Consider the following 72,089-nt stretch of genomic DNA (forward strand, 5'->3'; position numbering starts at 1 on the left):
TCTTGTGAAGTTTACATTAATCATCGCAGTTTGCAGCATTTGTTCAAGCAGAGGGATCTAAATTTGAGGCAGTGCAGATGGCTGGAGTTACTAAAAGATTATGATATTACTACCTTGAATCATTCGGGCAAAGCAAATGTGGTTGCAGATGCCTTAAGCTGAAAGGCGGAGAGTATGGGTAGTTTGGCTTTCATTTCAGCAGAGGAAAGGCCATTAGCCTCGGATATTCAGTCCTTGGCTAACAGACTTGTGAGGCTGGATATTTCAGAGCCCAGCCGAGTTCTTGCATGTGTTGTGGCCCAATCTTCACTATTTGAGCAGATCAAGGCTCGCCAGTATGATGACCCACACCTGGTGGTTCTTCGTGAAACGGTACTACAAGGTGGTGCCAAGGAAGTCACTATTGGTGCAGATGGTGTTCTACGACTCCAGGATCATCTGTGTGTTCCTAATGTGGATGAACTGAGGAAAAAGATCCTGGAGGAGTCATACAGTTCTCGATATTCTATTCATCCAGGTGCTACGAAGATGTATCGTGACTTGAGGCAGCATTATTGGTGGCGACGAATGAAAAAGGACATAGTTGAGTATGTAGCTCGGTGTCTAAATTGCCAGTAAGTTAAATATGAGCACCAGAGGCCAGGTGGCCTACTTCAGCAGATGACCATACCAGAGTGGAAATGGGAACGAATTACTATGGAATTTGTAGTTGGGTTGTCACGGACCTTGAGGAAGTTTGATGCAGTTTGGGTGATTGTTGACAGGTTGACTAAGTCGGCACATTTTATTCCTGTTGTAACTACGTATACTTCAGAGAGGTTGGCTCAGATTTATATTCAGGAGATAGTTCGGTTGCACGGTGTGCCAATTTCCATCATATTAGATAGAGGTCCTCAGTTTACTTCACATTTCTGGAGAGCAGTACAGAGTGAGTTAGGGACCCGTGTAGAACTCAACACAGCCTTTCATCCGCAGACCGATGGACAGTCAGAGAGGACAATTCAGATTTTGGAGGATATGCTCAGGGCATGTGTGATTGACTTTGGAGGTCAGTGGGATCGTTTCCTGCCTTTGGTCGAGTTTGCTTATAATAACAGTTACCAATCCAGCATCGAGATGGCTCCATTTGAGGCTTTATATGGTTGGCGATGTCGTTCACCTATCAGATGGTTTGAGCCAGGTGAGGCTAAGTTATATGGTACTGATTTGGTAAGGGATGCCTTGAAAAAGGTAAAGTTGATTCAGGAGCGACTTCGTACAGCACAGTCCAGACAAAAGAGTTACGCGGATCAGAAAGCGCGTGATATATCATTTATGGTAGGTGAAAAAGTTCTCTTGAAGGTTTCGCCGATGAAGGGAATTTTGAGATTCGGGAAGAAGGGCAAGTTGAGCCCAAGGTTTATAGGCCCATTTGAGGTGTTGAAACGAGTTGGGGAGGTTGCTTATGAGCTTGCATTGCCTCCCAGCCTATCGGGAGTTCATCCGATTTTTCACGTATCTATGCTCCGGAAGTATCATGCCGACCTATCACATGTGTTAGACTTCAACACAGTTCAGCTAGATAATAGCTTGGGTTATGAAGAGGAGCCAATTACCATTGTTGATAAACAGGTTCGCCAGTTGAGGTCCAAGAGGATTTTTGCAGTAAAAGTCCAGTGGAGGGGCCAACCAGTCGAGTAAGCGACTTGGGAGGCCGAGGAAGACATGCGGAGCAGATATCCACACTTATTCAGCATTCCAGGTACAATTCTAAACCCGTTCGAGGAGGAACGTTTGTTTAAGAGGTGGAGAATGTAATGACCCAACCGGTCATTTTAACTTTTAGAACCCCGTTCCCTAAAATAAAATTTCTTGTAGGTGCTTGTAATGATTTATGACTTGCGGAGATGGTTGGTTCGGAATTTGGAAGTGTTTGAGGGTGAAACCGGAACACTTGGTTCCTTAAGTTGGCCTTAAAGTGCTAAGTTTGACTTCGGTCAACATTTTGAGAAAACGACCCCGGAATAGAATTTTGATGATTCCAACAGCTCCGTATGGTGATTTTGGACTTAGGAGCGTGTTCGGAATTTTATTTGAAAGTTCGTAGTTAAATTAGGCTTGAAATGACTAAAAACAGGAATTTAAGTTTGGAAGTTTGACTGATGAGTTGACTTTTTGATACCGGAGTCGGAATCCAGTTCCGAAAATTTTCATAGCTCCGTTAAGTAATTTATGACTTGTGTGTAAAATTTGAGGTCAATCGGAGTTGATTTGATAGGTTCCGACATTGAATGTAGAAGTTAAAAACTCTTAGTTTCATTAAGCTTGAATTGGGGTATGATTCATGATTTTAGCGTTGTTTGATGTGATTTAGAGGTTCGACTAAGTTTGTATGATATTTTAGGACTTGTTGGTATATTTGGTTGAGGTCCCGAGGGCCTCGGGTGAGTTTCGGATGGTTAACGGATCAAAAGTTGGACTTAAAAAGCTGCTACAATTTTCTCTTCTACTGCATATTCTGGGCTGTGATCGAGCCTCAGATCGAACCCAGATATCGAGCCCACGATCGAGTCCTGAGTCGAAGCCAGGGACGAGACTCAGTATCGAAGCCTCAATCGAAGGCATGGCTCGAGGGCATGATCGAAGGTAAGGCTCGAGGGCTAGGATCGAGACCCATGCTCGATGCCCTGATCGAAGGCTCAAGATCGATGCCATGATTGAGGCTATGATCGAAGGCCCAACCTCGATGCCCTGATCGAGGCCATGACCGAGGTCCAGGCTTGAGCTTGTGATCGAAGCCCCGATCGAGGCCCAGTTCGAGGACCAGTTCCGAAGGCTGCTGGGCAGTTTTATAAAAAGAGGGCATTCGTCCCATTTGCCATTTTTGACGAACTTGAGCTTGAGCAGAGACGATTTTTGGCAGATTTTCAAAGGAAAAACATTGGGGTAAGTGATTCTAACTCGGATTTGGTCTACATATACAAGTATATCATTATTTTCACAATTTAATTAGTGTTTTGAGATTGAAATTTGGAAAAGTTTAGAAATCTCATAAAAACGAAATTTTGAGATTTCGGTATCGATTCGGAGTCGGATTTGAGTGAAACTGATATGGTTGGACTCGTAATTGAATGAGTTGTCAGATTTCATAACTTTTGTCGGATTTCGAGATGTGGGCCCCGCGGGCAAATTTTTAATTAATTTCGGAATCTTTTCTTAAAAATGTAGTATTTTCTTATAGAATTGATTTATACAATATTTAGTGATTTTATCGAATTATTTTGGCTAAATTCGAGCTAGACGGAGTTGGATAATCGTGGAAAAGGCCCTATAGTGGATTAAATTGGAGCAAGACGAGGTAAGTCTCTTGTCTAATCTTGTGAGGGGGAAATTACCTCATAGGTGATTAAAATTAAATAATTGTTGCTAATTGTGGGGGGCTATGTACGCACAAGGTGACGAGAGCCCGTGCGTAGCTACTATTAATGCTAAAGTCCGGGTAGTTTAGGACTCAAAGCATGCCTTACTTGTGTAAATTGTATTCTTTGATTTATTTATATTAATTGATATCTATATGAATATATTGTGAATCGTTAGATAAAGATATTAAAGGATAAAAATCTCATAGGCTTGATTGTCTGTTTAAATCAATTAATTATTAAAAGAAATTGTTCTCCTCCTAAATTCATCTTATAATGAATATACTCTCCTTCCGGAGGCACATAAGAAAATGTCCTCCTTTCTTGTGGAGCGGGCCGAACGCCTCGGCAGGATAGATGCATCTATGGATCGCGCCGCACGTCCCTCGGCAGTGTACACGACACTCTGGATCGGGTCGTACGTCCTCGGCAGAAATCGTGCTTAATAATAATAATTACACGATACTTTAATAATTTATTTCAGCTTGTGAAGCTAAGTAATAAATTGGAAAATCATTGGAATTTAATGAATTATTATTCTTGCTTGTTTAGGAATTAATTGTTACTCCTGTAAATGAGATTTAATTGATAAATTGGAATTTATTTGAATTGAAGGAATTTAACTAATATATTGAGAATTATTACATTTGAAGGAATTTGATTATTTTCGCTGATTAAATAAATTATTTGTAAATTCTGTAAATCATGCTGATTTGAATATCCTAATTTTATTTCAATTATTATTGACCCATAGTTAGTGTCAAAGTCGGCCATCTCTTGTCAAAGTCGGCCATCTCGTCTCTACCACTTCGAGATTAGGCTTGATACTTACTGGGTACACGTTGTTTACGTACTCATACTACACTTGATGTACATTTTGTGCAGGATCTGAGACAGGTACTAGTGGAGGACCTATCATCACATACTCACGTCATCCCGAGGCATAGTGGTGAGCTGCCTTTCTGAGCCGTTCTGCAGCTACCAGTGTCTCTTCTGATATTTATATTCTGTCTATTTTATTTCAGACAGTATTTGGAGTTTTGTATAATCTACTAGATGCTCATGCACTTGTGACACCGGGTCTTGGCACACACATTGGTAGAAGTTTGTAGTTTTATTATTTTCTTTGAATAAAAGTTTAACCAATGTACGTTTGACTTATTAGTTGGCTTGCCTAGCTGTAGTGTTGGGCGCCATCATGACTTATAGGTGAAATTGGGTCGTGACAATAATCTCTACTACTTGTTGAAATGGAGTATCAGTTTGCAATTCTCAAGCTATGCATATTTTAATATCATATTCGAGCCCCTCAATGAATCTGCGGACCCGCTCTCTGATTGTAAGAACCAAGATAGGTGCATGACGGGCTAACTCACTGAACCTGATAGCATATTCTGACACTGTCATAGTGCCCTGACGCAACCGTTCAAACTCTGTGCGCCACGCATCTCTGAGAGTCTGGGGAACAAACTCTTTCAAGAACATTTCCGAAAATTGAACCCAAGTTGGTGGTGTGGCATCGGCTGGTCTACCTTCTTCATAGATTTGCCACCATCGATACGCTGCGCCTGACAGTTGAAATGTAGTAAAGGCAACTCCGCTCACCTCCACAATTCCCATGGTGCAGAGAATACGGTGACAATTTTCTAGAAATTCTTGGGCATCCTCTGTAGCTGTGCCACTGAAAGTTGGTGGATCATATTTCTTAAACCTTTCAAGTCTCTTTTGTTCTTCTTCTGATGCCTCGGGCCTGACCTCAGGCCGAACCGAAATAACAGTTTGTACAGGTACTAAACCTGAAACCTGACCAACGTGAACCTGCTGCTCTGTAGTTGTGGTAGGAGTCTGAGCTACTCCCCCAATCTGCGGAATGTTTAGTGCAACAGAGATCAATCCCGCCTGAGTTAATGTACCAAACATACTCAGGAACTGTGCCAAAGTCTCCTGAAGTCCGGGGGTAACAACAGGTGCTTCTGGTACCTGTCTCCCCAACTGGACCTACTAGTGGCTCCTCAACTGTTGTTCTGACAGGTGCTCTAGTCGCAGCACGTGCCCTTCCTCGACCTCTACCTCGGCCTCTACCACGACCCCGGCCTCTTGCAGCCCTAGCAGTATGTGCGGATGCCTGCTCAGCTAACTCAGTAGCACGTGTCCTCACCATCTGTGAGAGAATGGAGATAAAAAGGTTCAAATTCCAAATTCAACAAATTTCGCACGACAAGAATGAAAGAAATGGAAATTTCCTAACAGTTCTGTAGCCTCTCGAAGATAAGTACAGACGTCTCTGTACCGATCCGCAAGACTCTACTAGACTCGTTCGTAACTCGTAGAACCTATGAACCTAGAGCTCTGATACCAACTTGTCACGACCCAAAATCTCACCACAGGAGTCGTGATGGCACCTAATCTCTAAGACTAGGTAAGCCGATTTCAATTACCTTTTGAAGCCATTTTTTTTTGTTTGAAACTAACCGCGAAAATAATTACAATATACTACCTATGAAGACTGGTAGTACTGAGTCACGAACTCTAACTGAATACATAGCATGATCACGAGGACCGAATATACAATACTGTTTGATTACAAGTTAACAGTACAATGAAATGAAAAGACTCCAAGGGACTGCGTCGACCAAGCAGCTCTACCTTGAATCCTTACGATCCCGCTTTAACTCTGCTCAATCCAGTATCTTCAATACCTGGCTCTGCACAAAAATGTGCAGAAGTGTAGAGTGAGCACACCACAGTGGTGCCCAGTAAGTATCAAGACTAACCTCAATGGGGTAGAGACGAGGTACAGTCAAGACACTCACTAGTCTAATAATCTGTGCAATATAGCATACGAAAATAATAGAAAACAAATAACAATAAGGGAAATACCAATCAACTAGTGATTTATACATCAAGGTAACAGGAATATCATAAATATTACTCAACGAATAATAAACACAGGTACAACCAATTAATCAAGTCTTTCAAAATATACATTTTTTTTATCTATAAGTCTTTCAATGAAAGTCTCTAGAATATAATTATTTTCAATAAATATATCTCAAATATACTTTCTTCAAATAAATATATCTTTCAAATAGCATTCTTTCAAATAAACCTCTTCTGAATATAATTCTTTCCAATAAATATCTTTCGAATATAATTCCTTCAAGTAAATATCTTTCAAATATAATTCTTTCAAGTAAATATCTTTCAAATATAAATTCTTTCAAGTAAATATCTTTCAAATATAATTCTTTCAAGTAAATAACTTTCAAATATAATTCTTTCAAGTAAATATCTTCCAAATATATATCTTTCAAGTAAATATTTTTTAAATATAATTCTTTCAAGTAAATATCTTTCAAATATAAATTCTTTCAAGTAAATATCTTTCAAATATAATTATTTCAAGTAAATAACTTTCAAGTAAATATCTTCCAAATATAATTCTTTCAAGTAAATATCTTCCAAATATAATTCTTTCAAGTAAATATCTTTCAAATATAATTCTTTCAAGTAAATAACTTTCAAATATAATTTTTTCAAGTAAATATCTTTCAAATATAATTCTTTCAAGTAAATATCTTTCAAATATAAATTTTTTCAAGTAAATATCTTTCAAATATAATTCTTTCAAGTAAATATCTTTCAAATATAATTCTTTCAAGTAAATATCTTTCAAATATAATTCTTTCAAGTAAATAACTTTCAAATATTATTCTTTCAAGTAAATATCTTTCAAATATAATTCTTTCAAGTAAATAACTTTCAAATATAATTCTTTCGAATAAAAGTCACCATGTGACGCCTCATTTAACTTTCATGGCGTGAGAAACATATTCAACACATCACATCAAATGGCACGGCAATACCTTCGTGCACTTATCTCATTCTCACCCAATAATGGCACGGCAATACCTTCGTGCACTTATCTCATTCTCACCCAATATATATATATATATATATATATATATATATATATATATATATATATATATATATGTATGTAGATCAAATCAATTGGCACGACAACACCCTTCGTGCATTTATATCTTTCTCACAGTACATACATACAACAGTACCAACTAAGTGGGAGAAGTGCCAATAACAATAAAAAAAAGAATAAAGTAGAGGCACCCAGGAAGCAACAACGACTACAAGTCATATAAAAAACATAGGTGCACAATAACATCTCAAGATAAAGGCATGAATGTATACACAACAAACAATATCACAATATAATGTATGTCTCTCGTACTCTCCTGCACGCAAACACCTTTCGTGCCATGAGTATATGATAATATAAAAATAATTGCACGGCATCCCCCTTCGTGCTTTTACTCTCATCCTCACCTGATAATATAAATAAAACGACACGGCATCACCCTTTGGGCTTTTACTCTCATCCTCACCTGATAATATAAATGAAACGGTACGGCATCACCCTTCGTGCTTTACACTCTCAATGGCACGGCATCACCCTTCGTGCTTTACACTCTCCCTCACATGATAAGATAATTCAAATGGCACGGCATCACCCTTCGTGCTTTACACTCTTCCTCACCAAGCATATGTATATCATTAACAAGCAAGGTAGGAAGCATAAATAACGTCAAGGAGAGTGTTTAATCCACAACACAATACAACAATTCACATAAAATCCAAATAACAATCACACCAAATTATTATATAAAACACAAACTTGATTTTTAAGGAATGCAGCATGATAACTCAAGTATTTACTAGTGCCAACAATTATCCAATTTAATACATAAAGATATCTAAAACTTTAAACCAATAAAATTTGCACATATAAGTCCGAGTATGTACTCGTCGCCTCGCGTACATGGCTTCCAACCACAAAATTTTCACATAAGACTCAATGCCTAAGGGGTAATTCCCCCACTCGAGGTTAGGCAAGATACTTACCTCTTTGAAGTTATGCCGATATTCCAAAATCGTCTTCTTGCTTGAATTGACCTTTGGGCCGCTCAAATCTAACCAAATTAATTTTATAACCTCATTAAAATTTATCGGAAATAATTCCGGATAATAATATGTCGACTTAAAAATTTATTCCAAAAAGTCAACAAAAGTCAACGCGGGGCCCGCCCCTCAGAACCCGACAAAATTTTCATGAAATCTGAACACCCATTCCGATACGAGTTCAATCATACCAATTTTATCGAATTCCAATAACAACTCGACCTCCAAATCTTAATTTTTCGTTTTCAAATCCCTAAGTTCAAACCCCTGATTTACACCTCAAAAAGATGTAATCTAATCGGATTATTCGATGATAATTCAATATTATGGAGTAAAAATGATCACAAGGGACTTACCTCAAGTTTTTCCGTGAAAACCTTGCTCAAATATCGCCCAGCCCGAGCTTGAAATGCTCGAAAATGGCAAAAGCTCGGAATCCCTCTGTTTTTATATTGCCCAGGGGTTTTTGCATCCGCGGAAAATTTTTCGCACCCGCGGCAATTTTTTCGCACCCACGGCTTCGCATCCGCGGCAAATTTTTCACACCCGCGGCAAATTTTTCGCACCTGCGGCAAATTTTTTGCACCCGCGGTGCCTGGCCAGCCCATGAATTTTTCCGCTTCCGTGACTCATTTCTCGCATCCGCGAGCTCGCACCTGCGGCCCTTTTTCGGGCAGGTGCGATCATACCAGATGCCCAGCTGCTTCAACTTCTCCTCTGCTTCAACTTCTCCTCCAAATCCAAATTCGATCCTTTAGGCATCTAAACTCACCCGAGGCCCCCCGGGACCTCAACCAAACATACCATCAAGTCCTAAAATATCATACGAACTTAGTCAAATTCTTAAATCACATCAGACAACATCAAAACGACGAATCGCACCTCAAATCAAAATCTATGAACTTTGAATTTTCAAATTCTTTATCTTGTGCCGAAACACATCAAATCAATTCAGAATGACTTCAAATTTTGCACACAAGTCATAAATGACATAACGGACCTATTCAAATTTCCAGAATCAGATTCCGACCTCGATATAAAAAAGTCAACCCCCGGTCAAACTTCCCAAAAATTCAACTTTCGGCATTTCAAGCTTAATTCCACTACAGACCTCCAAATAATTTTTCGGACACGCTCCTAAGTCTAAAATTATCATACGGAGCTATTGACACCATCAAAATTCCATTCCGGAGTCATTTTCTCAAAAGTCAACTCTCCGGTCAACTCTTTCCATTTAAGCTTCAAATTAAGGATTGTTCGTTTAATTTAATTCCGAATCTTTAGTAAATCAAACTCGACCACACCCGTGGGTCATAATACATATTGCGAAGCTGCTCGAGACCTTAAGTCATTGAACGGGGCATAAATTCTTAAAACGACAAGTCGGGTCGTTACACCTCCACACTTAAGCAGTGAATGCACGCAAACACAAATGTCAATTAGGAAGCTGCAGAATCTAGAATCTTAAACCTATAGACATGCTTTCTAGGTGATTTTTGAGTCAAAGTATGCGGGCAATTTCAGATGCAGGACATTGCTTACAGATAGAATTATTCAGGTATTACAAGCTGATTATTGAAGGTTTTAAGTTACCAATCTTATATGTGTTATGCCTAGGTGATCTACGCAATTGAGTATAACAAAATCTGTTAGGAAAAGTTCCAGAATTGTCCAGGTTTTCCTAACATTGACGCTTAGGAAACAATGTTTGAGTAGTCTAGTATTAACCAATTAACGAGCAATTATTTCCTATAGGCAGGATCTCTAACGCACAACACTTTAAAGCTTATTTTATCATCATATCTTAATCCTATAGGCATAATTTCTAGGTGAGCAGCGCCAAGTAGAATAATTGCAATCCTATAGGCATGATTTCTAGTTGGCGGTGAGGATTGACAGAAACATCGATGAGAAACTAATTCTTATAGGCAGGTTCTCTAATAACACATAACAATAAATATAATTACAGCATTTGGGGTTTGCGAGCAGACGATGTGTGTATGTGCTTCTTCTAATGTTGTGATTTCTACAGTGTACATGTAATCGAACAACACATATAGCAAATAAATTACCAAGTCCGATAGGCATGTTATCTACCCATTTTACATGTAAATATTAAATTCTACCCATTTTCCCTTTTTACTAATACCCCAATTATTTATACAAAAGTTATTACAGGCCTAATAATAAGTAAAAATACAAATGTTACACAACAGTGACAATAGGCCCACAATAGGCTCAACATGAAATACCCAGCATTGTCTGGGCCTTCAACAACTCTCACACAGCGTACCCAGACCTCTAATATGGGCCATATCTAACACACAACCCCAGAATCCATAAAGGAGCCCAAAGTCAATTTATTCAACCATAGCACCAAGTGTTGCACCATTTAAATCAGTCAATTCAGGTACACAGCAAATAACAGGATGGAATAGGATGAATAAGAGTAGTTTGAGATTTAGGGAATGACTAAGGACCAAGCCCTAGTGTGTCAGAGTTCACAAGGGTCTCAATTGGACCCCGAGCAGTGCTCACACTAGGGTGATCAATAATAGAACCTAGGTAGTCTTAGTTTTCGGCCGGCTAAGAATGAGAACTCAAGAGAGAGCATATATGACAAGTGAAGGATAGTAAACCAAGGCTGAGAGACAAAGCTGAGGGGATACAAACATAGTCAAGTTGAGCACATAGAGCAAATTATCAAACAGGCCTTGGGGGCTTTAGAACAAACGTAGCAAAGATTCAGAAGAACAAGTTCAACACCTAGTGCATAAGTGGTCATACATTAGCAGAACAGATTTGCAGGATTGGTGACAATAACATACACAAATTCATAATAAAGGAAGAGGTCCAAATTATGCTAAGTATAGGTCCTGATGTTATGAAACAATCATGCTAATTTGGCAATATGACATCATTTAGACATGAGAAAAGCATATTACAACTACTGGTGAATCGGGGAATGGGGGGGGGGGGGTTAAACATGCTAAAGGGCATACTAACAGGATCAAACATGCTATATAGGCAGGATATCATCACAACAATTCAGAATAGGATAAGAAACAGATTTGTGCCATATAGTGAGTGTACATACTCAGGTTTTAAACACAATCGACTAGCTAACGAAAGAGAGCACAAATTATGTAGGCAAAGCATATTCGAATAACAAGATTGATGGCCTAATACAAAATTAAACACCAAGAGATGCTAACAAGTGTAAAGGTCCCAAACAGTAGTAATTCTTAACAGATGGACTAGTCAGATTTGGAAAATATCTACTTAATAGAACCAAGTTTAGGCATGCTTGAAGCTAAAAGTTAAAGAGACCTAAAAAATTGAAGAAAGCAAACAGAATTGCACACAAAACAGCCCAGAAAAATATATTAAACTGACGAACTTCGGGAGTGAAAATATATGCAAATCATAGATACATAGGAATGAAATTACAAAGTCTAGTAACTCACCAGAATCCCAATGCGTCAAAGTTCCTAAGAGCTTCGATGAACTCAGGGCAATGCTCGCACCAAGAACAGGTTAAGTAACAAGGTGTTAATGGCCTTGGCTTTCAGCCGGCCAATACAGAATACAGAGCAAGATAGTAGCAAAACCCTAAAAGTCTGTCTTAAAGGGGACTTGGGAGGGGTTTATATAGTGACAGAAATTGGAAGAACAAATATGGAAAACAATCAATTAAATACAAATAGAGAAAAAAATTAGTCAAATTTAAGCAGGAACAAGGAAAGTCACATGCATATCCTATTCCGAGTAGAAATAGGTAAAAAAAAAATCGGACAAACCCTAGTTGGCAAATGGTCAAAAAATTAGCCAAGAATCTCGGTGAATCGAACCCACATGATCCTGTTGAGAGTGTATACAAATGGATTTTCGTCTGAATCTTGTAGGTTGAGGATGATTACACTTGATTCGGAGAGGTAGTACTTGCCAAAATCGGGCAAGTACTAAGTAACACCACGAACAGGTGAATGGTAACGAGATAATACAAATAAGGTAAGAAGATCGTGGAAAGAATCCATATTTGAGATGGATTCAGAGAGTTTTAGGAAGGCGGCGATTAGGGTTCTTCAGAGAAGGGGAAGGGTTTCAGGGTGGTGGGTTAGAGGGAAATGAGATTAGGGTTTGGGGTTGGATAATTTAAAAGGGTAGGTTGATTGTGGGTCGTTGATCTTAGAGATCGACGGCCAGGGTTTTAAAGAGGGATTGGGGCGGGTTAATTAAATGGGTATGGGTGGTGGGTTGCTGGTGTTGAGCTAGGGGTTATTGGGTTAGGGTATTGGGCCTTTTGGTCCGAAAATTAGTTAAAAAATTGGGCCAGCTCTTTTAAATAAAAATTAAAAGGGAAATAATTTAATAAAATAACTAAATAAATATATAAAAATGCTACTTATGCAAATTAATACTTTAAACAATAATAGAAGACTATAAAAAATACAAAATATTATTTTAACCCTAAATGAAATGTCAATTGCAATAAGAATGCAAAATATGAGCTATTATTGCAAATTTATGCGAATAGCCTAAAAATACAATTGTAATTATATAAAAATGAAGTAAAAATATTTCAAAAATGTATTAGGGATGCAAATAATAATTTGAAGTGATTAAGTCATCACAAATAATTTAAAAGGGTAATTACTGAATATTTTATGTAAATTAATGCGAGAAAATTAATTTAAAAGCTCTAAAATTATGAAAAATTATAAGAAGTGCTTGTGTAAATTTTATAAATTAAATAATAATGCAAAATGATATTTGAAAGTATATATATTGTTTGAAAAATATATGAGGGCAAAATTGGGTATCAACAGTAGCCGAAAAGGGAAATGACTGGGACAAAAGGAAATGAAAGCACAAAGAAAAGAGAAAGTCAGACAAGGTTCAAGATAAATTCCTTGAATTTTACACACGAGAAAAGCTTTCAAAAAGGTCTACAGCCATGACACTTTTGTCTAGTTTACGGTTGCGGGTGGCAGGATTAGATAATTAACCTAATTTAAGGAAATCTCAACATAGGTATCTAAAAATTTTATCATTTTACCGGGTGCCATGCCACCCCTTCTTAAAGGGGTGGATCCGCCCCTGCCGCAAGTAGTCGACAATTAATGTTTTTTTTTTAAAATTTTGAATAAAATCGTTATTACAATTACTATTATATCCAACATATAATGTACTTACGAATGGTAAAAAAAAGCGAACGATATTTCGATAGGGTTTTCGTGCTTTTAATATAGTATAGATTGATAAATTCCTTGTAAAATGAAAATATGGAAAGAAAAAGTGACATGCAAGGAAGGGCAGTATGGTAAAATAAGGTGGAAGTATCAAATAATACTAGTATAATAATATGAGTATTAAAATATGGTCAGATCATACAGCTAAACACACCCACACTAGTCACAATAACAGTCTTCTCCTCCTCTCTCAATCTCAATCAAGGAGATATAGTAAATAGTACAAATTTGTAGAGAAACAAACCCCATAAGCCATCAGCACAGCACTCTGATTTTAAGCTTAAACACTTGAAGAGAGATAGAGAGAGAGAGAACGAGACACCAAAAAGCTTTTTCGCATTACATATACTACTTTTCTTCATCTTCAAAATAAACACTACTCCACTTTAGTATATCTTTCACTGTATGCATTTGATGTGAGATAGGGGAATAAGTCAACAGATCGGAGATGGCGGAGGTTTCCGGCGATATGGAGACGCCGGAGGTGAGCAATGTGAGACCGAGTGAAGTTGCCGTTACTCCGACGCCGTTGACAGTGTCGGCATCCTTCAAGGAAGGAGGCAAAGGTTCTTCCCGGAGAAGGACATCGGCGGTGAGGCCGAGCCTAGACGCCGATGAGTTCATGAACCTGCTCCACGGCTCGGATCCGGTCAAGTTGGAGCTAAATCGACTGGAGAATGAAGTCAGAGGTTTGTGGATCCAACTCCGATTTGGGTGTTTTAACTGTTCTGGATTGTTGACTGAATCGTACTAATGGTGTCATTTTCGGCAGATAAGGACCGGGAACTGTCAGAAGCTCAAGTGGAGATCAAGGCGTTAAGGTTGTCCGAACGTCTACGAGAAAAGGCTGTTGAAGAGGTACTCTTAGCACAGTATGATATAGTTTGGCAAATTTAGTTATGCTATTATTTCTTTCGGGGATAGAAGTAGGACACTGTTTTAGCAGTGTTGATTGCTAGTAAACTGAATTTCAGACTGGATGCAAGTAACTAGGAGGGTAATGCATTGGTTGTGAAACCAAAAGATAATGGATATTTGTGAAAGGAAATTGTAGGATATATTGTATCTGTTTTGTTTTGTTCCACAAGTGTTACAAGTGGAAATATAGAATTTCAATTGTCACATTTTGTTCATATGTATGATCCCTTAAAAACCAGCAGATACTTTTCTTGTATAAATTTAATCTTGTTTGAATGAGATTTGCTGTTATTTATCTGTTTTCTTTGTTATTTCTATTTGAAGAATTGGGAAACGTGATCCGTTCTGTTTCATCTTTTGAATATATTAAGGATATCCTACTCCTAGATCTCCATATCTCTTGGAAGCTGCATAAAAATGCTCTTTGGTTCATGTTTACTTTGTGTGTGTGAGTTGAAAATAAGAATGTCATGGCTCATGCTCTTGCACATAATCTATAAAACTCGAAAAAGTGCAATCTACTCGTTGAAAATGGGCATATCTAGATTATGATTGCATTTGTGATTTGGCAACAGTCTTTTAGCTCTATTTTTGCATAAAATATCTGATTACTTTTTGCTGTAGTGACTGTTATTCTTCTCCTGGTATTTAAGGACAAAAGCTCATATAGAAGTTTCCATTGTTCTATGATTTATAATTCAGCTCACTGACGAGTTGTCAAGGGTCTATGAGAAGCTCAAATTGACAGAATCACTTCTAGAAAGCAAGGTACAAACTCAAAATCTTCTTATTACAGATTCTTTCTTTTTGGGTAAACTTTTATAACTTTACTTTTCTTGCTTTACAGAATCTTGAAATCAAGAAAATCAACGATGAGAAGAAAGCATCCATGGCAGCTCAATTTGCAGCAGAAGCCACCCTTCGAAGGGTCCATGCTGCTCAAAAGGATGATGATATGCCCCCAATTGAGGCTATCCTTGCGCCTTTGGAGGCTGAACTCAAACTTGCTCGTCAAGAGGTGTCTGCCTGCATTTCATCTGTAAATGACGGTAAATCTCACTCTCATATGAGTATGCGTTCTTACTCTTTACTTTATCTTTTTCCAGATTGCGAAACTACAAGATGATAATAAAGCTCTGGACCGTCTTACCAAGTCAAAAGAGGCAGCTTTACTTGATGCAGAGAGAACTGTGCAGTCAGCATTAGCAAAGGCTTCTATGGTAGATGACCTTCAGAATAAGAATCAAGAGCTGATGAAGCAGATAGAGATATGCCAGGTATGTTGATGATATGACTGTTGGTTCTGCTGCTTAAAACATTGGAGCATTTAGGTGGCATTTGTTATCAAAAGATTATTCAATTTCTTCATGAAATATTTGTTTCTCTTTGGGAAAATTCTCTTTACAGTTTACCCAAACTCTATTAGACTCTAATGGTGTTTGGTTTAAAAATTCTTTTTCAAAAATTGGAAAACAAATTCAGGAAAAGTGTTGTCACCCTTTCTGAGACAAACGCTACCTTAGTGATTTAGTTGCATTCTATTTCCACTTATTCTGTTTCAATAACATATATCAGGAAGAAAATAAAATCTTAGACAGAATGCATCGCCAAAAGGTTGCAGAGGTTGAAAAACTTACCCAAAGTGTACGCGAACTTGAGGAGGCTGTTCTGGCTGGTGGTGCAGCTGCTAATGCTGTCCGGGATTACCAACGGAAAGTTCAAGAAATGAATGTAAACTATCCTAGATAGAATGTTTTTGTATAAAAAAGACTTTTGGTAGTTAATATGTCGAGAATCCTAAAGGTTGGAATACATCTGCTAATCTATTTTCCAGGAAGAAAGAAAAACTCTTGATCGCGAGCTAGCACGTGCCAAGGTAACAGCTAACAGGGTAGCAACTGTGGTTGCTAATGAATGGAAAGATGCCAATGATAAAGTAATGCCTGTGAAACAATGGCTTGAAGAGAGGAGGGTTTTGCAGGTATGATAGTTTTCAATGGCTTGCAATTTATAAGATCGGGGATCCTGGCCTAATAGAACTTACTACATTATGCTCATGTGGTTTAATGAGCTCATATTTGTCATTTAAGTCCTTAGTATGTACTGCAGGGTGAGATGCAACAACTACGTGACAAGCTTGCAATCACTGAAAGAACTGCAAAGTCAGAAGCCATGTTAAAAGTAATATTTTATCCAATAGAAGGGGCACCTGAACATGGTTTTTGATGTTATTTTCATAGTTTCCTAACTTCTATCTCTTACTCAGGAGAAATATCAGTTGAGGCTCAAGGTCTTGGAAGAGACATTGAGATCATCTAGCACTGCCGCTCGCAGTACGCCAGACGGTAGAAGCTCAAGCAATGGTCCTTCACGTCGGCAGTCACTCAGTGGAGCTGAAAGTATCTCCAAATTGACCTCTAATGGCTTCTTACCGAAGAGATCTCCATCATTTCAGCTGAGATCTTCTGTATCCAGTACTGTTTTGAAGCATGCGAAAGGGACCTCAAAGTCATTTGATGGTGGCTCAAGATCATTGGACAGGGGTAAAAAACTTCTGAATGTAACAGGTCCAAATTTCAACAGCAGCAAGTCTGTTGATGGAGCTAAGGACAGTGAGACTGAGAGTACTTCTTGGAAAGCAAATCAGGATGAAAAACCCACTGGCCTACCAGTAAGTGAACCAGAAGATACTGTGCCTGGACTACTATATGACTTACTGCAAAAAGAAGTAGTTTCTTTGAGGAAAGCTGGTCATGAAAAAGATCAAAGTCTTAAAGACAAGGACGACGCCATTGAGGTTAGGCTGATTGCTTTCTCAGCAAAGTTATGGCTTCCTTCGCTCTGATGTTTGTGCTTATTTTGCTTTCTTGGGATCAGATGTTAGCTAAGAAAGTAGAGACTTTAACAAAAGCCATGGAGGTTGAGGCCAAAAAGATGAGAAGGGAGGTTGCTGCCATGGAGAAAGAGGTGGCTGCTATGCGTGTTGAGAAAGAACAAGAAAATAGGGCAAAAAGATTCGGAAATTCTAAGGGTCCTGTGAACAGTTCTCAGCTGCTTCCTGGAAGGTATGTCTTCAATATTGGTTTCATAGCAATACTTGGTTAATCCAATTATGTACTGTGACATATAAGTTATTCTTGTTCGATCCAGACACATGTATTTTGTGATCTATGATGGTGATTGGTGACCTATTTAACTAATATTGTTTGATTCAAGAAAAGAAACAAGGAATATTCTTTTAGCCCTTTTTACATGCTTTGAGATGATGGGAAAAGTTGTGCACTTGTATGCATGTAGCCTCCAGAATATGTCCGCTTTCTAGCTGTACTGCTTGTTTTCACCACAGTTGAAGTTTAGTAAGTGATGCAAATTGGATATGGTTTTAACATATTTGTTGCAAGCAGTTCACATAGCCCTTGTGATAATTTGCAATGTTCAAACTTGTCATTTGAATATCAGCCATCTTTAACCTATCAATATACATGTTTTGGGGGGGGGGGGGGGATGGAGGGGTTACGACTTGTATGTGTCCGTACACTGACATAATTACATCATTCGTTGCTCACCTTGATAGAGATGAAATATTTCTATTTTTCAAGTGAGACATGTATAGATGTAACAATCCTTAGACACCCAAGGGTGTCAATGAAGTGGGTTGACCAAGCCTTGGTGGACAGAGTTATTTGGTACCTGTGCTGGTGGGAGGTAGCAGGTATCCCATGGAATTAGTCTAGGTACGCGCAAGCTGGCCTGGACACCATGGTTATTAAAATAAAAAGGTGTAACTGTCCCTTAGTGTTCTGGTAGACTGTTTGAAGTGTATGCTAGGGTTCTAAGTATGTGACCTTGTTTGTTATTGAAAGACGAGAGGGATAATCTATATTGTGAAGCCTGTTTCTTATTTAAAAAAAAACGAGAGGGAAGGTTACTGACATAATTACATCATTCTTTGCTCAGCCTTGATAGAGACGAAATATTTCTATTTTTCCAGCGAGACATGTATAGATGTAACAATCCTTAGAGACCCAAGGGTGTCAATGAAGTTGGTTGATCAAGCCTTGGTGGACTGAGTTATTCGGTACTTGTGCTGGTGGGAGGTAGCAGGTACCCCATGGAATTAGTCTAGGTGCGCGCAAGCTGGCGTATGCATCATGGTTATTAAAAAAAAAGGTGTAACTGTCCCTTAGTGTTCTGGTAGACTGTTTGAAGTGTATGCTAGGGTTCTAAGTATCTGACCTTGTTTGTTATTGAAAGACGAGTGGGATAATCTATATTGTGAAGCCTGTTTCTTATTTAAAAAAAAGACGAGAGGGATATAGGTGGTCGGTCTGAGTGCAGTTTCCGCAGAGGTGTTGGGTCATCATCTGTTATGTGTAGGGTGGTGTGCCTAATGCCTTCTTATAAACTTCGTTTTTCTGGAAATCTGCACTTGCATAAAGAAAAACATTTTAATCACAGAAGAGATTCCTTTCTTTTTGGTTAGGTTGAATAGTAGTTGACTTTCAGTCACTACTTTGTCGATGTACCAGAATCTCTTCACTACGTGGTTCATACATCATTTGTGTATTATGACCAAAATTTTCACCTACCTGGGCTCTCTAATTCTGTGCTCCTATGCTTCTAGCTGAGTGGATGTTAAGAGAGAGATGGGAGGTTTTTTTTTGTGGGGCTTGGGGGGGGGGGGGGGGGCACAGCTAGGAGTTAGGACCTCCTAAGTTGGGCTCTCTTTGACACGTGTGTTTCAAGCTGTGAGGAATTTGTTATACTACTGCTCTGACATAAAATTTAATAGTAGCAAAAACCTGTCACAAACTTATAGTGCTCCAGGGGCACGCAAAGTTTAATGTTAGTTGAAAAGAGATGTCTTTGTCGAGTTGGTTGGCATCATTGGCTCTGGCAAAGCTGCCTGCCTTTCTTCAATGCTTTAAGATGGAAGTAGGTCGACTATAGGGCTTTCTCGATTGGAGTCCCTCAATAAAGCCAAAGAAGTTATCCAATTCTGCCCGATGACCCTAAAGGACTTGGTACATTTACCTAAATTTTACCTAAAACCAGAGGCCAATATTTTGAAATTATGGAGGAGACACTGTCTCTTTGAGAAGCTGCGTCAGCAGCTTAAGAAGGTTGCTCTTTAAAACGGACAACATCAGCTTAGAGAAACTCCGTGGTATGGGGTTATTGCAAACAAAGAACCCACCAACTTTTCTATCTTCTTTCATCTGATATTCTGAAAGAGCAACCTGGATACTCAGAGATTCTGCTTTCCAAATACAAGTGTTGTACCTCACAAAAGCTTTGAACATAACTTTCTTGTCTTGAAAAATAGTTTTACGGAGGATTTCTGCTTCTAAAGTTCAACTCTGGTAGAAGTTCTGAATTGTTTTTCAGAGAATTTCTGCTGCTAATTCAGGAGGAAGTTCAAACGGTAGGTAGTTTATCCTAAGGCAGTTCTGATTCATGACAGCTTATGGTACTCTTGTTGCTGTTCGGCTAGCTAAAACATTAGGCTTCTGGATCATTAGGTGCAACCACAAGGAAAGTTGCCGTGGTCTCCTAGTAGCATGGAGCTAATTGTGCTTTCCTTTACTACAGAAAATTTTGATTTGATTAAGCTGCTAACAGTTTGAATTTTCTCCAATTACAGTTCATTCATCCTTGCAAGAATATAATACTGCATAATATGAAATTGTTACTTACACATTTTTTTATTTTTCTGATGTTAAGTATTCTTAACTTCAAATAATATCTTATTTATCTGCAGGACTGTGGCACGGAGTGGGTTAACACGTAGCACACAATAACACACAAAGAAAAACCCATATACTGCCTTGAGAAGCTCTACTTTACAAATCCTCTTTTTTTACGCCTCTAATGGTTGTTTGTAAAATTGTAACAAGCATGCCAATGACAGAATGACTGATCTGTCTGCTCTCTGGTTGGGGCAAGAAAGGCATCTCTCCAAACGTGGGGATAGCCAATGAATCTTGGTGTGCTTCTGACTTAGACTATGGTCCCTGCCTGCTTACAGATCAGCAGGAAAAGAATCTCAAGATATCAAATTTGAGCTAACCTTTTGGCAGTAAATTTGAGTGGCAGTTAGCTTTGTGTTTGTATAGGTAGCTTATTGGCATTTACTACAATTTGTTTCATCTTGTTTGTAGTCTATTTGTAATTTGCAGCTCTAGTGTGGTATGTTATTCGTTAAGGTTTGTCAATGTTCTTGCAATCAGATAAAGATGAGAATATTTAGCCTCTGGAGCATGTTTCTTGTTTTAATGTACCCAGTTATTCAGTTCAAGTTGAGTAATTCGTGGCCGTTGACCAGCTTTTGATACTGGATTGCCATTAGAATGAATCATCAATACTTGGATAAGCATTATGGTGCTATCTTTAACGCCATTATTTTCAGCATAGTATCATTTGCTCTTTTGTTTTCCTCCTACAAAACTTTTGATCAATTAGCTTTCTTTACATGTCTTGTATAATAAGTAGGATATTTAGGTGACAATAGCTCTAAGGCAAGCTGGAATATTGAGAATGAATATTTTTTAATATTTGGATATTCTTTTTGGCGGACCTAGATTTTTCTATAATGAAAGATTGGAAATTTCTAGTTGAGAAACATAGGACTGAGGAGGTGAGGTGAAAGCATATCCTTGTGTCAGGGAAGAACATGGGTTATATAGTTGTGTGGTCAAAATGAAAGCCTACTAGTAATGATGGCAACTTCACCTTTGCGGTTGTGTCAGTTGTTTCATGCTTTCTTCACGTGCTTTGTGAATTCCTTGAGTCTAAGTTAAGATTTGGCTCCTACACTACTAATTTTAAAAATAGCTAAGCAAAGTAGTTATGGGGCTGAGGACTTGAGGTCACTTTTTTGGCCCTTTTAACTTTTAAGATAGAACCCACTCTGCCTGTGCTGTTCCGAGGCTTTTCCATGTTTTCTTTTCTTCTGGGAAAAAAAAAGGGTGAGCTTTTTTGAGGTTTTCTTTTATTAACAATTAGGTTTATACCAATGCTCGCGCGAGTATTTTAATAAATAAAAAATATAAGTTACCCTCTGAACTTGTCCCAAAAAATCAGTTATAACTCTGACTTTGCAGGTGATTCCTTACTTCCCTAGTCTTGTTTGGATTGGAAGGTGATGTGACAAAGAAAGTGAATTCACTTTCTAAAAGGTGAGCGTGAAGTGAAAAGGAAGGTTAAAAGGATTAAATTATACACGTGTCATTTTTTAACTAGGCGCTATACAACTAATTATTCTTAATCTTTTTGTTAATGCATAATTATCACTTAAATAACTAATCTTTTTTATATTTTGACAAGTAGATTTTTTTGGGACCCTTTTCTTTTCTTACATTTTTCTCTCTTTTTCGTTTCTTCTCCACAGGGACCATCACCTCTACAATTACCATCTCCATCTCTGAAACCTTCATCACCTGATAGACCCAGTCCTTAGAGTTTCTTCTTTATTTTTCGTTTACTGAAAGAGCACGCCCCGTCTTCCTCTTCATCACTATACCTTAATACCATCTTCTCTATTTTTTGTTCACCTTTTCCTCTATTGTTTATTTTTGTATGCTTTTGTTGAAAGAAATATCTCACTGATCCCCACTTTTTTCCCCAACAATTTAAAGAATTTATTAGTCGAGGTCTCGTTCAGGCTCTACTTGGTTATTGATGTAATAACCCAGGACTTTGGGATGGTTATTTTGGTAATTTGACTAAGAGGAGAAGAAAAGGAGAAAACCTAGAGAATTTTAAGGGAATTGGCAGTTGCATATGTGCTTCAGCCGCAGAAGTTATACAAGTAGCAAAAGCTCATTTAATGTGACGAATTAGAAAGGGTAGTTAAGATGTTAGCTAAATTAAGTTTCAATGTGTTACTACTCAATCCTATTTCTTTTGTAGTTGAAGTTACATTTATGTCAATTAGGCCCCCAAGGCCATTTGCTATTTTACTTTGCTCCATGCGAGGTGTAGGAAAGTTCTGGAATACTCCTTAGCTCTATTTTGCAGAGCTTGTATATTTTTGGTATTATCTGATGAATGAATTAATATCTTCCTCCTTCTTACCTCTTTCTCTCTCACTCTATTCTATCTCTTCTCACTATCTTTATATGTCTATTTTCCCTGCGAAATCATCATTATTGAACCCTTATAAGTTTTATATTCGTTACAGTGGTATAAGAGCCAACTGGGCGCGGGTAAGCATGCTCACAATGTCTCAAAATTAGGAAATTCTAGGGTTAACGGAAGGTGTCACTAAGATTCGAACTCAGCTGAAGTCATTTATGATCGAAACGACGAAGCGATTCAAAACTCTTGAAACCCAGCAAACTCAATTCTCTTCATAGCTTCAAGAGACCTAAGAGCCGAATCGACGACTAGATATGGACACAAACAAAATATTGGAGCTCATTCTTGCAAGCTTAGATATTGATAATCGACGGCCGAACTCAACCCCTCTTTAGTCTCAGTCACAAGCAACTCCAAACCCAAATACGTATGAGTGCGGCATGTCCTCAGGTATTATAACTCCTTCTTTTCTTGTGTTTTCCTCTGCAACACTTCCGACATCACAATCCTTATTTTCCTGATCCTCTAGGCCCGTGGGTCATAGTTTTACATCTCCTCTAGCTCAACCTTCTCATTTTTTCAATCCTTATCTTGTTTTAACTTTCCAGACCCCCTCTTCTTCCCATAACCCTCCACTGTTGCCTACCCCTACATCCTCACCAACTCAGGGATTGGCACAAGTAGACCCGCTACAGAATAATAATAATACCCTTAAAGCTAAACTTAATTTTTCTGAGTTTGATGGCATCAATCCTAGAGGATGGCTGAGGAAAACTGAGAGTTTTTTTTGCTATATATAAAATTTTGGAATCTGAGAAGATGGATTATACAACTATTCACATGAAGAATAAGACAAATATTTGGTTTGATATCTATATTACTAGTAAGACATGTCAAATGTCTTTGCCAATATTCTATACTGAGATATGTAAGAGATTTAGAAAAATGAGGCCAATGAGTAATGTGGATGAGTTTAACAAGATTCAACAAATTAAAGACATGGACCAATTTCAGGAGAAATTCGAAGAGCTTATGGGTTATATGCTTATCCTAAACCCTTTGCTGAATGAACCCCATTTTATCTCCATTTTTGTTAGTAGCCTAAAACCTGAACTGAAACCCTTAGTCTTGCTTGCTAACCCTGCATCTCTCATGGATACGTTTGAGACTGTTAAACTCTATGAGAAGTCATTTCAAGCCCTAACTAAGATGATCGCCCCAGAAACTTCTTCATATTATACCAAACCGTATCCCAAATCATCTGCCTTGCCACTAAACAACTCCCAGCTCCACAAACCAATAAACAACCTTTAAATGCACCCTACAGAATTACTTATCCAACTCAAAAGGCTCAAGCTCCCTTCAAACCAAATACCACTATGGAAGCACTGAAGGAACATAATCTATGCTATATATATCATGATAAATATTTTCCTGGGCGTTAATGTAAGCCTAGGAATCTCAACCTAATGATGGGGACCACCAGAGAAGAGGAAGTACTAATGCAGACAATACAAGAAGAAGAAGTGTTTGAGAAAGCAAAAGAAGATATGGTAGATGAGGAGCATGCTGAAATATCATTCTGTGTGGATGTGGGGATAACTAGCTCTTCCTCAGTCTAAAAGATTGTAGGGTATGTGAAGAAATTACCAATTACCATTATGGTGGACAATGGTTCCATCAATAGTTTGCCTAGTCCACAAGTAATCAAGACCTTAAGATCGCAGACAATGCCATTAAAGTTACCAATAAAAGTGAGGGTTGCAAATAAACAAGAATTGTATTATGATATGTATATCCCTAACTTGCATAGATAATGGAAGAAGAATGGTTCCTATTTAATATGAGGATCTTGGAAGTGGGTGGTAGTGACATAGTATTGGGAATAGACTGGATATATCATTTTACTCATGTGATACTGAACAACAAACCGCTCCGTTTGTCATTTGTCAAAGAAGGCGGGTTTGTTACATTAATGGGGCAGTAGGATAACAATTAGTTGATTACAGTTGACAGTGAAGAATCTAATAAGATGCTGCTTAAGAAGGTCTGTCAAGTGGTAGCTGAAGTTTCCTTACTCAGTGGAAGAACTGCCCCAATGAATCAGGTTGTACCCCCTGAAATCTCAGCCATGTTAGAGAATTATTCAAATGTTTTTAAGGAACCTAAGAGTTTTCCACCTGCTAGGGATGGCGATCATGTCATTCCTTTAGTACCTCGGGCTCAACCTTTTTTTAGTTTGAGGCCCTATAGGTACTCGTTTGACCAAAGAATGCTATTGAAATTATGTTTAAAGAGATGTTGTAGGAACAAACTGTCACTCCCAGTCAGTCCACTTTTGCTTCACTTGCGTTGCTAGTCAAAAAGAAGGATTCAACTTGGAGGTTGTGTGTTGATTATAGGAGGTTGAATTCTCATAATTAAGAACAAATACCCCATCCCAATGGTGGAGGATCTTCATAGGGCCAAGTTTTTATCTAAAATTGACGTTAGGTCTAGCTATCATCAAGTAAGAATGAAAGCAGAAGATGAACACAAAACTGCTTTCTGAACCCATCATGGATTGGGAAAATTTAGGGTGATGCCATTTGGATTAACAAATGTCTCTGCCAATTTTTAATCATTGATGAATCAAGTGTTTGGACCTCTTTGAGTAAGTTTATTCTAATTTTCTTTGATGACATTCTCATTTGCAGTTTGTCATTAGAGGAACACCTAGAACATTTACAGGTGGTGCTGGAATTGTTAAGAAGCCACCGTTTGTTTGCTAAGAGGTCAAAATGTGACTTTGCTCAGTCACAAATTGAATACTTGGGGCATATCATCAATGGTGACGGGGTGAGTACTGATCCCAGTAAAATTATTTCCATGGTGAATTGGCCACAACCAACCAACATTAAAAAGTTGAGGGGTTTTATAAGACTCGCTGGCTTACCGGTGGTTTATTAAGAATAATGTTGTCCTTAGCAAACCCCTGACTATATTACTAAAGAAGAGATTTCAATGTAGTGAAGAAGCTACAAAGGCCTTTCATGATCTTAAACTATGAATACAACTCATGTTTTGTCTTTGCCTGATTTTAGTAAACCGTCATTGTAGAAGTGGATGCATGTGCCATTGGTGTAGGGGCTGTTTTGATGCAAGAAAGGAAGCCAATTGCTTTTCTCAGCCAGGCCTTAAGTACAAATACCAAGGCATTTTTTACCTATGAAAAGGAACTAGTTGCGTTACCACAAGCTATTTATAGGTAAAGGTATTACTTAGTTACCGATCATGTTATTATTATGATGGATCACTTCAGACTCAATTTCTTGCACGAAAAGAAAATAAATACTACACTAGAGAACAATGATCTAACTAAATTGATGGGCTTGAGTTTTGAGATCCATTACAAAAAGGGAATTAACAATTCAAAAGTTGATGCCTTTTCAAGAAGGCTAGAACCATCTACTACCAAGGAAATATATCAATTGGTCATCCAACTACAACCCAAGTGATAGAGGAGATCTTGAAAAGTTATGAGGGTGATGGAGAAGTCACAAGAATCAATAATGCACTTACCACTGACCCCACTACTTCAGTTGACTTGAAATCGCATAATGGGATCCTCAAATACAAAGATAAGATCTGGATTGGCAAGCATAGTAATTTGAGGCAAAACCTAGTGCGACATGTTCATTTGTCACAACCCAAAATCCACCTGGTCGTGACAGCACCTGATTCCAACATGCTAGGTAAGCCAACCATAGAACAGTGTAACTCAAATGAAAGATTATTATTAACAAGGCATACGAACAGTTGAGTTCTATACAACATCCCAAGGATTGGTAGTAAAAATCATGAGTTACTAAGATTTAGATTTACAATGCTGGTACAAAAAGAAATACAACATCTATTTGGAATATATATAAACAGAGTACAAATCCAAAATTAATCAAGGACAAGTGGTAGCTATATCCAGAAAGCAGGTACATCTCCAATGATAAACTCCGTTATCTATAACAACTCAACTCCAAGATCTGCACGCAAGGTGCAGAAGTGTAGTATGAATACAACCGACCCCATGTACTCAGTAAGTATCCTGACTAACCTCGGTGAAGTAGTGACGAGGTCTCAGGTCAAGGATACTCCCATATATATATATATATATATATATATATATATATATATATATATAACCTACACAACTCAATAATATGTCCGTGTACCTAACAACAGTAACAAAGTCTAAACAGAAAATACAGATACCACCAACGGTGCACATAGAGAATATGTGTGCAAGTCTCTTAACAGTTAAACATGTAAAGAAGATATGCTTCTAATATCAAATAACATGTCAACAATTGCATAAAGAGAAGATATACCCAGATACTACTCCAGTTCAGCAACTCAACATATAAAGAAGATATGCGTCAAACATCATTAATTCATCAAAGCTGGCATATAGAGATGATATGCATGAAATGCCAGATAATCCTTCAACAGATACATATAGAGAAGATATGCATGAAATATCAATTAACCTTTCAACAATTGCATATAGAGAAGATATACATGATTGAACAAGCTAAGTCACACAGATTCACATATAGAGAAGATATGTACCACGTCTCATCTCATCAAGTAAAGCGGCATATAGAGAAGATATGCATAAGGTCATGTATACATCCCACAGCTAGCATATAGAGAAGATATACAGTAAAATCATGTATACATCCAAGGAGTTTTCAAATAGAGAAGAGATGCCAAGTCCAACCAAGAATCACTTTTCCATAACCACGACAACAAGAAACCCGCCAGTTTCTCACAACCTGCGTGTACACCATCAAGAGAGAAACATAAGAGGGTGACCCTAGGGGGATGGATCCTTATCCACATGCTGCACGGATAACTCACGTACCAATAATAATAACCGCACAGACCACTCACGTTCTATCATATCTCGGATCCGCACGGACCACACACGTGCTACCGATTCAGTTCATATCACACAAAAAGCATATACAAGAATTCATGTACATGAACAATGGATATCAAATCACATACTCATGGACTGAAGAAGAGCATGTTAAGGTGTATGCATGTGCGAGCATACAAATACAACTCAAATCAAGAGGATACGACATGCAACAACAAATATTATGTTCAACAGGAAATAAACACCTACACATGATCTCTATGATTCACGGAGTTTACGTAGTCATAAAAACATATAAAGCATGATAGCAAGAAGCACAATATCTAAATCAAGGTATAGCACATCCTAAAGACTACTCTGGTCATGAATCATATATAGCACCTGCATATACGCTCGTAACCTAGCATATATGTCACTTCTCACACATTTAAATTAGACAAACAAAGTCATATCCTAAGGGTTATTCTCTCAACAAGATTAGGCAAGATACTTACCTCATCCGGGCTAGTACTAAGCTCTAAAATTGCATTCCTTGAGAAATCATCTCAAAACGGCTCAAATCTAGCCAAACATCAACCAAGGAAGTCCAACAATGCCATAGAAAATGATCACAATCCATAAAGCTTCGATCTTTAAAGAATTTCCAAAACGTCAACAAATGTCAACCCGGGACCCCCATACCCGAATCCGGAACCAACACCAAAATCTTATGTCCCATAACCCGCCGAGTCCAAATATATGATTAGATTCCAAAATCAAATCCAAATCGATACTCAAAATCCCAAAATACACTTTCTTAAAGTGTAGGCGAAAATCCCAATTTTTCCTTCAAAATTCCATGATTAAAGTGTATAAATCCATGGGAAATCAATATGTATAATCAAATCTAAGTGGAAATTACGTATCCACAAAGTAGTAGTGAAAATTTCCTCCAAATATTGCCTCTTACCGAGCTCCCAAACTCAAAATAATAAAATATGAATGAACCCTCGAAATTTAAAAAATTGCCAGTGATTTCGCATCTGTGAACTAATTGGTTGCACGTGCGACCTCGCTTCTGCGAGCGATATCTCACTTCTGCGAATTACACTAAAACTGGACAACCTCGTATCTGCGGACCAAGAATAGCATCTATAGCTCCGCAGGTGCGAATAACCTTACGTAGAAGCGCCTTTGCACCTGCTCCCCCAGCTTCGCAATAGCGACCTCTCTTCTCAGGTACCAATCTCGCATCTGCGAACATTTACTCCGCAAGTGTGATCTTGCACATGTGCTCCCTCATACGCATAGGTGATAAATCTCTGACCAACTCAACATCGCAGAAGTGATAATCTTTCCGCAAAAGCGGCATCGCACCTGTGACCAATCCTCCACAGGTGCAAAACACAGTAACAGAACTACCAATCAAGATCAAAATAATCCGAAACACACACGAGCCCTTTGGGACCCCGTTCAAACATCTGATCATGACCAAATACGTTATCTAAACTTATCCAAAAGCTCAAAACATCATAAATAACATCAAAACCATGAATCGAAGATCAAAATCATTCTCTTAACCTTCAAACCTTCAAACTTCGGCGAACGTGTCCCAATCACACTTAAACATTCCGGATTTCAACCAAACTTTGCACACACGTTCCAATCAACAAAACTAACCTATACAAGGTATCAAAACCACAATAGAAGTCCGATAACACCAAAGTCAACTCCCGGTCAAACCTATGAACTTTTCAATTCTTCAAATTGCCAACTTTCGACAAATAGAGCCAAAACCTTTTAAGAACATCCAAATTTAAATCCGAACATACACCCAAGTCCAAAATTACCATACGGACCTATTGAAACCATCAAATCTCGATTCCAAGGTCGTTTACCCAAAAGTCAAACCTTGGTCAACTCTTCCAACTTAAGGTTTCCAAATTGAGAATCACTCTTCCGGAACAATCCCGAACTTTTCAAAAATCAAGACCAACCATGCATGCAAGTCGTGAAACATCATATGAAGTTATTCAAGACCTCAAACTACCAAGCAGAATGCCAATACTCAAAATGGTCGGGCGCACGTTCTCCGCACGTTCTCCCCCACTTAAACATATGTTCGTCCTCGAACGTGCCAAGAGTCATTCCAAAGTCATCAAATCACCGTACAAACTCATCATACATATACTCATAGGTGGTCCCACGTCACCACAATCCATACAAGTCCATTAGCCGATCCCTACTAAAGCTTCTTTCTTCAACCTTTGCCCATAAACCTTGAACCAAATTCTAACATCCGAAATTCTTTACAAGATCCGATTCTCGCATATATATAGTGTATCAATCTCAACAAGCTCCATCAAGCCATAACCATGTTCCCAAAACTTAACCCCATGATATACCACATAACTCATGTGCTCATAGTGATATCTTCAGACAACAATAGCTGCTCATTAACAATCCCGGTACGACGACATACCTCATATAAAATAAAACCTTGTTCTAAACCTTCGTACACTGCTAATGATGAAAGAAACACATAAAAACTCATAACCACCCATCAGATTAACAAGTCATGGAGCTCGCTCCCCCGATAAGAACCATTGCCAAATTCTAAGCTGACTACTGACATTATTCTTCCCAACATACCTTAACCGAATCCGATAACACTAATTCCGGGTCCAATAGCCTCATCTCACCTGGTACACAATGCTTGACTGACATGCCACACCACTGCCACTTGGAGTCACATACTATGCAATTCACACCAAACAAGCAACAACTCAAATATAACCAAAGATGAAAGGAGAACCAAATAAAAGAACCATCCGACCAGTTCAGCAGATACAATCACCAAGGCAAAATGCTATGATTCCATCCCACAAGGGAGAATCAAAACACATGAAATAAGCACAAAGGATCATATCTTAACACAACTTCACTGCGGCGCGTGACCCAATCCAAACACACCGGTCCACATGGAATAACTCGAGCCATGATGCTCACAATCAACAATCACATGCATATCAACAGCAAAGACGCGAAGTGCATGACCATAAGCATGGATAAATGGATAGCACAATATACCATAGACAGGAAAACCATAACCAAGGCACAATAAACTATTCAATACCCTAAGAGCCATCTCGCTCAAATCTCGCCACAAGGCCCAAACAGAACCACATTATGTGTGTAAATAGTCAACAGTCTCACAACCCATTGTAGTATAAGGGAGTAACACATGAAACATATTAGAACATGGATAAGATCAACTCTAGCGATGACACACCCCTAACAATATCCGTGTTGAGTAAACAAATCCGATCCGATGTAGAATACACATTCTCATTAGCCTTGCTAATAAGCCCTCAAATCAATTCTGATCATCCTGAAATAGGTAAATAACCTCCAAAAAGTCCACAATAACCTATCCATAACACATACCATCAACTATCTAACTCTTAACATATCTTCACAGTCCACAACCAAGGAATAGTATGCCTCTAAGTACTTCCAATCTCTAAATCTCAAGAATACAGGATTCTCCATATCCGATCCCAACTCCACCACTCAAAACACATCACTCATACACCATCACTTCACGGAAGATACTCCCATAGATCTTCTGTGCCACGAAGCAAAATCTGAGCATCAACAGTCAACAATTAGGTGATTACCGTAATACTAGTCAAGCATCCGCAAGTCAAAACACAATGCATCTTCTAATACGTACACCATTCTCAGGCGATGTGAGATAGTGCCAACATTCCCTTAATATCTAAAATCCTCCATGCTATCTAAAACTCATGACCTTCCCTTCGAAACTAAACCGCAACCTTATACATGCAAATCTCAATCCCACAAGGCGCACCACATTTATCATGCTATCATATGAAAATATGAGAATCCCATTATTTACTCAGAATCACAAGTAGGATAAACACCCCATCAACGAGAAACCTTACACTTAACTCAATCCCAAAGAACATCGCAACACACAACAAACCTTCCTCAACTGTAGAAGATATCAACCTCGAGCTGTGATTAAATCCATTGTGAGCTCCTCGGAACCCATTTCACATAACCAACCATCAACTGAACCTCTAATCTAACAAAGTCATGTAGACAACCAAAACCATGAGTATTGCCATAAAACACTTGTAAAGCATCGCCACACCAAAAGAACCGATCACTTTTATTACTATGCTGATCCAAACCACAACCAACCTGACTTATTTCTTTGAGTTTCCCCTTGACTTTCCTTCAAGATAACTTTTCTCTTTGCCAATGCACTATGATCCTCAATCAAACTCACCCCAAGAAACCCTAACATAAAACCATGTTGTCTTAAGCCCCATAAATATATTCCCTCTTAAGCACCCAATAGCACCACAAACCGAAATACCCACTTCAAAAAGACCTTCTATGAATATGAAGTTGTTTCTTTCCTCTCTCTCATACTAAAATGTAGAATCAATAATGAAACAAAAATACTGCAAGTCTCGGCACCATCCAATGCAACCTCAGACCTTAGTCATACACAAATATGGAAATCCTTAAATATCACACATAAATCTCACACCCGTTGGAACCCCTCTCGAGTGCCACCTACACCGCTCTAACCTCCAATACACTGTCAATACGTGCCAAATTTCTTATGCTTCACCAACACATGGATACCAAAAGAAGCAACTCAACGATTCTTTTTCCTTGCTCACTACATCCACCACGAATAACAAACCTGAATCATTCTAAGATTTCTATATACCCATAAAGTATAGTATATCATGCATCAAGTAATTTCCTTGCTCGAGTCATCCTCAAAATCAGCCTCTTTAAGTCATAATTGATCCACAAGTATGCCTCAGTCCAACTAGTATAACACATGACCATGCAATCTGATCGTCGATAGTAGATTCCCCCACTTAGCTCGAAGCCATAATACACATCATACGATAACCATATTACTCTTCCTTTATAACTACCATGATCTCACACTATAATCTAGCTGAATTCTTCATAAGCCCATGTAGGAATAGTCATAAAACACCTCAAACAATCTGCTAAGTGCATATTCATCTTTGTGACAGTCATGCGAACTTCCTCTAGTGATCCGAACTCAAATTGCAGCACATACATCCCACTAGGTAGAAAGAAAACTCTTCGCAGAAATATCATAAGAATCACACAACCTCCGACCATCCCACATAAGGTAACCCACATGCTTAGCCTCAAACTGGCATCTCTGTATAGCCCTATTATAGTCATAACCACTATGCAATCACTTAATTTTCCCGAGTCTAAGATCGTCAACAAGACATAAGAATCTACTTTATTCCTTAATTGAACAACTGAAAGATCCCTTAACACACTCATAACTCAAGACTGTACAACACATCAAGACAGAAATCAAGCATCCATAGCATGTGCATCCCAAAATTCTTCTCATCACATCCAAACCATCTAAGCATAGTCCCCGGTCACATAATACTCATCATATAGCTATCTAGCAACTCACTGAGCCATCAATGCCACTCCTAGGGACACTAACAGACATATACGTCCAAATGCACAAACTCACACAACTGAAACTACCGAGCCCCAAGCTGCGGTCTGAACCTGGCCCCAAGTCCACAAGACTAGCCAACCTCCACATCATAGAGTACATATCTCGCACCTCATCCACGACGTCACAAGCCTCCGGTGCACAGTTGATAATGAATGCTCCACATCACATACGAGTGAATGGAAGGAAATCAAAGATATAAGTTTCAAGCTGAATCAATGTCGCACGATAAGGAAAGAAAGAAAGTGAAGTTTTCTAGATGCCCTGTAGCCTCCCAAAGATAGGTATGGACGTCATCATACTTATCTGCAAGACTCTACTAGACACTTGATCATGACTCGTAGAACATAGAGCTCTGATATTAACTTGTCACGACCAAAAATCCATCTAGTCGTGACGACACCTAACCCCAACATGCTAGGTAAGCCAAACATAGAACAATGTAACTCAAATGAAAGATTATTATTAACAAGGCATAAAAATAGCCGAGTTCTATACAAAATCCCAAATATTGGTAGCATGAATCATGACCACTAAGATTTAGATTTACAAAGCTAGTAAAAAATAAAATACAACATCTGTTTGGATACATGAATAGGGCACAAATCTAAAGCTATCAAGGACAAGTGGTAGCTATATCCAGAAAGCAGGCACATCTCTAATGATAGACTCCGTCATCTACAACAGCTCAGCTCCAGGATCTGCAGACAAGGTGTAGAAGTGTAGTATGAGTACAATCGACCCTATGTACTCAGTAATTACCCTGAGAAACCTCGGTGAAGTAGTGACTAGGTCTCAGGCCAAGGATACTCGATATATATATATCTCAATAACATGCTCGTGTACCCATCAACAGTAACAAGGTCTAAACAGGAAATACATATTCCAACAACTGTGCACATAGAGAAGATGTGCGCAAGTCTCTTAACAGTTAAATATGTAAAGAAGATATGCTTCTGCTATCAAATAACATGTCAACAATTGCATAAAGAGAAGATATACCCAGATACTACTCCAGTTCAACAACTCAGTATATAGAGAAGATATGCATCCAACATTATTAATTCATCAAAGCTGGCATATAGAGAAGATATGCGTAGAGTATCAAATAATCCTTCCACAATTGCATATAGAGAGGATATGCATGAAATACAAGATAATCCTTCAATAGTTTCATATGGAAAAGATATGCATGAAATATCAATTATCCCTTTAACAATTGTATATAGAGAAGATATGCATGATTAAACATGCCAAGTCACACGAATTCTCATATAGAGAAGATATGTACCGTGTCTCATCTCATCAAGTAAAGCGGCATATAGAGAAGATATGCATAAGGGCAGTATATATCCTGGAGCTAGCATATAGAGAAGATATGCAGTAAAATCATGTATACATCCAAGGAGTTTGCAAATAGAGAAGCGATGCAAAGTCCAACCAAGAATCACTTTTCCATAACCACCACAACCAGAAACCCGTCGATTTCCCACAACCTGCGTACACCATCAAGAGAGAAACATGAGAGGGTGACCCTAGGAGATGAATCCTTATCCACACGCTGCACGAACAACTCTCTTGCTACATGGACAACTCATGTGCCAATAATAACAACTGCACGGACCACTCACGTGCTATCATATTTTAGATATGCACGGACCACTCACGTGCTACTAATTCAATCCATGTCACACATAAAGCATATACAAGAATTCATGTACATGAACAATGGACATCAAATCACATACTCATGGACTGAAGAAGATAGCATGTTAGGGTATATGCATGAGCGAGTGTACAAATACAACTTAATTCATGCGGATACACCATTCAGTAACAAATATCATGTTCAATAGGAAATCAATACCTATACATGATCTCTAGCATGATTCACAGAGTTCACGTAGTCATAAAAACATATAAAGCATGATACCAAAAAGCACAATATCCAAATTAAGGCATAGCACAGTCTAAAGACTACTCCGGTCATGAATCATATATATCACCTTTATATACGCTCGTCACCTTGCATATATATCGCTTCTCACACATTTCGATTAGACAAACAAAGTCATATCCTAAGGTTTATTCACTCAATAAGATTAGCCAAGATGCTTACCTCATACGGGCTAGTCCGAAGCTCCAAAATCGCATTCCTTTAGGATTAACCTCAAACCGGCTCAAATCTAGCCAAACATCAACCAAGGAAGTCCACCAATGCCATAGGAGACGATCCTAATTTAAAAAGTTTCGATTTTTGAAAAATTCCCAAAAAATCAATAAAAGTCAACCCGGACCCGTGTGCCCAAAATTCGGAACCAATACCAAACCGATGACTTATAACTGGCGAGTCCAAATATATGATTAGATTCTAAAAACGAGTCCAAGTTGGTACTCAAAACTCCAAAATACACTCTCTTAAAGTGTAGGCAAAAATCCCAATTTTTCCTTTAAAATTCCATGATTAAAGTATATAAATCCATGGGAAATCAATATGTATAATTAAATTCAAGTAGAAATTACTTATCCACAAAGTAGTAAGAAAAATATCCTCCAAAAATTGCCTCTTACCGAGCTCCTTAACTCAAAATAATGAAATATGAATGAACCCTCGAAATAAAATAAACTGCCAGTGATTCCGCATCTGCGGACAAATAGGTCGCACTTGCGATCTCGCTTCTTCGAGCCATATCACACATATGCGAACTACACTTAAACCGGACAACCTCACATCTGCAGAGCAAACATCGCATCTGCGGCTCCGCAAGTGCGCATAACCTCACACAGAAGCACCTTTGCACCCGCGCCCCCAGCTTCGCAAAAGCGACCTCTCTTCTCAAGTACCAATCCCGCATATGCGAATATTACTCCGCAGATGCGATCTCGCACCTGCGCTCCCTCATACGCAGAAGCGATAAACTCCCTGACCAACTCAACATCGCAGAAGCGTTAATCTTTCTGCAAAAGTGGCATCGCACCTGCGACCAATCCTCCGCAGGTGCGAAACAACAGTAACAGCCAGCCAAGATCAAAATAATCCGTAACTCACCCAAAATATATCCGAGCCCCTCGAGACCCTGTCTAAACATCTGATCATGACCAAATACATTAGTCAAACTTATTCAAAAGCTTGAAACATCATAAATAACATCAAAACTATTAATCGAAGATCAAAATAATTCTCTTAACCTTCAAACCTTTAAACTTCGCCGAACATGTCCGAATCACACTTAAACATTTCGAATTTTAACTAAACTTTGCATACAAGTTCCAATCAACCAAACGAACCTATACAAGATCTCAAAACCTTAATAGGAGTCCGATAATATTGAAGTCAACTCCCGGTCAAACCTATAAACTTCCCAATTCTTCAAATTGCCAACTCTCAACAAATAAAGCCAAAGCCTTCTAGAAACATTCAAATCCGAACATACGCTCAAGTCCAAAATCACCATATGGACTTATTGAAACCATTGAATCTCAATTCCGAAGTTATTTGCCAAAAAGTCAAACCTTGGTTAACTCTTCCAATTTAAAGCTTTCAAATTGAGAATCACTTTTCCGGAACAATCCCGAACTTTTCAAAAATCAAGACAACCATGCACGCAAGTCATAACACTTCATATGAATCTATTCATGACCACAAACCATTAAGCGGAATGTCAATACTCAAAACGAATGGGCGGATTGTTACATTATTCCACCAATGTAGTAGATCATTCAGGCATTACAACTACATTGCACTGAGTTAGAGCTGTTTTCTATTGGCCATCAATGTCGGAAGTTGTTAAAGATGTAGTAAGGAGTTGTGTAGTTTGTCATAGGTGTAAAGATGAACAAGTAGCCTATTCGGGACTGTTAGAACCTTTTCCATTACTAGCTAGGCCATGGAAACACATATCCATGAATTTTTTTCTAAGGCCAATCTAGGTCCAAGGGAAAGGATACCATCATGGTGGTGGTTGATAGATACAGTAAAATATGCCCATTTCTTGACTTTAACTCATCCTTTTATAGATGTGCAGGTGACCACTTTTTTCTTGGATCAGTTCTATAAGTTGCATGGGTTGCCCAACTGTATAATCTCTGACAAAGACAAAGTGTTCCTCAGGTTGTTCTAGAAGGAATTATTCAGTTTGCTTCAAACCAAATTGATGTATATTTCTGCTTACCATCCACAAACTGACGGTAAAACTGAAAGTGTAAAGCGGTGTCTAGAGAATTACTTGAGATGCATGACCAATCACAAATTAGCTGAATAAGGTAAATGGATTTCATTGGTAGAATTTTGTCATAATACTAATTACCACTCAGCTACTCAGATGACCCCTTTCAAAATACAATATGATTATGATCCTCCTCAATTCTCTTTTGAGCTGATATCACCACCCAAGGTAGCTTCTTTGGACTAAATGCTAAAGGAAAGACAATCGATGGCTAAGGTGCTAAAAAATAATCTAGAAAAAGCTCAGAGTAGGATGAAGTTTTACGCTAATAAAAATAGGACTGAAAGGGAATTTGAGGCAGGGGATTGTGTGTTCATTAAACTCTAGCTCTACAGACAGCCCTCGGTTGTTGTACGAAAGAGTTTGAAGTTGGCATCAATATTTTCTGGGCCTTATTAGATTGTGAAAAAGATTAGCCATGTGGCTTACGAACTGTAACTTCCTCCATATTCCAAGATACATCCAGTTTTTCACATATCACAACTTAAGACAAAGGTGGGACACAATCAAATCCCTTCAATTAAATCTCTTGTGTGTGCTTCTGATGGACAGGCCTTAGTTGAGCCTATTGCTTTTTTGGACAGAAGGGTGGTGAAGAAAGGCAATGCAGCTGCTACGCAAGTACTTGTGCAATGGGATAACTTGCTTCATGTGGAGGCAACCTAGGAACAGAGGGTAGTTAAGATGTTAGCTAAATTAAGTTTCAAAGTGTTACTACTCAGTTCAATTACGTTTTATAGTTGAAGTTAAGTTTATGTCAATTAGACCCCTAAGGCAATTTGCTATTTTACTTTAGTCCATGCCAGATGTAGGGAAGTTCTGGAATACTCCTTAGTTGTATTCAGAAGAGCTTGTATATTTTTGATATTATTTGATGAATGAATTAATATCTTCCTCATTTTTACTTCTTTCCCTCACTCTATTCTATGTCTTCTCAATATCTTTATCTGTCTATTTCACCTTGCAAAATCACCATCATTGAACTTTGGTAAGTTCCATATTCGTTACATTTAATTCCTATTTCAATGTGAGCTACATGAGGAATTAATCAATAAGGTTGAGGAAAAAAATATATCCCTTCTTCCAAATTCATCGTCTGGGTGAACACGTATAGCTAGAGAGAGTGGAAATTCTTTTACAATTCAACAAGCTATCGGGTATAGTATCAAGCTTCACCTTGCAGTATTCTTCTTGATTTAGCTAAGAGAGGCGTTTATCGATTCCCTTAGTAATGATGACAAGAATTGAAGAAGATTCACAAGGAATTAGAATTGGAGTCAATTAGTATCTAGGAGAAACATGAAAGAGCAATTAAGTGGTAATTTTTGAATATGCCGTAACTCAATGTCAGATTGGTTCGCCGGTGAACTTTGTTGAGTTGGATATGTGATCATCTTCTCTAGCCAGTAAATTAATGAATGCAATTAGGATTTCTTTCTTGTCCTTCAGCTTTAGGTTATAAATTGCACTTAGTTTGTCCTTGTCAAGATAGAGAATGCATAGGTTGATTTATAGCTTATTTGGCAAAACTTCTAAAATCAACTTATTTTAAAAAGTATTTTTAAAAAAAAGTGATTTTCAAAAGAATACTTTAGGTGAAAAACAGTTTGTGTTTAGCTAATCAATTTGAAAAGCATTTTTGAGCATTAATTAGTGTTTGACCAATGGATACGGTCAAAATCGGGCCTACCCGATTTTGCTATTTGATCGAGACAAGGGAGTTGCGTCGGTGCTAGCCTCGTAATAAATCAGACACAAGCTCGAAGATGAGACATCGAGCCTAGAGATCGAAGTGTACGTTGAGACTGAGGCCAGCAACAATCGAGATCAAGTATGACCGACTTCGAAGGGAGCATAATAACGGAATGGCGAGATATTAGTAATCGGTCGAAGATCACGACGTGAATCTCGGGACGGATATCCGTGATTGGTCGATTATCATGGCGTTAATCTCGGGACGGACCAAATCAGAAGCGGTTAACAAGCTGTTTATACGATTTCCTTCTGCAATTAGAGACATACCATAATTAGGTTTCCTCTACTATATAAAGAGGAGTTCCAATCATTTGTAGGGCATCATGATTCACTGATAAGAATATACATATACGCTGCTTTCTTTGTCTTACTTACTGTTCATCACTTCTTGTTCCATCCTTTGCTGTTTTTATTAACTAAACCTCGAGACTATCTCGAATCGAGGTCGAGACATTGTTTGCAGACTGGTTTGATTTATTTTATTGTCCAATTTATCTATTTAATTCGTTGTTTATCAATTGGTGCTGGTTTAAATCACATATCTTTAAAATCACAATATAAGTTTAATTGTTACTTAATTTTTAGGGTAAAACAGTTTGGCCCCCACCGTGGGGCTAAGGATAATAGTGATTGTTCAGTACTGATTCTGGTAAAATGCACTATTTTACGCTTGTTCTTGTCAAGTATCTTTGCTTTCAGGTTAAAACATGTCAAACTCACAAAATGCATTCACACACGGTGACAACGGCCTCGGATTCCACGGTGAAAACGAAATGTGATTGCTCCAGGAGTCGAGGTGCCACAGGCTAATTTCGGGGGAACACCGGTTGCCAACCCAGTCAATGTCAGTTCACAGGTTGCTCTAGATGCGGACCTAGGCACAAGTCTCGATGGGAGCGTACGCAGAGAAGGCCGATCTAGTGACCAAGGAACACAGGGCAGAGGAGATGAAGGAGTTAGTCTCCAAGTGATATTCGAGATGCTTCAAGCTCAGCAAGCCACTATTGCTCAGTTACAAAATCAACATAAAGCTCCGAATAGGGTCGAGCGGAAATTACTCGCCGTACCGAGCCAGTACCGGAAAGGTCGAATGGTAACGAATCGAGGACTGATCCTGCGATAATGAAAATGCTCGAGAAGCTCACCAAAAGAATTGAATCGGGAGAGAAGAGAATCGAAGCCTACGATAAAAAAGTGAAAACATACAACTCTCGAGTAGACCAGATACCGGGGGCACCGCCAATGTTGAAAGAGATGGATTCGAAGAAGTTTGTACAAAAACCGTTTCCTCCAAGTGCGGCCCCAAAGCCTATTCCAAAGAAGTTTCGCATGCCAGACATACCCAAATATAATGGGACCACCGATCCCAACGAGCATGTTACTTCATATACATGCGCCATCAAGGGTAACGATTTAGAAGATGATGAAATCGAATATGTGCTGTTGAAAAAATTTGGAGAGACCCTTTCGAAAGGAGCAATGATTTAGTATCACAACCTTCCACCAAATTTCATCAACTCATTTGCCATGTTAGCAGATTCTTTCGTAAAGGCACACGCCGGGGCCATAAAGGTCGCAACGAGGAAATCAGACATTTTTAAGGTAAGACAAAGGGATAATGAAATGCTGAGGGAGTTCGTATCCCGATTTCAAATGGAACGCATGGAGTTTCCACCGGTCACAGATGATTGGGCTGTTCAAGCTTTCACCCAAGGGTTGAACGAGCGGAGTTCGATAGCATCACGTCAGTTGAAATAAAATTTGATCGATTATCCAGCTGTAACTTGGGTAGATGTGCACAATCGGTATCAATCGAAGATCAGGGTAGAGGACGACCAATTAGAAGCCCCTTCCAGTTCAGTACATCCAAACAGGTCGGCAGTTAAGAATCAGAGGGACGTCGACAGGGAGCCAAGATCGAACAGAGACCGATATCAACCATGTACCACAGATCGAAGGAACAATGGTTTAGGATGCAATTCCGCCCGGAGCGATCGAAGAAGTGATCGAGGACAGAATTCTCGGGGGCTTATGAGCAAAGTGGTTCAAGTATGCCGATCCCACAGAGAAACCTCAGTTATCAGAATATAACTTTAGCATCGATGCATCGGGTATTGTATCGGCAATCGGAAGGATCAAAGATACTAGGTGGCCCCGACCCATACAAACCAATCCTTCCCAAATAAACCCATATTTGATGTGCAAGTATCATGACATCCATGGTCACAAGACCGAGGATTGCAAGCAATTAAGGGAAGAGGTAGCCCGTCTATTCAATGAGGGCCACCTTCGAGAGTTCCTCAGTGATCGAGCCAAGAATCATTTCAGAGAAAAGGACGCCAACAGGAAAAATGAACAGGAGGAACCCCAACATGTCATTCATATGATTGTCGGTGGAGTCGACATTCCACAGGGACCCATATTTAAACGCACTAAGGTATCAATCACTAGGGAAAAACGAGCCCGAGATTATGTGCCCGAAGGCACTTTATCATTCAATGACGAAGAAGCAGAAGGTGTTTCTCAGCCCCACAATGACGCTCTGGTAATTTCTATCTTATTAAATAAAGTTCAAGTTAAGTGTGTTTTAATGGATCCAGGTAGCTCAGCGAATATCATCCGATCGAGGGTCGTGGAGCAGCTTGGCCTACAAAATCAAATCGTGCCCGCAACTCGGGTCTTAAACGGCTTCAATATGGCCAGTGAAACAACTAAAGGGGAGATTATTCTACCGGTGAACGTGGCTAGAACCATTCAAGATACCAAGTTCCACGTAATCGAGGGCGACATGAGGTACAATGCACTACTCGGAAGGCCTTGGATCCACAATATGAGGGCAGTCCCTTCGACTCTCCACCAAGAGATGAAATTCCCAACGTCAGCCGGTGTTAAAACAGTATACGGGGAGCAACATGCTACAAAGGAAATGTTTGCGGTCGATGAGAAAAGGTCAAGCATCAAAAGTAAACAGGAAGTCAAATAGCAATCACATCCACCAGCCTCGATCGAATCAGGGAAGCAGGAGATAGAAGAAGAAGATGAGGATTTTCTGACCCTTCGAACTTTTATTGTTCCCGAAGATTCTGACGCCACCAAATTAACGGTCGAAGAGCTGGAACAGGTTATATTGATCGAATACGTACCCGAGCGAAAGTTATACCTGAGAACGAGATTAACCCCCGAACTCGGAAAAAGCTTTTTCAATTTTTTATTGATAACATAGATTGTTTTGCTTGGTCCCATTTAGACATGACAGGGATCCCACCGGAGATAAGGACGCATCGACGAAGCCTGGACCCTAGATTCAAACCGGTGAAGCAAAAGAGAAGATCCCAGTCCGAGGTAAAAAATGCATTCATAAAGGACGAGGTAACTAAGCTTCTCAAAATAGGGTCCATTCGGGAGGTGAAATATCCCGAATGCTTAGCCAATATAGTTGTAGTTCCTAAAAAAGGGAACGAACTTAGAATGTGTGTAGATCATAAGGATTTAAACAAGGCGTGCCCCAAAGATTCTTTTCCACTGCCTAACATCGATCGCATGATCGATGCCACGGCCAGCCACGAGATCCTTACTTTTCTCGATACCTATTCCGGGTACAATCAAATCCAAATGAACCCGGAGGACCAAGGAAAAACTTCATTTATCACCAAGTATGGAACATATTGTTATAATGTAATGCCCTTCGGGCTAAAAAATGCAGGAGCTACTTACCAACGCCTAGTAAATAAAATGTTCGAAGAACAAATAAGTAAATCAATGGAAGTTTATATCGATGACATGCTAGTTAAGTCCCTGCGCGCAGAGGACCATTTGGCTCATTTGCAGGAAAAGTTTGAGATTTTAAGGAAATACAACATGAAGCTCAACCCCGAGAAATGTGCTTTTGGGGGTCAGTTCGGGCAAGTTCCTTGGCTTCATGGCATCAAATTGGGGAATCGAGATCAACCCTGAAAATATCAAGGCCATCGAAGACATCACCATCGTGGACAGTGTAAAAGCCGTGCAGAGGCTGACTGGACGGATAGCTGCCTTAGGCCGATTCATTTCGAGGTCATCGGATCGAAGCCACAGATTTTTCTCTCTGCTAAAAAAGAAGAACGATTTCGCCTGGACCCCGAAATGCCAACAGGCATTAGAGGAATTGAAGCGATACCTATCATGCCCACCACTGCTTCACACTCCAAAGGCCGGTGAAAAACTTTACTTGTACTTGGCAGTATCGGAAATCATGGTAAGTGGCGTCCTAGTTCGGGAAGAGCAAGGTACATAATTTCCCGTTTATTATGTAAGTCAAACCTTAGGAGAAGCAGAAACTAGATATCCACATTTGGAGAAATTGGCACTTGCACTGATAAGCGCCTCTAGAAAGTTAAGACCATACTTTCAATGTCACCCCATATGCGTAATAACCACTTATCCAGTGATTTTGCATAATATTTTGCACAAACCCGAACTATCGGGCCGATTGGCCAAATGGGCCGTCGAACTCAGTGGGTACGTTATCAAATATCAACCTTGGACGGCCATCAAGTCTCAAATTTTAGCAGACTTCGTGGCCGATTTCACACCAACCCTCGTACTCGAAGTTGAAAAGGAATTCTTGTTAAAATCGGGTACATCATCGGGGGTATGGACCCTTTTCACAGACGGTGCTTAGAATGTGAAGGGGTCTGGGCTAGGCATCATTTTGAAGCCGCCCACGGGTAGCACTATTAGGCAATCTATCAAAACTTCTAGGTTGACTAACAATGAGGCCGAGTATGAGGCCATGATTGCAGGTCTCGAGCTAGCTAAAAGCTTAGAAGCAGAAGTCATTGAAGCCAAGTGTGACTCTTTTCTGGTGGTGAACCAAGTAAACACATTTTTGAAGTTCGAGAGGATAAAATGCAAAGGTATTTGGACAAGCTGCAGGTAACCTTGTACCATTTCAAGGAATGGACTTTACAGCATGTACCTCGAGAACAAAACAGTGAGGCCGACACACTTGCAAGTTTAGGGTCATCGGTCGAAGAAGATGAGATCAGCTCGGGGACTGTCGTTCAACTCTCAAGATCTGTGATCGGGGAAGGTCACACCGAGATAAACTCTACAAGCTTAACCTGGGATTCGAGGAATAAATATATTAAATACTTGAAGAACGGAAAGCTCCCATCGGACCCTAAAGAGTCGAGGGCCCTACGAACCAGAGCTGCTCGATTCACATTGGCTGAAGACAACAAATAACAACAACAACAACCCAGTAAAATCCCACTAATGGGGTCTGGAGAGGGTAGTGTGTACGCAGACCTTACCCCTACTCCGAAGGAGTAGAGAGGCTGTTTCCGAAAGACCCTCGGCTCAAGAAAATAAAAAGACAAAAGGACAAAAGGAGACAATATTAGTATTACCACAACAATCATAGGAAAATTAAGAACAACATGAAATCTAGAAGAAAGATGAAAAGCAAAAGAGATAGCTATTAAATAGATCTTGCACTGAAAAGCGAAATAGTAAGACACAACATTGCCACTAGCTATCTTAGACAAAAACCCTACCTGGCTAGTCCCACAAAGGTACGAAGTAAGGCAAGACTCAACTACCTCCTAACCTACAACCCTAATACTCGACCTCCATATCTTCCTATCAAGTGTCATGTCCTCGGAAATCTGGAGCCTCGCCATATCCTTCCTGATCATCTCTCCCTAATATTTCTTAGGCCACCCTCTACCTCTTCTCGTGCCCTGCACAACCAGTTGCTCACACCTCTGTACCAGAGCATCTGGGCTTCTCCTCTAAATATGTCCAATCCATCTAAGCCTCGCTTCCCGCATCTTGTCATCAATGGGAGCCACGTGCACCTTCTCCCGAATATCATCATTCCTAATCTTATCTATCCTAGAGTGCCCGCACATCCAATTCAACATCCTCATTTCTGCTACTTTCATCTTCTGGATATGTGAGTTCTTTACGGGCCAACACTCAGCCCCATACATCATGGCCGGTCTAACCACCGCTTTATAGAACTTACCTTTGAGTGTCGGTGGCACTCTCTTGTCACACAAGACTCCAGATGCCAACCTCCACTTCATCCATCCTACCCCAATATGGTGTGTGACATCCTCGTCGATCTCCTCTTCCCCCTGGATAACCGAACCAAGGTACTTGAAGCTGCCTATACTCGAGATGACGTGTGATTTAAGCCTCACATCCATGCCCACTTCCACCGGCTCAGCGCTGAACTTACACTCCAGGTATTCCGTCTTCGTCCAGCTCAGCTTGAAACCCTTAGACTCAAGATCCTATCTCCAAACCTCCAGCCTCTTGTTAACATCGGCTCGCGATTCAGCAATCAGAACTATGTCATCGGCGAATAGCATGCACCATGGTACCTCCCCTTGAATATGGTGTGTCAACGCGTCCATCACCAGGGTGAATAAGAACAGAATGAGCGCAGAACCTTGGTGTAACCCCATTACAATCGAAAAATGCTCAGAGTTGCCTCATACTGTTCTAACTCAAGTCTTAGCCCACCATACATTTCCTTAATCACCATAATGTAGGGAACCGACACACCTTTTACCTCCAGGCATCTCCAGAAAACTTCTCTAGGTACCTTGTCATACGCTTTCTCTAGGTCAATAAACACCATGTGCAGATCCTTCTTCTTCTCTCTGTACAGTTCCACCAACCTCCTAACAAGGTGTATAGCTTTTGTAGCTGAACGACCTGGCATGAACCCAAACTGGTTGTCGGATACAGACACTGTCATCCTCATCTTAGCTTCAACCACCCGCTCCCACACTTTCATGGTATGACTCAGTAATTTGATACCTCTATAATTGTTACAACTCTGGATATCACCTTTGTTCTTATACAATGGAACCACCGTACTCCACCTCCATTCATCCGACATCCTCTTCGCTTTAAAAATAACATTAAACAACCTAGTCAACCACTCCAAACCTGCTCTCCCCACACACTTCCAAAATTCCACCGGAATCTCGTCTGGCCCGGTTACTCTGCCCCTACTCATCTTATGCATAGCTCCCACTACCTCCTCAACCTCGATACGCCTGCAGTACCCAAAGTCACGGTGACTCTTGGAATGCTCCAATTCGCCTAGCACAATATCCTGATCCACTTCTTCATTCAGAAGGTTATGAAAGTAAGTCTGCCATCTCCCCTTAATCTGGGCATCTTCCATCAATACTCTACCATCTTCGTCCTTGATGCATCTCACTTGGTCCAAATCCCGAGCCTTTCTCTCTCTTAACTTGGCCAGCCGGAATAACTTTTCTCCCCGCCTTTCTTACCCAGTTCCTCGTACATACGACCATAAGCCGTAGTCTTAGCCTCCGTGACTGCCAGCTTAGCCTCCTTCCTAGCTACCTTATACCTCTCCATGCAAGTTCGCCTCTTCTCCTCTCCTATGCTCCTCACTAACTTCAGGTACGCTGCCTTCTTCGCTTCCACTTTACCTTGGACCAATTCATTCCACCACCAGTCTCCTTTGTGCCCACCAGAGATGCCTGTCGAGACCCCTAACACCTCTCTCGCAGCCTCCCTAATACAGTCTGCTATCGCTGACCATATAGTGCTTGCATCACCACTGCTCTTCCACGCTCCTATAGCCGACAAGCGCCCCACCAACTCTTGGGCTTTATCCTTAGTTAAGGATCCCTACCTGATTCTCGGTCTTCTTTGAGCAGACCTTTTCCTCCTCTTTAACATAATACCAACGTCCATCACCAAGAGCCTATGCTACATCGCGGGTATCTCACCCGGAATCACCTTGCAATCCTTGCATAACCCTCTGTCACACCTCCTGAGGAGGAGATAGTCAATCTGAGTCTTCGCCACTGCATTTTGAAAAGTAACCAAATGCCCCTCTCTCTTTGGAAAGCTAGAGTTTGCAATCACCAACCCAAAAGCCTTAGCGAAGTCTAACAACGATGTACCTCCTCCGTTCCTCTCCCCAAAATCGAAGCCTCCATGCATCGCGCCATAACCACCTACGGTCGACCCAATATGCCCATTAAAATCCCCTCCTATGAATAGCTTCTCAGCAGGCGGAACCTGGTGCACAATCTCATCTAACCCCTCCCAGAAGCACCATTTAACCTCCTCATCTAGGCCTGCATACGTCGCATAGGCGCTAACGACGTTTAGGGTGCACTCTCCAACCACCAACTTAATAATCATCAATCTATCATTCACTCGTCTAACCTCAACCACAGAATCTCTAAGTTCCCTATCCACCAAGATGCCCACCCCATTCTTACCTTTCTGGGCTCCTGAGTACCAAAGTTTATACCCGTCTGCGTCCTTCGCCCTCGACCCTACCCACCTTGTCTCCTGGACACACGCTATATTGACTCTCCTCTTCTGGAGGATCTTCGCCAACTCTATAGACTTACCCGTCAATGTACCTATGTTCCATGACCCAATTCTCAACCTACAGACACCCTTGTTCCCTTTACCTCCCTTGCCTCCCACCCACCCCCTAACCCCTGCCCTACCTCCCCCCACCCCCCGTTCCCCCCAAGGACATGACCTTAATCGACCATCCCAGACCATAACCACTATACTTACGACAGAGTAAGGAGAATCACTATCATACACTAGGCTACAGATCAAACCAGAAGAAGACAAGTTACAACTACAGGCACCCTAATACGGTGAATAAACTAATACGAACTAAGATGGCAACAATTTAACTAACACAACAAAGGGAAACTAGAAAACGGGATGTACCAACTCTCGCAAGTAGAACCTTGAAATTGTCTTGGTATATACGACGATGTTGCGGCCACCTAGCACATTCGCATCCAACTCCTGCCGCCCCTTGCTGACACTCGCTCGGGTTGTTCTTCAATGTTTGCACACACACGTCCCTTTTGCTGCTAATAGCCACAAGCCCACACCTGAAATACACACAAAACACCACAAAGCCGAACAAAGAGGGGGGGGGGGGAGAGGTTGTCACCGCTACCACTAGTAAGGCCCTACCAGTAGCAAAGGAGCGCAAAGAAAAAAGATAAAGTAAAACCTTAAGTTGATTTAAAAATAGTTTTTGCTTTGATTTAAAACCTTAAGTCAAGCCCTCTGTCAGTGCACCAAAGGTAATAATTTAGGAAATATGAAATAAATATAAGTCAATGGATCTGATTATTATACTTCAAACTCAATACGCTTACTATGATCTGAATTTGTTTTTTTTTCTTTTCAAACAACGTCAACAAGAAAGGCGAATCCTAAGATGCTTTTCAAAATGAAACAAGCAGATTCTTAGAGCTTCTAAGTATTTGAGGAGAAAAGAAGGAGCAGGCTTACTGGAGAGGGATTGTAGAGAGAATTGATCCACGGCGATAGGACAACAGGGCCTGCAAGATCCGAAAAACCCGGAGAATGGAGCTGCATAAACTTTGAGCCTTTGACTGAAGAAAGATGGAACATTATACGGAAGGACATTCAATGGACCATTGATAGTATGCTTAGGACCAGGAGACACCGATTATGTTCTACGAGAGGTCCATGAAGGCACTTGTGGGAACCATTCCGGCGCCGAATCACTGATTCACAAAATTATTAGAGCAGGATACTAATGGGATAGCATGGAAAAAGACACTAAGGAGTTTGTTTGAAAATGTGATAAATGTCAAAGGTTTGCACCGATGATCCATCAGCCCGGAGAACAACTTCATTCAGTCCTATCCCCATGGCCATTCATGAAATGGGGGATGGATATCGTCGGCCCTCTGCCATCGGCCCCAGGTAAATCCAAGTTCATTTTATTTATGACTGACTATTTCTCTAAATAGGTTGAAGCACAGACGTTTGAGAAAGTGAGAGAGAAAGAGGTTATAGACTTCATCTGGGATCACATCGTATGTCGATTTGGGATACCTGCCGAAATAGTGTGTGACAATGGAAAATAATTTATTGGCAGCAAAGTGACGAAATTCCTCGAAGACCACAAAATAAAAAGGATATTATCAACGCCATATCACCCTAGTGGGAACGGACAGGCCGAGTCGACGAACAAGACTATTATTAAAAACCTAAAGAAAAGGTTGAACGACGCTAAGGGTAAATGGAGAGAAATTCTACCCGAAGTCCTTTGGGCATATCGAACAACGTCAAAATCCAGTATGGGGGCAACCTCGTTCTCCTTAGTATATGGCTCCGAAGCCTTGATTCCAGTCGAAGTCGGGGAACCCAGTGCCAGGTTTTGACATACCACAAAAGAGTCAAATCACGAGGCTATGAATACTAGCCTCGAATTATCGGATGAAAAATGAGAAGCCACACTCGTTCGAATGGTTGCACAAAAGCAACGAATCGAAAGAAACTACAATAAGAGAACCAACCTTCGCCACTTCAGAGTCGGGGACTTAGTCCTGAGAAAAGTCACCATCAACACTCGAGATCCTAATGAAGGGAAGCTTGGCCCAAATTGGGAAGGATCCTACCAAGTCCTCAACATTGTCGGAAAGGGATGCTCGACACGATGGACGGCGAACAACTGCCAAATAATTGGAAAATATCGCTTCTCAAACGGTATTATTGCTAAGGTATGACTTTATTCCTTTTTTTTCATTTATATATTTGACACTAACTCACTGCAAATGATCGATCGAAGATATCGAGACCTCAGGTTTTAAAGCACGCATTGCACTCTTTTTTCCTTAGATCGGTTTTTATCCCAAGTGGGTTTTTCTGGTGAGGTTTTTAACGAGGCAACAATTATATGCTACCTGAGGATGATTCAATAGTATCCAAGGCTTCTTTACAATCAACCTCAAATACTGGGGGGCATCACCCTCGAATGTTACATTTTTGAGGAAAATACTTCGTGTCAAAGGGTCTCAATAGAGAAATTTTGTAATGTCCAAATGGTCGAATGAACCATGTCCGTATAGATTAGTCGAACCCCGATGGCAAAACATGTACGCATGTATAAATTATATAAAGAATCATTCTTTCTATATCAAACATCTTGTGCCTCAAAGAAAATTTTCTACTATACAAGCTCCATACTTATGATTTTGTGAGAAATGGCTCAAAGGACAAGTGCAAATATACCTCGTACACTTGGGGACTGCCGTCGATGATCGACATATTCGAGTAATCTAAACTCAAATCCATAAGACCTCAAAGAGGCAACTTTTGATCTATAGGCCAAGGACATCAGGGGATTGTTCGAAGTATTATTGGGAAATAAACCAAAGAGGCATACCCAAAGGCTACGGCCAAATCAAAGTGGCTCGGAGACGTTTGAATACCGCAATAAAAATAGGCCTTCAAATTCTTTGAAAAACCAGTTAAAAAAAAGGCTACCCTCGGCATGCAATCAAAAGGGCTTCGATAAAATCAGCCCTTAAAAAAACTTAAGAGGTATCAAATTATCTTAACACAAACGTGCTAAGGCACAAAAAGAAAAGGGGTTTCAATCGACATCGAACCCTCAAAAAACCCAATGGGTAAAGAATATGTGTTAAGACATAAAGGAATTTTTTACTAAGTTTTCTAAGACAAAAAAGAAAAAAGATAGCCATCTTTTAGAGGCCATATCGGCCCAATCTAAAGAGCCTAAGGGCCAATACACTGAGAGTTCGAGATTTTGTTCTCACTCAATTCGGACCTAAGGGTTCCACTATTCCGAGATCAAATAAAATATAGCTCAAAGATTCATCATTATTTGATATAAAACCTTAAGGGGTCTGTTACTGTGAGTTCAAAACTTACTCGAACTCGGCTATAAAAGCAGTACATTTACGGCTTTGATCAAGCCATCCAAAATTAAAATCCCGAACATATTATTTAGCTCGGGGACTCGCCCTCACTTAACTAAAAAACCTAAGGGTTTGTTCTACTTTGAGTTCGAGCTATTGCTCACTCGATTATAGAGGCTATAGTAACCTGATTGCAGCAAAGTTTTCCTAAGGCAAAGGCAAAACAGAATTTATCATGAATCAGAAATCGGAGACGAAACGGAAAAAAAAGAAACCTTTCATATATGCAAAGTATTTACAAAGACCACTCAGGGTCTTACACAAAAAACAAAAGAAGAAAAAAATCCTAAGTGCCTAGTCTACCTCGGGAGCCGTATCTTCGGGAGCTTAATCTTCATCTCCGCTCTCGGATCCACTCGCAGAGTCTTCTTCATCGAAAAGCAAAGCTCCGGCTCGTCCTCCAAAACCTTTGCATTCTCGATATCTGCCGTGAGGTTGATGCCACGAGCATGTACCTCCTCAAGAGTCTCTCTTCGAGACTGCAGCCTAGTATGCTCGGCAACACGGGACAATCTAACCTCAGCAGCGTCAGAAATTTCCTTTGCCCGAGTGTTAGCGGCTTCGGCGTCAGCTTGGTAGGAGGCCACGAGCGCCTCTGCCTCGATGTGGCCCTTGCAAGCTCAGTAGCCAACTGAGTCTCGAACTCTTCAACCTTCTAAGCTCGGGCCAAGTTCTCCTCCTTCACACTTTGGAATAGACACTTAACCAAAGACAGTTGGGCCCAAATCGCTTCTTTCTCCGAGGCGAGACGGTCCATGTTCTGCTTCTAACCCAAAGTCTCTGCCTCTTTCATCTTGGCCTCCTCACGAAGCTGCTCAACCAATTCGGCCTTATGCTGAACCTGCAGGATCAAAGTGTTAGTTGCCAATATCAAGTTAATACATAACAAGCTCCCAAAAATTTACGTTACCCGTTCAATGAGCTCGGTCTGATCTCGATGAGTTCTTATCAGCTCGGCTCGAATGCTCATGATCTCCTCTTCTTTTTGCACATAGAGGAGTTTGAGGGCGTTTCTCTCCTCCGTAAGCTTTTTGAGATCAACCTCACATCGGGCCAGCTCAGCTCGGTACTTGGAAGACGCTTCTCGATGGAGCGCTGTAGCCTATACAAAAAGAAAGGAAATCAGACTTAGAGAAATAAGAACAAACGCAAGCATGGTAGCATAGGCTAAAACTCACTTGGTTTAGAAGCCGCTGAGCCTCATCAAAAATGAGTGATGCGTCAAGGTCGGAAACATCATCGACCCCCATGAAGAAACCACGAAATATATCATCCTATTCGGGGGCTGTCCCCACATCGGGGTTCCCCATGGATCGGGCATCCCGAAACTGCCCCTTAGAGAACGTGGGGCCGGGCGGCGAATCGTCAATATTAATTGCCATGAGTGAGTCACTTGGGGCATTCTCTTCTCTTTGAAGGGCCTCAGAACTAGACCCTTCGGGCACACCCGCCGGTTGCTCATCATGGCAGGAGGCATCATCAACACCCGATGATTCTGGGACTCTGCTCGGACCTTCCCTCGAGATCACCTCTGTCTACGGACGAACCCCCTCGACCGTCACCGGCTCAGCAACTTTCGAAGCTTCGATGCTTTCCCTCTTCCAAGCCACCAGTAGACAGTCGGTATCTTCTCCCTCCTTGTCTTCATCTCGTATTGTTTGGACTACATCGGCAGGCTGAACGGTGAGATCAGCTTTCGACTTTTGAGCCCTACTTTTCTTGGGCCTTGGGGTATCTGGTGACGAGGCCCTTCTCCTTTTATTATCTTCGGTCGGCTTCGGGACCTCCTCTTCCCCGAGGGGAGGCGGCCTCAAAACGATATTATCTTTAAGACCTATATGAGAAGAAATCAAGTTAAAAGGAAGTATTTCATGGGAAAGCATCAAACACGGACAGGGGAACTTACCATGATTTTTGGCCTCCCATCGACCCTTGGCCAAATCACGCCACGAGCGCTCAGCATACGAAGAGGTTGAAACCAATTATTGAACCCAACCTGCAAGGTCCGAGACTGCACCAGAAAACCAGGGGAAAGCTGTACCATAAAGAAGAATATAGATGAGAAGAGGTAAAGGAAACATAACAAGTAATCAAACATTATCAGTGAAGTTCTACTTACGCTTCATGTTCCATTCTTCGGGGAATGGCATCTTTTTGGCGGGGATTAAATTGAAGGTCCTGACCTGGACAAACCGACACATCCATCCTCGGTTCTTGTCCTCGTCTATGCTCGAGAATAGCACCTTCGTGGCCCGGCGCTGAAGCCTTACCAGTCCGCCCCGATAAAGACGGGGGCTGTATAGCCTAATGAGATGATTAAGGGTGAAATACATCCCCTCGATCTTGCTCGAGAAGAATCTGAGCAAAATGACAATACGCCAAAAAGAAGGGTAGATCTGGCCTAGGGTTACCTAGTATTAATAGCAGAAGTCGATTATTATAGGATCGACGGAACCCAGTGTGAAAGGGTAAGTATACACACTTAAGAACCCTTTCATATGAGTGGTGATGTCCTCTTCGGGGGTAGGAATAAGCACCTCTTTATTCTCCCAGTGGCAGTCCTTTTTCACCTGCTCGAGATTGCCTTCGGATATCGAATAGATGTATCTAGACATGGGCTCGCATCGTCAAGGAACCGAAGAGGGTTTTGCGACTTTAAAGTCGGAAGTAAGTTCACATGGCCCGGGGATGCACTCTTCGATACGTGGCTCCACCGGTGTTTTGCCACCGGCCGGCCGCGATGAGGAGGCCTTTTCTTCTTGAGGAACGATCTTTGATGTTTTTGCCATTGGTATATGAGGTTTAAGGAAGGAGAAGGCGTAATTTGCATTTTAATAAGAGATTGGCAAACGGAAACCGACAAAGTTGATGGACTTGAAGATAATAGAAGAGCTTTTGAAGATTAGAAGAAGTTTGAAAGTAAAGTTTGAAAAGATTATGAAGGTGGTCTATTTATAATAGCCACTCTGACTGTTTAAAAGCACTAGTGGCCGACCATCAACTGGCATTAATTAATGACCTTGGGAACTGCGCATATGCGACGCTTCAATCGCTTCTGTCACTTACATCACGATGTTGACGTCATAATTGATCGAGGTACTAAATCAAAGGCTCAGTTCGTTTCTTCTCTTTACACTCCAAGGGGACTATCTGTATACGGTCAAAATCGGGCCTACCCGATTTTGCTGTTTGATCGAGACTAGGGAGTTGCGTCGGTGCTAGCCTCATAATAAATCAGACCCGAGCTCGAAGATGAGACATCGAGCCTAGAGATCGAAGTGTACGTTGAGACCGAGGCCAACATCAATCGAGATCAAGTATGACCGACTTCGAGGGGAGCATAATAACGGAATAGCGAGATATCAATAATCAATCGAAGATCACGGCGTGAATCTCGTGACGGATATCCGTGATTGGTCGAAGATCATGGCGTGAATCTCGGGATGGACCAAATCATAAGCGGTTAACTAGCTGTTTATACGATTTCCTTTTGCAATTAGAGACATACCATAATTAGGTTTCCTCTACTATATAAAGAGGAGTTCCAATCATTTGTAGGGTATCATGATTCACTGATAAGAATATACATATACGCTGCTTTCTTTGTCTTACTTAATGTTCATCACTGCTTGTTCCATCATTTGCTGTTCTTATTAACTAAACCTCGAGACTATCTCGAATTAAGGTTGAGGCATTGTTTGTAGACTGGTTTGATTTATTTTATTGTCCAATTTATCTATTTAATTTGTTGTTTATCAATTGGTGCTAGTTTAAATCACATATCCTTAAAATCACAATATAAGTTTAATTGTTACTCAATTTTTAGGGTAAAACAACCAAGCTTTTAAAAACTGCTTCTAAGTATATTTTTCTCAAAAGCGCTTTTCAAAAAAGTATTTTTGGAGAGAAGCTACTTTTTTTCGCTTCTCAAAAATTGCTTTTGCTTCTACTCAAAATCACTTTTTTTCTTCCTAGAAGCTTGGCCAAACACATCAACTGTGAAAAAAATATTTGTTTTTGAAAAAACGTACTTTTGGCCTTGGAGAAGCTTGGCCAAACAGGCTATTAGTCTTCTATCAGGCAACGACAGAGATTGGGCAACAAAATTAATTTTATTTACTTAGAGTCCGTTTGACAAAGCTGCCAAAAATGCTTATTTTGAAAAGTACTTTCATTCAAAAGTGCTTTTCAGAAAAGGTACGTTTGGAGAAAAGTAGTTTGTGTTTGGCCAATTCATTTTAGAAGTGCTTTTTGCAATATTTGATAAGCAAATTGTGTTCGGCCAATCTTTCTAAAAAGTACTTTTGAGTATCAAATTACGAATAAGGACAGTAAATGTTCAATTTATAATTAGTATTATTTGCAAAATATAATTGAATTTATAAAATATAAAGTAAAAATATATATTAAATATTTTAGTCACTATAAAATATAGTTATCCAAAGAAATAATATTGGTATATGGTATTACTTATTCTTTACATGACGATTCTAATACATATTAATAATCACCATTTAGTATAAATTAAAAATCTACACCATAAATCTTATATAAAAAAAAATCTATTAATAGTAGAGAGACTATTTCAAAGAAGAATGAGAAGAATAAAAATTGATGAATAATAATAAAAATGAAGAAATGGATGATAGAAACAAAAAAAAAAGAAGTTAAATTAATGAGGGATAATTTTAATATAATATTTTGGTAAGGATATTTTTGTCTTGAAAAAATTAATTTTCTGCTTCTACTTCTGCTTTTGAAAGAAGCTAGAATAGAAAAACTACTTCTAGTGGTGCTCAAAAGCACTTCTCTGTTTTGGCCAAATGCCTTAAGTTTTCAAAAAAGTACTTTTTAAACAAAAATAAGCACTTTTAGCCTCTTAGAAGCTTGGTCAAATAGACACTTAATTCATATAGTCCACACTAAGAAGGAGAGTTGGAAAAGAAGTAAAAGTGTAAGCATCTAAATTTTACTGAATTTAAGTTCTTAAAATAATTTAGACTATATTTCAATTCAAAATATATTAGTCCAAATAAATATTATTGGCCAATATAATTGAATTAATTATATAAGTTTAATATATATAGATTAAATAAATAAATCCAAATCCATTGGGCTATATATGATAAGCTCACTTTGTTAATCCCAAGATGTCATCTTATCCCAGAGGCCCAGCTTGATGCCACATGTCAAATGACATGACACACCATGTAAAATAAAAGTTCCAATAGGATTATGTCATGTATCAAAACGACAAATCATATCAAGTCAAATTAAAAGGCCAATTTAGTCACGTGTACAATTAACATATTCTGGCCAACCAAATGCAACCTTGCCGCTGCTTCAATCTGATTGGTTGGTGATTCAAGTCAACTAATCAAATCAAAGGAAAAGAGTTTTGTGCTAATCACAATTCTTCTCTCCCACAACTATAAATAGGATTCTTCATAACATCAGAAAGGACACCAGAATTCAAACAAAAAGCAAGAGAGAGCTTGTGCATCAAATACTACAACTTTCTCTACAAGCTGCAAGCATTCAAGTATTTTAAGAATTCAAAGATCAAGAAGCGTTTTAGGGATTCAAAGATAAGGGTGCATTCTATGGATTCGAAGACCGAGATAAATGTTCAAGATCAAGCTTCAAACCCTTGGATCAAAATACATACAATTCAAGGTCAAGCTCAAAGGCCCTTGAATTTATTTTATTTATTGTAGAAAAGAAGAATCAAAAGATTCATAAATATTTTAACAATCAAATTATCTGAAATAAAAAATACGAGTGTTGTAACATTTTTCAGTCCCAATTTCGTTTTTTGATGCGAATTTTATTGTTAATAAATTTGGTATGCCCGGTGGGATAATCTTTACCTCTCATATCATCATTTTGATCATCAAAATTCAATAACATTGAAATTGATTCAAAGAAGATCAACTCCAATCGACATCCTCTAAGGCTTCTAATTCCAAGTTCTATGTTGATGTGGAAAACATCCTCGATGTTACCTTTGAAAACTTTGGACCAATTATGTAAGGCCACGTAAATATTTCCTAATGATTTATGATTTTAAGATGCGCCAACAGTATTTGGGAATAACGTGTTCGAGTATTAAAGGAGATCCATGGGATAGAACCACATATTTTGAAATTAGAATATATGTTTGGGGTGTGTTGGAACATACTAAGGAGATTTGTGAATGGCAAGAACTTGCGTGGAATAAGTTGGATACATTAAGTGGAAAGGATGTCCCAATTCGCACAATATCCTACTTAAAATGCATGCTTCTATCAAACTATAAATACTTAGGAGGTGATCTACCTATCAAATTAAATCCTTTGAGTCTAGTTTCCAACTCATCAAACCGTTCATCATTTGGATATGTATACAGAAAGTTATGGCCATTTTACTGAACCTATGGCATATGCGCACCCAGATGCGCGACCACGCATATTTGAGAGTTTCTGCCTTGTGTGCACGGCCAGATGCGCGGCCAGTTGCTCAGGTACGCGGCCGCGCACCTAGGAGCCATATAAATACACCCAAGGCCGGGTTGGGAGAGTGGCTAAGTCATTTCTTTGAGAGCTTGCTCTATCAAGGGGAATCCATCCTATACTTCTCTCCCATGAACCAAGGTAATATTTTTGGAGTATTTTGAGTTGATTACTACTCCTAAACACTTATATTAACAAGGATTAATCTTGAAGATTCATAGATTTCCATTTAAATCCCCAAATTGGTCAATAACAATACAAGTTGGGATTCTCAAGAGTTTCACTATAAGAGGTATGTCTACCATCTCTAACTAATCTATGATGATCAATTATGTATGAAATATGTGTTATGACTTATGGGATGGTGATTGGAAGCCTTAATGCTTAACCTAGGTTGTGTTGGTATTGTAGAGATTGTAAAATGAATTGATTGATAATATTTATGGGTTGGGAGTGAAGTGTTGGGCATGCATGTGCTAACGAAAGTTATGAGGTGAATCATTAGTGCGGAAGGTAGTTGTTAGGTGAAGAAATTTCATTGAAGGAGGTTGTAGAAAGATATGCACACTAGATGTTTGTTAAAAAGTATAAATGACTTAAAGTATAGAAATCTTACTAATATTGGCGCAAATGTGTTGCATTGTTGTAGATTGAAGTTGTTTAGTGTGGTGGACCATCGTAGTATTGTTAAGGGGCGAGTTTCAGGTATGTTGGCTAAACTCTTCTCTTAGAATTGAATCCCACGGTGTTCGTGTAATTTGTGTAAGTCTCGAATTGTTCATTATAAATTAACTATTCCGAATAAGCCTTGTGTTGAAAGGTATATGTTCAAAATGTGTTTCGGATGCTCTTATCATATGATGTTATCCTTCGAGAATGTGTTCAAAGCATGCGTTGGGTATAAAAATGTTATGACTCCAAATAGTGTTTCAAGTGAAGGCTATTATGCCAAATTGTGTAAGAAGTCTCAATGTGCATAAGATTCTTAATTGCTCATAGGTGCACTAAAAGTCGTGATTAGGGATTCCTTGTTGTCGATAATCTATAAAGATGCTTGAAATTGAAAGTAGTGAGTTGGGGATATAAAGTGTGAACACCGTGCCAAGAATGAAATCTATACTTGTGGCCAATAACGCCAATGAAATGAAATGATGTGTAAAATATTATGAAATGAGCTTTGATTCAACTAATCCAAATTGACTCCGAAAATAGAATCATCCAAAAGCTATTCTTCGCGGCGAGCGTGATAGGCAAGTTCGAAAGTTGTGGAACAAATAAATTGATCTCCGTGAAAGTTTTATGGCAAAGCCAACATGTTGAAGAAGACACCTGGGAATCCGAGGTAGATTTGAAGAATAAGTACCCTCATATGTTTGAATAGCTATGTTAGCGGTTCTATGAAATTGTTCCTTGTGTATTATGTATCATTTGTACAGTTGATGTTAAGGGTGTTCCTTTTTGGTAATATACTGCTCGTGAGGCCACGGTTGGCATCGTTGTTATGTTATGTTGAGACGTTATTTCATGTATATGTTGTTAGGACTGGTTTTGGGATTCTCTGGCATGTGGATAGGCACAATTACAGGGGAGACTCTGGAGAACCTTTTTGAAATTTAGGGAGTTAGTCAAAATTTGGGAACTGTTAGTGTGTGTAAGAGCAGCCAAGTCACATTGGTTTCTAATGGAAGATTTGGCACCTTATTCGAGGACGAATGATATTAAGTGGAGGAGGATTTAAGGACCCGTAAAATTTCACCTAAAACCTGGGGTGTCGTGATACAAAGATAGACTTATGTATTGATGATTGTAGAGATTCTTCTCGGCGAGCGCGATAGGCAAGTTTGAAAGTTGAGGAAAAAAAAAATTGCCTCTGTGAAAGTGTTATGGCGAGGCCAACAAGTCGAAGAGGCCACCTGAGAAGCAGAGGAAGAGATGAAAAAGAAGTACCCTCATTTGTTTGAATAGCGATGTAATAAATTCTACGAAATTGTTCCCTGTGAATTATGTATCATTTGTACAGTTGATGTTAAGGGTGTTACTTTTTGGTCATATACTGCTCGTGAGGCCACTGTTAACGTTGTTTTTATGTTATGCTGCGTCGTTGGTTTATGTATATGTTGTTAGGACCGGTTTTGGTATTCTCTGGTAGGTGGATAGGCCTTATTATAGGGGAGACTGGCAAAATATTTGGAAATTTAGGGAGTTAGTCAAAATTTGGGATCTATTGGTGTGTTTAATAGCAACTAAGTCACACTGGTTTCTAATGGCGGATTTGGAACTTCATTCGAGGATGAATTATATTAAGTGGGGGAGGATGTAAGGCCCGGTAAAACTTAACCTAAAACCCGTGGTTTCGTGATGCCAAGATAGACTTATGTGTTGATGATTGTAGAGATTCTTCGCCGCGAGCTTGATAGGCAATTTCAAAAGTTGTCGAACAAATAAATTGCCTCCGTGAAAGTTTTATGGCTAATCCAACAAGTCGAAGAGGAAACCTGGGAATCCGAGGAAGATGTGAAGAATAAGTACCCTCATATGTTTGAATAGCTATGTAATCGATTTTATGAAATTGTTCCTTATGAATTATGTATCATTTATACAGTTGATGTTAAAGGTGTTTCCTTTTGGTAATATACTGCTTGTGAGTCCACGGTTGGCGTTGTTTTTACATTATGTTACATCGTTGGTTCATGTATATGTTGTTAGGACTGGTTTTGGTATTCTCTGGCAGGGGGATAGGCCTAATTATAGGGGAGATTCTGGCGAAAGTTTTTTAAATTTAGGGAGTTAGTCAAAATTTGGGAACTGTTGGTGTGTGTAATAGCAGCCGAGTCACATTGGTTTCTAATGGCAGATTTTGACCCTCATTCAAGGACGAATGATCTTAAGTGGGGGAGGATGTAAGGACCCGTAAAATTTCACCTAAAACCCGGGGTGTCGTGATGCCAAGATAGACTTATGTGTTGATGATAGTAGAGATTCTTCGCGGCGAGCATGATAGGCAAGTTCGAAAGTTGTGGAACAAATAAATTGCCTCCGTGAAAGTTTTATGGCAAAGCCAACAAGTTGAAGAAGACAACTGGGAATCCGAGGAAGATTTGAAGAATAAGTACCCTCATATGTTTGAATAGCTATGTTAGCGGTTCTATGAAATTGTTCCTTGTGTATTATGTATCATTTGTACAGTTGATGTTAAGGGTGTTCCTTTTTGGTAATATACTGCTCGTGAGGCCACGGTTGGCATCGTTGTTATGTTATGTTGAGTCGTTGTTGCATGTATATGTTGTTAGGACTGTTTTTGGGATTCTCTGGCATGTGGATAGGCACAATTACAGGGGAGACTCTGGAGAACTTTTTTGAAATTTAGGGAGTTAGTCAAAATTTGGGAACTGTTGGTGTGTGTAATAGCAGCCGAGTCACATTGGTTTCTAATGGAAGATTTGGCACCTTATTCGAGGACGAATGATATTAAGTGGAGGAGGATGTAAGGACCCGTAAAATTTCACCTAAAACCTGGGGTGTCGTGATATAAAGATAGACTTATGTATTGATGATTGTAGAGATTCTTCACGGCAAGCGCGATAGGCAAATTCGACAGTTGAGGAAAAAACAATTGCCTCTGTGAAAGTGTTATGGCGAGGCCAACAAGTCGAAGAGGCCACCTGAGAAGCAGAGGAAGAGATGAAAAAGAAGTACCCTCATTTGTTTGAATAGAGATGTAATAAATTCTACGAAATTGTTCCCTGTGAATTATGTATCATTTGTACAGTTGATGTTAAGGGTGTTACCTTTTGGTCATATACTGCTCGTGAGGCCACTGTTAACGTTGTTTTTATGTTATGCTGCGTCGTTGGTTCATGTATATGTTGTTAGGACTGGTTTTGGTATTCTCTGGCAGGTGGATAGGCCTTATTATAGGGGAGACTGGCAAAATATTTGGAAATTTAGGGAGTTATTCAAAATTTGGGATCTATTGGTGTGTTTAATAGCAACTAAGTCACACTGGTTTCTAATGGCGGATTTGGAACTTCATTCGAGGATGAATTATATTAAGTGGGGGAAGATGTAAGGCCAGAGATTCTTCGCGGCGAGCCTGATAGGAAATTTCAAAAATTGAGGAACAAATAAATGGCCTCCGTGAAAGTGTTATGGAGAAGCCAACAAGTCGAAGAGGCCACCTGGAAAGCCGAGGAAGAGATGAAAAAGAAGTACCCTCATTTGTTTGAATAGCTATGTAATTGATTCTGTGAAATTTTCCCTATGAATAATGTATCATTTGTACAGTTAATGTTAAGGGTATTCCTTCTTGGTGATATACTGCTCGTGAGGCCACGGTATGTGTAATAGAAGCTGAGTCACATTGCTTTCTAATGGCGTATTTGGACCCTCATTCGAGGACGAATGATATTAAGTGGGGGAGGATGCAAGGCCCCGTAAGATTTCACCAAAAACCCGGGGTTTCGTGATGCCAAGATAGACTTATGTGTTGATAATTGTAGAGATTCTTCGCGGCGAGCCTGATAGGAAAGTTCAAAAATTGAGGAACAAATAAATGGCCTCCGTGAAAGTGTTATGGAGAAGCCAACAAGTCGAAGAGGCCACCTGGGAAGCCGATGAAGAGATTAAAAAGAAGTACCCTCATATGTTTGAATAGCTATGTAATTGGTTCTATGAAATTTTCCCTATGAATAATGTATCATTTGTACAGTTAATATTAAGGGTGTTCCTACTTGGTAATATACTGCTCGTGAGGCCACGGTATGTGTAATAGAAGCTGGGTCACATTGCTTTCTAATGGCAGATTTGGACCCTCATTCGAGGACGAATGATATTAAGTGGGGGAGGATGTAAGGCCCCGTAAAATTTTACCTAAAACCCGGGGTTTCGTGATACCAAGATAGTGTGTTGATGATTTTAGAGATTCTTCGCGGCTAGCCTGATAGGAAAGTTCGAAAATTGAGGAACAAAGAAATGGCCTCCGTGAAAGTGTTATGGCGAAGCCAACAAGTCGAACAGGCCACCTGGGAAGCCGAGGAAGAGATGAAGAAGAAGTACCCTCATTTGTTTGAATAGCTTTGTAATTGATTCTATGAAATTTTCCCTATGAATTATGTATCATTTGTACAGTTAATGTTAAGGGTGTTCCTTTTTGGTAATATACTGCTCATGAAGCCACGGTTGGCGTTATTTTTATGTTATGGTGCGTCGTTGGTTCATGTATATGTTTTTAGGACTTGTTTTGGGATTCTCTAGCAGGTGGATTGGCCCAATTACAGAGGAGACACTGGCGAAATAATTGGAAATTTAGAGAGTGATTCGAAAATTGGGAACTGTTAGTGTGTGTAATACCAGTTGAGTCACATTGGTTTCTAATGGAGGATTTGGAGCCTCATTCGAGGACGAATGATATTAAGTGGGGGAGGATGTAAGGCCCCGTAAAATTTCACCTAAAACCCGAGGTTTCGTGATGCCAAGATAGACTTATATGTTGATGATTGTAGAGATTCTTCGCGGCGAGCCCGATAGGAAAGTTCAAAAATTGAAGAACAAATAAATGGCCTCCGTGAAAGTGTTATGGAGAAGCCAACAAGTCGAAAAAGCCACCTGGGAAGCCGAGGAAGAGATGAAGAAGAACTACCCTCATTTGTTTGAATAGCTATGTAATTGATTATGTGAAACTTTTTCATATGAATTATGTATCATTTGTACAGTTAATTTTAAGGGTGTTCCTTTTTGGTAATATACTGCTCGTGAGGCCACGGTTGGCGTTATTTTTATGTTATGGTGCATCGTTATTTTATATTTATATTGTTAGGACTGGTTTTGGGATTCTCTGGCAGGTGGATTGGCTCAATTACAGTGGAGACACTGCGGAATTTTTGGAAAATTTAGAGAGTTATTCAAAAATTTGGAACTGTTGTGTGTTTAATAGAAGCTGAGTCACATTGATTTCTAATAGCGTATTTGGAGCCTCATTCGAGGACTAATGATATTAAGTGGGGGAGGATGTAAGGCCCCGTAAAAGTTCACCTAAAACTCAGGGTTTCGTGATGCCAAGATAGACTTATGTGTTGATGATTGTAGAGATTCTTCGCGGCGAGCCTGATATGAAAGTTTGAATATTGAGGAACAAATAAATGGCCTCCGTGAAAGTGTTATGGCGAAGCCAACAAGTCGAAGAGGCCCTTTGGGAAGCCAAGGAAGAGATGAAGAAGAAGTACCCTCATTTGTTTCAATATCTTTGTAATTTATTTTATGAAATTTTCATTATGAATTATGTATCATTTGTACAGTTAATGTTAAGGGTGTTCCTTCTTGGTAATATACTGCTCGTGAGGCCACGGTTGATGTTGTTTTTATGTTATGGTGCGTCGTTGGTTCATGTATATGTTTTTAGCACTTGTTTTGGGATTCTCTAGCAGGTGGATTGGCCCAATTACAGAGGAGACACTGGCAAAATAATTGGAAATTTAGAGAGTTATTCAAAAATTGGGAATTGTTGTGTGTGTAATAGAAGCTGAGTCACATTGGTTTCTAATGGCGGATTTGGAGCCTCATTCGAGGAAGAATGATATTAAGTGGGGGAGGATGTAAGGCCCCGTAAAATTTAATCTAAAACCCGGGTTTTCATGATGCCAAGATAGACTTAAGTGCTGATGATTTTAGAGATTCTTTGTGGCGAGCCTGATAGGAAAGTTCGAAAATTGAGGAACAAAGAAATGGCCTCCGTGAAAGTGTTATGGCGAAGCCAACAAGTCGAACAGGCCACCTGGGAAGCCGAGGAAGAGATGAAAAAGAAGTACCCTCATTTGTTTGAATAGCTTTTTAATTGATTCTATGAAAATTTCCCTATGAATAATCTATCATTTGTACAGTTAATGTTAAGGGTGTTCCTTCTTGATAATATACTGCTCGTGAGGCCACGGTTGGCATTGTTTTTATGTTATGGTGCATCGTTAGTTCATGTATGTGTTTTAGGGACTGGTTTTGGGATTCTCTGGCAAGTGGATAGGCCCAATTACTGGGGAGACTCTGGCGAAAGTTTTGGAAATTTAGGGAGTTATTCGAAAATTGGGAACTGTTGGTAGGTGTAATAGAAGCCGAGTCACATTGCTTTCTAATGGCGAATTTGGACCCTCATTCGAGGACGAATGATATTAAGTGGGGGAAGATGTAGGGCCCGGTAAAATTTTACCTAATACCGCGGTTTCATGATGCCAAGAAATACTAATGTATTGATGGTTGTAGAGATTCTTCGCAGCGAGCCTGATAGGCAAGTTCGAAAATTGAGGAACAAAGAACTGGACTGCGTGAAAGTGTTATGGTGAATCCAACAAGTCGAAGAAGCCACCTGGGAAGCCGAGGAAGAGATGAAGAAGATGTACCCTCGTTTGTTTGAATAGCTATGTAATCGATTTTATGTAATTATTCCCTGTGAATTATGTATCATTTGTACAGTTGATGTTAAGAGTGTTCCTTTTTGGTAATATACTGCTCGTGAGGACACGGTTGGCGTTGTTTTTATGTTATAGTGCATCGTTAGTTCATGTATATGTTGTTAGGACTAGTTTTGGGATTCTCTGGCAGGTGGATTGGCCCAATTACAAGGGAGACACTGGCGAAATATTTTGAAATTAAGGGAGTTATTCAAAAATTGGGAACTGTTGTGTGTGTAAAAGAAGCTGAGTCACATTGGTTTCTAATGGCGGATTTGGAGCCTCATTCGAGGACGAATGATATTAAGTGGGGGAGGATGTAAGGCCCCATAAATTTTCACCTAAAACCCGGGGTTTCGTGATGCCAAGATACACTTATGTGTCGATGATTGTAGAGATTATTCGCGGCGAGCCTGATAGGAAAGTTCAAAAATTGAGGAGCAAATAAATGGCCTCTGTGAAAGTGTTATTGTGAAGCCAACAAGTCGAAGAGGCCACCTGGGAAGCCGAGGAAGAGATGAAAAAGAAGTACCCTCATTTGTTTGAATAGCTATGTAATTGATTCTATGAAATTTTCCCTATGAATAATGTATCATTTGTACAGTTAATGTTAAGGGTGTTCCTTCTTGGTAATATACTGCTCGTGATGCCACGGTATGTGTAATAGAAGCTGAGTCACATTGCTTTCTAATGGCGGATTTGGACCCTCATTTGAGTACGAATGATATTAAGTGGGGGAGGATGTAAGGCCCCGTAAAATTTCACCTAAAACCTGGGGTTTCGTGATGCCACGATAGACTTATGTGTTGATGATTGTAGAGATTCTTCGCGGCGAGCCTCATAGGAAAGTTCAAAAATTGGGGAACAAATAAATGGCCTCCGTGAAAGTGTTATGAAAAAGCCAACAAGTCGAAGAGGCCACCTGGGAAGCCGAGGAAGAGATGAAGAAGAAGTACCCTCATTTGTTTGTAAAGTTTATACAAAAATTATTACAAGCCCAATAATGAATAACAATATTACATAACAGTGAACAGGCCCACAGTGAGCCCAATTAAAATAACTAAATACCCAGTCTTACTGGTCCTTCAGCAAAGGGCCACGTTCAATACACAATCATGGGTCCATAGAAGAGCACATACCAATTTAATGTGCCACAGCACCAAGTGTTGCGCCACTTGAAACAACCAAATTCTGATACACGGTACATGACAGGGGAAATGGAATAGTAGGAACAGTTTTGGAGGTTGAGGGAGTGACTAAGGACCAAGCCCTAGTGTGTCAGAGTTCACAAGGGCCTCAATGGGATCCCGAACAGTGCTCACACTAGGAAGGCCAACAATATAACCTAGATAGCCTTGGCTTTCAACCGGCTAAGATTGAGAATTCAGAATAGCATGAGTAGCAAATAAGGAGAGTGGATAGTGATAGAGGGACAGAAATTAAGTGATACACCAAGTTGAGCATATAGAGCAACTAATCAAACAGGACAGTAGGTTCAGCAGGATTTCCACACATAGCAAAGCACCACATAGACAACCTCATATTGAGAGAATTGGGGAAAGAAACAGGTTTGCGGGATATACATATGTTATCATGTATAGATGCCTAATACTAAACCAGTTAAGACCTAAAGGTTCAAATTAAGTTAAGTACACATCCTAGTGCCAATGTTAATCAGTATTTAGACATGATGGGGGACTCACATTGTGACAATCACTAAAAGGACAGTGTATCAAATGAACCAAAGGCACATTGGGGAGACATACTAGCATAGAAGCAAGATCACAGTCAATAGAAAATGGTCTTTATACAAATTGAAACATATTGTACATGCAGGACAAACATTGCAGAGATTCAGAGCACTACAAGATAGCAAGCTCATACCAAATAGCACATGTAGATATTCTGGGATTGACACAATAAATTAATTAACTAAAGAAGGTCTAAGTTATGCCATAAAACAAAATGATTCAAGCAGGGCATGGAAGACAAGTTGAGGTAACTGTTAAGATCTCAGTCAATCACTAATGGGTATGCGGCTCATGTTGAGTGACACAATATCATGGGAACATGTTATAATTAACATAGGAAGCTCTAACACAAGTGTGAAGAATTCATTATAGAGATTAAGGACAAGGCAAGTAAGCAAGTTTTAGGGAATGTTCAGGCACCAATACACTGGTTAAATGAACTTAAGAGAATCAAATTGTCCAAATTAGATTTAAGCAATCTCAAAACTAGCAGCATGAGGAGGAAGTTAGATGCTAAAGAGACTTAAAATACAGTAGACTTAACAGAATCACGCACAAAATAATCTAGAAAAAATACATTAAGCTATGCATTTCAGAGGTGAGAACACATGTGAATCAAAGACACATAGGGATGAAATTGCAAAGTCTAGGAGCTTATCACTTAAACGGACAACAATAAAGAACAAAACATCCACAAGAACCCAGAAATATCGATGCGTCAAAGTTTCCAAGAACTTCAAAAGAACCCTGGGCAATGTTCGCACCAATAGAAATTTCGAACAGTAGACTCTCAGTGGCCTTGGCTTTTAGTCGGCCAACATAAAGCACAGAACAGGATAATGAAGGAATTAACAGAACAAGCCTCGTGTTTTAGTGAGATTCTAATGACTCAAGTATGTCTCAAAGGGGAATGGGGAGGGGTTTATATAGCAGTAAAATTGAACAAACACATAAGGAAACGGAGTAAATTAAGCAACAATTAAGGAAAGACAAAATACAAATCAATTTAAAATTGATTTAAGAGAGGAACCCAGTAAACTCTAATTTCTTAGGGAAAGTGTAAATCAGCGGAAATCCAAATGAAACCGGACTCACACAGTGTAGAATCAGACACGTGTAGACGAAATACAGTCCAGATTCAAGAAATAGGACTCATTCTAACAGAATCAGAGAGGTAGTACTTGCCATGTTTAGGCAAGTACAAGGTGATACCATAGAGAATCAACCAGTAGCGAAAACACACGAATTTTGGTTAGTAAATAAGAGAAAAATCCCATTGTAGCCGGGATTAGGAGAAAATTTGGGAAAGGCGGCGATTAGGGTTTAATCGGAGAAGAAGAGAGATGAGAGAGGCAGAGAGAATAGGGGCGGAGTCTCAGGGGAAATGAGGTTAGGGTTTCTGGGTTGGGGTTAACTAAAAGGGGTTGGTTTATTAGGGGTCGTTGATCATGTTAGATCAACGGCCAAGATGAGAGAATGGTGTTGGGTGGATTGTTTAAACGGGTATGGGTAGTGGGTTGCTGGGTATTTTAAAAGGGGTATTTTGGTTTTGGGCTTAGGGCAATTTGGGCTAAGATTTGGGTAGATTGGGCTAAGAACTGGGAAGTATTGGGTACGAAAAATAGGTAAGAAATTGGGCTATAAATTAAATACCCCAAATTATATTAAAATAATTTATGGAAAATACTTAATAAATGAATGCAAATATTATTTATGCACTAAAATGCTTAAAATAATAACTTTGTATTATAAAAATATAAATTTTCTATTTTGACATAAATAATATAGAATAAAGAGCCTTTATGTATGAATACAGGACAATATTGCAAAATTAGATAAATAGATCAAAAATGCTAATATAATTATATGAAATGAAATAAAATATTTGAAACATATATTAAATGTGAAAAAATAATAATCTTAGGTAACTAAGTAATCACAAAATAATTTAAAGGGATAATTACTAAATATTCATATAATTAAAATGCAAGAATATTAATTTAAAGCTTAATAATATTATAGAAAATTATAGAAAATGCATGTATAGGTTTGTAAACTAAATATTGATGGAAATAAGCTATTGTGAAAGTGTATATGTATTTTGTAAAATATGAGGGTAAAAATTGGGTATCAACAAACTCCCAATAAAGTAGGTGCCAAGGCAAGTCTGCAGGCCACCTCTCCAACTTTCTCAAGCACCTCAAAAGGACCAATATACCTAAGGCTCAATTTGCCCTTCTTCCTGAACCTACCCTTCATGGGAAGAAACTCTGAGTAGATCCTTGTCACCAACCATAAATGCAACATCACGAGCTTTCCTGTCCACATAACTCTTCTGCCTGAACTGTGCTATACGAAGCTGCTCCAGAATCAACTATACCTTTTCCAAAGCATCACGGACCAAATTAGTGCCCAACTTGAGGGATACTCTCCCATAGTTTTAATTAGGACAATATATTAGATAATATTCATCATAAGTATGGTGCAAAGCAGTCTCTTTGAGTATACACTCAAGCACTTTTAGTTGAGTGAGAGAAATAGGACATAAAAGCTAAAATTAAAGGATATTGGCTTCTAAAGACATGTACAAAGCCTCATTTTATCAACCTTCTCCTATACATAAGTTAGCTAAGACTTTGGGTGAAAGAGTTGTAAATACTTTTAATCATATATATATTAATTGTCTCTTCTGTTATTTTTTCTGCTCATTGGTATATATAACAAAATGTTGTAAGAGCATAAGACTTAAAGAATTTATATGATTCTAGTCACGAATATAATAAATACATAGTAAGAAGTATTTTCACATTTGATTAAACGTTTAGACTGTAGATGATGATTGAAAATTACGTGACTTTTTGATGATACGCTAAATGTCAAGTCATTATGAGAATTGATTTGCTTGAGTATGTATATCACATGCATTATTGATGAGTGATACTTCTCTGATTATCTCTTATAAGTATAGCAGACTATGGCTTCAAAAAGTATAATTGCTTATTTAAATAAAGGTGATAAATTGAGCAACGGAAATTATGATACATGGAGCCGTAAAATGCTTAATAAATGAATGCAAATATTATTTATGCACTGAAATGCTTAAAATAATAAATTTGTATTATAAAAATATAAATTTTCTATTTTGATATCAATAATATAGAATATAAAACCTTTATGTATGAATACGGTCCATTATTGCAAAATTAGATAAATAGATCAAAAATGCGAATGTAATTATATGAAATGAAATAAAATATTTGAAACATATATTAAATGTGAAAAAATAATAATCTTAGGTAACTAAGTCATCACAAAATAATTTAAAGGGATAATTACTAAATATTCATATAATTTAAATGCAAGAAAATTAATTTAAAGCTCAATAGTATTATAGAAAATTATAGAAAATGCATGTATAAGTTTGTAAGCTAAATATTGATGCAAATACGCTATTGTGAAAGCGTATATGTATTTTGGAAAATATGAGGGTAAAAATTGGGTATCAACAAACTCCCAATAGACTACGTGCCAAGGCAAGTCTGCAGGCCACCTCTCCAACTTTCTCAAGCACCTCAAAAGGACCAATATACCTAAGGCTTAACTTGCCCTTCTTCCTGAACCTACCCTTCATGGGGCAAAACTCTGAGTAGATCCTTCTCACCCACCACAAATGCAACATCACGAGCTTTCCTGTCCACATAACTCTTCTACCTGAACTGTGCTATACGAAGCCGCTCCAGAATCAACTATACCTTCTCCAAAGCATCACGGACCAAATTAGTGCCCAACTTGAGGAATACACTCCCATAGTTTTAATTAGGACAATATATTAGATAATATTCATCATAAGTATGGTGCAAAGCAGTCTCTTTGAGTATACACTCAAGCACTTTTAGTTGAGTGAGAAAAATAGGACATAAAAGCTAAAATTAAAGGATATTAGCTTCTAAAGACATGTACAAAGCCTCATTTTATCAACCTTCTCCTATACATAAGTTAGCTAAGACTTTGGGTGAAAGAGTTGTAAATACTTTTAATTATATATATTAATTGTCTCTTCTGTTATTTTTTCTGCTCATTGGTATATATAACAGAATATTGTAAGAGCATAAGACTTAAAGAATCTATATGATTCTAGTCACGAATATAATAAATACATAGTAAGAAGTATTTTCACATTTGATTAAACGTTTAGACTGTAGATGATGATTGAGCAACGAAAATTATGATACATGGAGCCGTAAAATGCTTAATAAATGAATGCAAATATTATTTATGCACTGAAATGCTTAAAATAATAAATTTATATTATAAAAATATAAATTTGCTATTTTGACATCAATAATATAGAATAAAAAACCTTTATGTATGAATACGGGCCATTATTACAAAATTAGATAAATACCTAAAAATGCTAATGTAATTATATGAAATAAAATAAAATATTTGAAACATATATTATATGTGCAAAAATAATAATTTTAGGTAACTAAGTCATCAAAAAATAATTTAAAGGGATAATTACTAAATATTCATATAATTTAAATCCAAGAAAATTAATTTAAAGCTCTAAAATATTATGGAAAATTATAGAAAATGCATGTATAGGTTTGTAAACTAAATATTGATGCAAATATGCTATTTTGAAAGTGTATATGTATTTTGGAAAATATGAAGGTTAAAATTGGGTATCAAGAGCTGCCCCCTCTTTACCCGGGAATGATGAAAGAGTTGCCGGGTAAAGAAAATGATGACCGATTTTGACTGAATGAGGTGATTTAAAAAATGGAGGCCAAACCCTTGTTCCTGAGTTGCTTACATATCCCTAGTGTTACGGGAATCAAGCCGTGTGTAGTTCTGGATCCAATGGTGAACTGAACCGATGGAGTTGTATGCTTTGAAAAGGGTTCTTTTGGGTAGGACAATATCAGATGAATTTACGCAAAATCATGAATGTGACTCTGAAATGTTATGGATGTATCTCAAAATGAGTATCTGAACGGTTATCAAGTAAAAGTGGGTAAATGATGGTGGTTGGTTGCATTTGAAATAATTGCAGGATGTGAACGTTGTGAACAGAAACCGAAGTGAGGATTGCTCCCGTTAGGAGAATGGTTACTTCCTGGATTACCTGCAAAACTTAAAACACGATGCACACAAATATATAGATTATGGAGAGAATTTAAACATGATGCAAATTCCCTTTGGACCATGAAAGTTATCTTTGGACAGTGAGGATGATGTCCTTAGACCATGATGTCCTGGGCCATGAATCATGCGACAAGGGATTCTGTTACGATCCAAACCGATGGGCCGCGACGGGCACCCGGTACCTTACTCAACCGCGTACCAATATAACGTATCTTTATTATTATATCATTATATACACGTGACATACGGGCCTAATAGGCCAACATGATAAATTATAAACTCAAAACATAGGCCGACAAGGCCGTACAATCTTTCACGTACACGATATATGTCTACAAGCCTCTAAGAGTACATAATTGTCATAAAGGTCGGGATAGGGCCCCGCCATAAAAATCAGTACATGTCCTAA

At 39.1% G+C, this 72,089-nt stretch overlaps 2 protein-coding genes and 1 long non-coding RNA gene across 4 annotated transcripts; 2 read left to right on the forward strand and 1 right to left on the reverse strand.

The window, feature by feature from the left end:
- The first annotated feature begins 13,782 nt into the window (after positions 1 to 13,782).
- On the forward strand, positions 13,783 to 20,846 carry LOC104104281 (microtubule-associated protein 70-2-like). Of its 2 annotated transcripts, XM_009612325.4 has the most exons (11): positions 13,783 to 14,319; positions 14,403 to 14,488; positions 15,251 to 15,316; positions 15,396 to 15,566; positions 15,655 to 15,825; positions 16,124 to 16,279; positions 16,383 to 16,529; positions 16,658 to 16,729; positions 16,815 to 17,345; positions 17,426 to 17,613; positions 20,310 to 20,846. In XM_009612325.4, exons 1-11 carry the CDS (start codon positions 14,079 to 14,081, stop codon positions 20,347 to 20,349), a joined length of 1,869 nt encoding a protein of 622 aa, XP_009610620.1. In that variant the 5' UTR covers positions 13,783 to 14,078; the 3' UTR covers positions 20,350 to 20,846. The 2 variants fall into 2 exon arrangements, with proteins under 2 accessions (XP_009610620.1, XP_018628992.1); XM_018773476.3 differs by lacking the exon at positions 16,658 to 16,729.
- A 1,015-nt stretch (positions 20,847 to 21,861) lies between these two features.
- LOC104104280 (uncharacterized) lies at positions 21,862 to 25,697 on the forward strand. The gene is made up of 2 exons (XR_688102.4): positions 21,862 to 23,077; positions 25,324 to 25,697. It is a non-coding gene; the product is annotated as an uncharacterized lncRNA (long non-coding RNA).
- A 20,628-nt stretch (positions 25,698 to 46,325) lies between these two features.
- On the reverse strand, positions 46,326 to 47,258 carry LOC138897397 (uncharacterized). The gene is made up of 2 exons (XM_070183364.1): positions 46,848 to 47,258; positions 46,326 to 46,736 (listed from the first exon to the last, which is right to left on the reverse strand). Exons 1-2 carry the CDS (start codon positions 47,256 to 47,258, stop codon positions 46,326 to 46,328), a joined length of 822 nt encoding a protein of 273 aa, XP_070039465.1.
- Between the last annotated feature and the right edge of the window lie 24,831 nt (positions 47,259 to 72,089).

The sequence above is a fragment of the Nicotiana tomentosiformis genome, chromosome 8 (genome assembly GCF_000390325.3).
Source record: "Nicotiana tomentosiformis chromosome 8, ASM39032v3, whole genome shotgun sequence".
Taxonomy (NCBI): domain Eukaryota; kingdom Viridiplantae; phylum Streptophyta; class Magnoliopsida; order Solanales; family Solanaceae; genus Nicotiana; species Nicotiana tomentosiformis.

Bases quoted from the DNA above. Each gene is read 5' to 3' on its own strand.
- LOC104104281 (XM_009612325.4), top strand. From the start codon at position 14,079: ATGGCGGAGGTTTCCGGCGATATGGAGACGCCGGAGGTGAGCAATGTG. The intron at 14,489-15,250 runs GTACTCTTAGCA...TTTATAATTCAG, and splicing joins GAGAAAAGGCTGTTGAAGAG to CTCACTGACGAGTTGTCAAG. The intron at 15,317-15,395 runs GTACAAACTCAA...CTTGCTTTACAG, and splicing joins AATCACTTCTAGAAAGCAAG to AATCTTGAAATCAAGAAAAT.
- LOC138897397 (XM_070183364.1), bottom strand. From the start codon at position 47,258: ATGATTATTAAGTTGGTGGTTGGAGAGTGCACCCTAAACGTCGTTAGC. The intron at 46,737-46,847 runs GTGATTCCGGGT...AGAATCAGGTAG, and splicing joins GGTTATGCAAGGATTGCAAG to GGATCCTTAACTAAGGATAA.